Source organism: Lethenteron reissneri, chromosome 48, assembly GCF_015708825.2.
Source record: "Lethenteron reissneri isolate LAM-NWPU_2019-01 chromosome 48, ASM1570882v1, whole genome shotgun sequence".
Taxonomy (NCBI): Eukaryota; Metazoa; Chordata; class Hyperoartia; order Petromyzontiformes; family Petromyzontidae; genus Lethenteron; species Lethenteron reissneri.
The window spans coordinates 369965-442053 of NC_083826.1; the positions used below are offsets into that span (position 1 = coordinate 369965).

The 72089-nt window shown below is 45.2% G+C and overlaps 1 protein-coding gene across 3 annotated transcripts; it reads right to left on the minus strand.

Moving 5' to 3' along the window:
- Positions 1-12749: 12749 nt before the first annotated feature.
- BBLN (bublin coiled coil protein) lies at positions 12750-45171 on the minus strand. Of its 3 annotated transcripts, XM_061571535.1 has the most exons (5): positions 45038-45166; positions 39768-39833; positions 38443-38571; positions 37821-37895; positions 34269-36784 (listed from the first exon to the last, which is right to left on the minus strand). In XM_061571535.1, exons 1-5 carry the CDS (start codon positions 45104-45106, stop codon positions 36662-36664), a joined length of 462 nt encoding a protein of 153 aa, XP_061427519.1. In that variant the 5' UTR covers positions 45107-45166; the 3' UTR covers positions 34269-36661. The 3 variants fall into 3 exon arrangements, with proteins under 3 accessions (XP_061427520.1, XP_061427521.1, XP_061427519.1); XM_061571536.1 differs by lacking the exons at positions 34269-36784; positions 37821-37895; positions 38443-38571; positions 39768-39833 and adding an exon at positions 12750-13853 and having other exon boundaries at positions 45038-45171; XM_061571537.1 differs by lacking the exons at positions 34269-36784; positions 37821-37895; positions 38443-38571; positions 39768-39833; positions 45038-45166 and adding exons at positions 12750-13853; positions 33302-33448.
- Between the last annotated feature and the right edge of the window lie 26918 nt (positions 45172-72089).

The window sequence follows — 72089 nt, forward strand, 5'->3', positions numbered from 1 at the left end:
TCGTTTTTTAACCCACTTCCCGTGATCCAATTGAGCGGACATTTTCCACACAGACTCGTTGTGCGTGACAATTAATGTTTGTGAAAAAAAAATTCCAAAATTTTACACACTTTAGGCAAAAAAAAGTATTTTACATTTATTCAAATAGAACTCATTCATGGCTTTGGCTGAACGTCACAGGCCCTGGCGGAGTAGCGCAGTTGGTAGCTCCCTCGCTTCCCATGCCAAAGGTCGCGGGATCGATCCCCGCGTCCTCCACAGGCGAATATATTATTAAATCCTTTATATTATAAGTTCACTTGCTTGCTTACGGCCGTGCAAATATTTCGGTCGTTTTTTAACCCACTTCCCGTGATCCAATCGAGCTGACATTTTGCACACAGACTCGTTGTGCGTGACAATTAATGTTCGTGAAATTTATTTTTCAAAATTTTACACTTTTTAGGACAAAAATATGTTTTATTACCAATTGCTTAATGCTGCCATGCAATCATCTGACCCATAGGTGGCAGCCATCTCAAGCCAGAGGACGAGAGGACTAGCCGCCACGCAAATAAAGGATTTAGAGTGAAAAACTTAGTTTTTACGGGTTATACTTGTTTACATGACATGTTCATAGTGAAATATCCTACTTTTAATGCAATATATAGCATACTAATGCTAAACAAAAGGGAGGAATTAACTTTTGTTGAAAAATGAAAGCTGTAAAAATTTGGCCAATATTGGCCAAAAACGGCATAGGTTAGTATGCCGATTTCCTTCTTTTTAAATCCTTTATATTAACTTCACTTGCTTGCTTGCTTACGACCGTGAAAATCTTGCGGTCGTTTTTTAACCCACTTCCCGTGATCCAATCGAGCGGACATTTTCCACACAGACTCGTTGTGCGTGACAATTAATGTTCGTGAAATTTTTTTTCAAAATTTTACACTTTTTAGGACAAAAATATGTTTAATCACCAATTGCTTAATGCTGCCATGCAATCATCTGACCCATAGGTGGCAGCCATCTCAAGCCAGAGGACGAGAGGACTAGCCGCCACGCAAATAAAGGATTTAGAGTGAAAAACTTTGTTTTTACGGGTTATACTTGTTTACATGACATGTTCATAGTGAAATATCCTACTTTTAATGCAATATATAGCATACTAATGCTAAACAAAAGGGAGGAATTAACTTTTGTTAAAAAAGAAAGCTGTAAAAATTTGGCCAATATTGGCCAAAAACGGCATAGGTTAGTATGCCGATTTGCTTCTTTTTAAATCCTTTATATTAAGTTCACTTGCTTGCTTGCTTGGGACCATGAACATCTTGCGGTCGTTTTTTAACCCACTTCCCGTGATCCAATTGAGCGGACATTTTCCACACAGACTCGTTGTGCGTGACAATTAATGTTTGTGAAAAAAAAATTCCAAAATTTTACACACTTTAGGCAAAAAAAAAGTATTTTACATTTATTCAAATAGAACTCATTCATGGCTTTGGCTGAACGTCACAGGCCCTGGCGGAGTAGCGCAGTTGGTAGCTCCCTCGCTTCCCATGCCAAAGGTCGCTGGATCGATCCCCGCGTCCTCCACAGGCGAATATATTATTAAATCCTTTATATTATAAGTTCACTTGCTTGCTTACGGCCGTGCAAATATTTCGGTCGTTTTTTAACCCACTTCCCGTGATCCAATCGAGCTGACATTTTGCACACAGACTCGTTGTGCGTGACAATTAATGTTCGTGAAATTTCTTTTCAAAATTTTACACTTTTTAGGACAAAAATATGTTTAATTACCAATTGCTTAATGCTGCCATGCAATCATCTGACCCATAGGTGGCAGCCATCTCAAGCCAGAGGACGAGAGGACTAGCCGCCACGCAAATAAAGGATTTAGAGTGAAAAACTTTGTTTTTACGGGTTATACTTGTTTACATGACATGTTCATAGTGAAATATCCTACTTTTAATGCAATATATAGCATACTAATGCTAAACAAAAGGGAGGAATTAACTTTTGTTAAAAAAGAAAGCTGTAAAAATTTGGCCAATATTGGCCAAAAACGGCATAGGTTAGTATGCCGATTTGCTTCTTTTTAAATCCTTTATATTAAGTTCACTTGCTTGCTTGCTTTGGACCATGAACATCTTGCGGTCGTTTTTTAACCCACTTCCCGTGATCCAATTGAGCGGACATTTTCCACACAGACTCGTTGTGCGTGACAATTAATGTTTGTGAAAAAAAAATTCCAAAATTTTACACACTTTAGGCAAAAAAAAAGTATTTTACATTTATTCAAATAGAACTCATTCATGGCTTTGGCTGAACGTCACAGGCCCTGGCGGAGTAGCGCAGTTGGTAGCTCCCTCGCTTCCCATGCCAAAGGTCGCGGGATCGATCCCCGCGTCCTCCACAGGCGAATATATTATTAAATCCTTTATATTATAAGTTCACTTGCTTGCTTACGGCCGTGCAAATATTTCGGTCGTTTTTTAACCCACTTCCCGTGATCCAATCGAGCTGACATTTTGCACACAGACTCGTTGTGCGTGACAATTAATGTTCGTGAAATTTTTTTTCAAAATTTTACACTTTTTAGGACAAAAATATGTTTAATTACCAATTGCTTAATGCTGCCATGCAATCATCTGACCCATAGGTGGCAGCCATCTCAAGCCAGAGGACGAGAGGACTAGCCGCCACGCAAATAAAGGATTTAGAGTGAAAAACTTAGTTTTTACGGGTTATACTTGTTTACATGACATGTTCATAGTGAAATATCCTACTTTTAATGCAATATATAGCATACTAATGCTAAACAAAAGGGAGGAATTAACTTTTGTTGAAAAAGAAAGCTGTAAAAATTTGGCCAATATTGGCCAAAAACGGCATAGGTTAGTATGCCGATTTGCTTCTTTTTAAATCCTTTATATTAAGTTCACTTGCTTGCTTGCTTTGGACCATGAACATCTTGCGGTCGTTTTTTAACCCACTTCCCGTGATCCAATTGAGCGGACATTTTCCACACAGACTCGTTGTGCGTGACAATTAATGTTTGTGAAAAAAAAATTCCAAAATTTTACACACTTTAGGCAAAAAAAAAGTATTTTACATTTATTCAAATAGAACTCATTCATGGCTTTGGCTGAACGTCACAGGCCCTGGCGGAGTAGCGCAGTTGGTAGCTCCCTCGCTTCCCATGCCAAAGGTCGCGGGATCGATCCCCGCGTCCTCCACAGGCGAATATATTATTAAATCCTTTATATTATAAGTTCACTTGCTTGCTTACGGCCGTGCAAATATTTCGGTCGTTTTTTAACCCACTTCCCGTGATCCAATCGAGCTGACATTTTGCACACAGACTCGTTGTGCGTGACAATTAATGTTCGTGAAATTTCTTTTCAAAATTTTACACTTTTTAGGACAAAAATATGTTTAATTACCAATTGCTTAATGCTGCCATGCAATCATCTGACCCATAGGTGGCAGCCATCTCAAGCCAGAGGACGAGAGGACTAGCCGCCACGCAAATAAAGGATTTAGAGTGAAAAACTTAGTTTTTACGGGTTATACTTGTTTACATGACATGTTCATAGTGAAATATCCTACTTTTAATGCAATATATAGCATACTAATGCTAAACAAAAGGGAGGAATTAACTTTTGTTGAAAAAGAAAGCTGTAAAAATTTGGCCAATATTGGCCAAAAACGGCATAGGTTAGTATGCCGATTTGCTTCTTTTTAAATCCTTTATATTAACTTCACTTGCTTGCTTGCTTACGACCGTGAAAATCTTGCGGTCGTTTTTTAACCCACTTCCCGTGATCCAATCGAGCGGACATTTTCCACACAGACTCGTTGTGCGTGACAATTAATGTTCGTGAAATTTTTTTTCAAAATTTTACACTTTTTAGGACAAAAATATGTTTAATCACCAATTGCTTAATGCTGCCATGCAATCATCTGACCCATAGGTGGCAGCCATCTCAAGCCAGAGGACGAGAGGACTAGCCGCCACGCAAATAAAGGATTTAGAGTGAAAAACTTTGTTTTTACGGGTTATACTTGTTTACATGACATGTTCATAGTGAAATATCCTACTTTTAATGCAATATATAGCATACTAATGCTAAACAAAAGGGAGGAATTAACTTTTGTTAAAAAAGAAAGCTGTAAAAATTTGGCCAATATTGGCCAAAAACGGCATAGGTTAGTATGCCGATTTGCTTCTTTTTAAATCCTTTATATTAAGTTCACTTGCTTGCTTGCTTTGGACCATGAACATCTTGCGGTCGTTTTTTAACCCACTTCCCGTGATCCAATTGAGCGGACATTTTCCACACAGACTCGTTGTGCGTGACAATTAATGTTTGTGAAAAAAAAATTCCAAAATTTTACACACTTTAGGCAAAAAAAAAGTATTTTACATTTATTCAAATAGAACTCATTCATGGCTTTGGCTGAACGTCACAGGCCCTGGCGGAGTAGCGCAGTTGGTAGCTCCCTCGCTTCCCATGCCAAAGGTCGCGGGATCGATCCCCGCGTCCTCCACTAGGCGAATATATTATTAAATCCTTTATATTATAAGTTCACTTGCTTGCTTACGGCCGTGCAAATATTTCGGTCGTTTTTTAACCCACTTCCCGTGATCCAATCGAGCTGACATTTTGCACACAGACTCGTTGTGCGTGACAATTAATGTTCGTGAAATTTATTTTTCAAAATTTTACACTTTTTAGGACAAAAATATGTTTAATTACCAATTGCTTAATGCTGCCATGCAATCATCTGACCCATAGGTGGCAGCCATCTCAAGCCAGAGGACGAGAGGACTAGCCGCCACGCAAATAAAGGATTTAGAGTGAAAAACTTAGTTTTTACGGGTTATACTTGTTTACATGACATGTTCATAGTGAAATATCCTACTTTTAATGCAATATATAGCATACTAATGCTAAACAAAAGGGAGGAATTAACTTTTGTTGAAAAAGAAAGCTGTAAAAATTTGGCCAATATTGGCCAAAAACGGCATAGGTTAGTATGCCGATTTCCTTCTTTTTAAATCCTTTATATTAACTTCACTTGCTTGCTTGCTTACGACCGTGAAAATCTTGCGGTCGTTTTTTAACCCACTTCCCGTGATCCAATCGAGCGGACATTTTCCACACAGACTCGTTGTGCGTGACAATTAATGTTCGTGAAATTTTTTTTCAAAATTTTACACTTTTTAGGACAAAAATATGTTTAATCACCAATTGCTTAATGCTGCCATGCAATCATCTGACCCATAGGTGGCAGCCATCTCAAGCCAGAGGACGAGAGGACTAGCCGCCACGCAAATAAAGGATTTAGAGTGAAAAACTTTGTTTTTACGGGTTATACTTGTTTACATGACATGTTCATAGTGAAATATCCTACTTTTAATGCAATATATAGCATACTAATGCTAAACAAAAGGGAGGAATTAACTTTTGTTAAAAAAGAAAGCTGTAAAAATTTGGCCAATATTGGCCAAAAACGGCATAGGTTAGTATGCCGATTTGCTTCTTTTTAAATCCTTTATATTAAGTTCACTTGCTTGCTTGCTTGGGACCATGAACATCTTGCGGTCGTTTTTTAACCCACTTCCCGTGATCCAATTGAGCGGACATTTTCCACACAGACTCGTTGTGCGTGACAATTAATGTTTGTGAAAAAAAAATTCCAAAATTTTACACACTTTAGGCAAAAAAAAAGTATTTTACATTTATTCAAATAGAACTCATTCATGGCTTTGGCTGAACGTCACAGGCCCTGGCGGAGTAGCGCAGTTGGTAGCTCCCTCGCTTCCCATGCCAAAGGTCGCGGGATCGATCCCCGCGTCCTCCACAGGCGAATATATTATTAAATCCTTTATATTATAAGTTCACTTGCTTGCTTACGGCCGTGCAAATATTTCGGTCGTTTTTTAACCCACTTCCCGTGATCCAATCGAGCTGACATTTTGCACACAGACTCGTTGTGCGTGACAATTAATGTTCGTGAAATTTCTTTTCAAAATTTTACACTTTTTAGGACAAAAATATGTTTAATTACCAATTGCTTAATGCTGCCATGCAATCATCTGACCCATAGGTGGCAGCCATCTCAAGCCAGAGGACGAGAGGACTAGCCGCCACGCAAATAAAGGATTTAGAGTGAAAAACTTAGTTTTTACGGGTTATACTTGTTTACATGACATGTTCATAGTGAAATATCCTACTTTTAATGCAATATATAGCATACTAATGCTAAACAAAAGGGAGGAATTAACTTTTGTTGAAAAAGAAAGCTGTAAAAATTTGGCCAATATTGGCCAAAAACGGCATAGGTTAGTATGCCGATTTGCTTCTTTTTAAATCCTTTATATTAAGTTCACTTGCTTGCTTGCTTTGGACCATGAACATCTTGCGGTCGTTTTTTAACCCACTTCCCGTGATCCAATTGAGCGGACATTTTCCACACAGACTCGTTGTGCGTGACAATTAATGTTTGTGAAAAAAAAATTCCAAAATTTTACACACTTTAGGCAAAAAAAAAGTATTTTACATTTATTCAAATAGAACTCATTCATGGCTTTGGCTGAACGTCACAGGCCCTGGCGGAGTAGAGCAGTTGGTAGCTCCCTCGCTTCCCATGCCAAAGGTCGCGGGATCGATCCCTGCGTCCTCCACAGGCGAATATATTATTAAATCCTTTATATTATAAGTTCACTTGCTTGCTTACGGCCGTGCAAATATTTCGGTCGTTTTTTAACCCACTTCCCGTGATCCAATCGAGCTGACATTTTGCACACAGACTCGTTGTGCGTGACAATTAATGTTCGTGAAATTTCTTTTCAAAATTTTACACTTTTTAGGACAAAAATATGTTTAATTACCAATTGCTTAATGCTGCCATGCAATCATCTGACCCATAGGTGGCAGCCATCTCAAGCCAGAGGACGAGAGGACTAGCCGCCACGCAAATAAAGGATTTAGAGTGAAAAACTTAGTTTTTACGGGTTATACTTGTTTACATGACATGTTCATAGTGAAATATCCTACTTTTAATGCAATATATAGCATACTAATGCTAAACAAAAGGGAGGAATTAACTTTTGTTGAAAAAGAAAGCTGTAAAAATTTGGCCAATATTGGCCAAAAACGGCATAGGTTAGTATGCCGATTTGCTTCTTTTTAAATCCTTTATATTAACTTCACTTGCTTGCTTGCTTACGACCGTGAAAATCTTGCGGTCGTTTTTTAACCCACTTCCCGTGATCCAATCGAGCGGACATTTTCCACACAGACTCGTTGTGCGTGACAATTAATGTTCGTGAAATTTTTTTTCAAAATTTTACACTTTTTAGGACAAAAATATGTTTAATCACCAATTGCTTAATGCTGCCATGCAATCATCTGACCCATAGGTGGCAGCCATCTCAAGCCAGAGGACGAGAGGACTAGCCGCCACGCAAATAAAGGATTTAGAGTGAAAAACTTTGTTTTTACGGGTTATACTTGTTTACATGACATGTTCATAGTGAAATATCCTACTTTTAATGCAATATATAGCATACTAATGCTAAACAAAAGGGAGGAATTAACTTTTGTTAAAAAAGAAAGCTGTAAAAATTTGGCCAATATTGGCCAAAAACGGCATAGGTTAGTATGCCGATTTGCTTCTTTTTAAATCCTTTATATTAAGTTCACTTGCTTGCTTGCTTTGGACCATGAACATCTTGCGGTCGTTTTTTAACCCACTTCCCGTGATCCAATTGAGCGGACATTTTCCACACAGACTCGTTGTGCGTGACAATTAATGTTTGTGAAAAAAAAATTCCAAAATTTTACACACTTTAGGCAAAAAAAAAGTATTTTACATTTATTCAAATAGAACTCATTCATGGCTTTGGCTGAACGTCACAGGCCCTGGCGGAGTAGCGCAGTTGGTAGCTCCCTCGCTTCCCATGCCAAAGGTCGCGGGATCGATCCCCGCGTCCTCCACAGGCGAATATATTATTAAATCCTTTATATTATAAGTTCACTTGCTTGCTTACGGCCGTGCAAATATTTCGGTCGTTTTTTAACCCACTTCCCGTGATCCAATCGAGCTGACATTTTGCACACAGACTCGTTGTGCGTGACAATTAATGTTCGTGAAATTTCTTTTCAAAATTTTACACTTTTTAAAACAAAAATATGTTTAATTACCAATTGCTTAATGCTGCCATGCAATCATCTGACCCATAGGTGGCAGCCATCTCAAGCCAGAGGACGAGAGGACTAGCCGCCACGCAAATAAAGGATTTAGAGTGAAAAACTTAGTTTTTACGGGTTATACTTGTTTACATGACATGTTCATAGTGAAATATCCTACTTTTAATGCAATATATAGCATACTAATGCTAAACAAAAGGGAGGAATTAACTTTTGTTGAAAAAGAAAGCTGTAAAAATTTGGCCAATATTGGCCAAAAACGGCATAGGTTAGTATGCCGATTTGCTTCTTTTTAAATCCTTTATATTAACTTCACTTGCTTGCTTGCTTACGACCGTGAAAATCTTGCGGTCGTTTTTTAACCCACTTCCCGTGATCCAATCGAGCGGACATTTTCCACACAGACTCGTTGTGCGTGACAATTAATGTTCGTGAAATTTATTTTTCAAAATTTTACACTTTTTAGGACAAAAATATGTTTAATTACCAATTGCTTAATGCTGCCATGCAATCATCTGACCCATAGGTGGCAGCCATCTCAAGCCAGAGGACGAGAGGACTAGCCGCCACGCAAATAAAGGATTTAGAGTGAAAAACTTAGTTTTTACGGGTTATACTTGTTTACATGACATGTTCATAGTGAAATATCCTACTTTTAATGCAATATATAGCATACTAATGCTAAACAAAAGGGAGGAATTAACTTTTGTTAAAAAAGAAAGCTGTAAAAATTTGGCCAATATTGGCCAAAAACGGCATAGGTTAGTATGCCGATTTTCTTTTTGTGGGACGTAAACATTTCATCGTGAAATTTTCCCCTTTTAATCTAATACATAGCATAATAAGGCTAAATACAATAGAGGAATGAACTATTGTCCAAAAATAAAGCTGTGAAAGTTTGGCCACTATTGGCCAGAAACGGCATAGATTAGTATGCCGATTTTCTTTTTTTACTTGAAAATTTTATGGTGAAATTTCCAACTTTTTTACGTAATATATCGGATATATAAGGCAAAACAACCCCGAGGATTGCACTTTTGTTGAAAAAGCTGTAAAAATTTGACCAATTTTGGCCAAAAACGGCATAGGTTAGTATACATAGCCAACCAAGCGCATCGGACAACAAACTCAGCACAAAAAGCAGTCCTAGAGACAATGTATTTTCAATGTAAATAAATAAATAATGCGCTGCTCCAGTGACTTCCTAATATCGGAAGAACATTCCAGACTGCTGCACAAGTGCATCTAAACGCGTGCAATGCAGAGACCGTCTTCATTCGATGACTTGCCAGAAGCTGCTGCGAGGATGACCAGAGTTTGCGTGATGGTTGATGCTCTTTGATGATACCAGCAAGGTATTTGGGTTCATTTGTGGCAAGCGCTTTGTATGCAATGCGTGCAACCTTTTCATGTATGAGTTCGGTAACAGGAAGCCAAAGCATTTCGGTGAGCACTGGACAGACATTGTCGTATTTTGCAGTACCCGTCATGACGCCTGCCCAAGGATGTTGTACTCGCTGCAGCTTGGTCATGTTTTTGCCAGATGTGTCGGAGAGTAGTGAGTCAGAATAATTGAGCCCTGACGCTATCCCCAACACTAACCCCTAACCCGAAACCCGAACCCTATCCCCTAACACCTAAACACTAACACTAACCCTAACCCCTAATACTAACCCTAACATTGACCCTAATCCTCCCCTAACCCTAACCCCTAACCCATAACCATAACCCCTAACCATAACCCCTAATCCCTTAACACTAACCCTAACATTGACCCTAATCCTCCCATAATCCTACCCTAACCATAACCCCTAACCCCTTAACACTAACCCTAACATTGACCCTAATCCTCCCCTAATCCTACCCTAACCATAACCCCTAACCTTAACCCCTAACCCTAACTGCTAACCCTAAATTCTGAACCCTATCCCCTAGCCCTAACGCTAAACCCTAACCCCTAACTCCTAACCCCTAACCCTAAACTCTAACGCTAACCCTAAGCCCTAACCCTAAACCCTAACCCCTACCTCCAACCCCTAACATTCACCCTAACCCCAAACCCCTTGCCCTAACCCTTTTCTCTAACCTCTTACCCTACCCCCTAACCTTCACCCAAACCCAAACACAATTTTGTACAAAAACGGCATAGATTAGTATGCCAATTTGCTTTTTGGTCAAACAAGGTGTGCCGATTTTCTGAGTTGAAAAATGTATCGTGACATTTTTAATTTTGTACATAATATGTAGAATACTACAGCAAACACAATGGAGGAATGCACTTGTTGTTGAAAAATAAAGCTATGAGAATTTGGCTCATTTTGACCATAAACAGCAGAGGTTAGTGTTTCGGGTTTTTTTTTTGGGACGTGAACATTTAATCGTAAAATTTTCCACTTTTAATCTAATACATAACATACTAATGGTAAATACAATGGATGAATTAACTTTTGTCCAAAAATAAAGCTATGGAAATTTGGCCAATATTAGCCAAAAACGGCATAGGTTAGTATGCCGATTTTATTTTTTTAGTTTAAAATTTCATGGTGAAATTTCCAACTTTTTAACGTAATATATAGGATATATAAGGCTAAACAACTCCGAGGATTGCACTTTTGTTGAAAAAGAAAGCTGTAAAAATTTGGCCAATATTGGCCAAAAACGGAATAGGTTAGTATGCCGATTTAACTTTTTTTGTTGAAAATTTCATGGTGAAATTTCCAACTTTTTAACGTAATATATAGGATATATAAGGCTAAACAACTCCGAGGATTGCACTTTTGTTGAAAAAGAAAGCTGTAAAAATGTGGCCAATATTGGCCAAAAACGGCATATGCCGATTTTCTTCTTTTTTACATGAAATGTTCATGGTGAAATATCCTACTTTTAATGCAATATATAGTGTACTAATGCTAAACAAAAGGGAGGAATTCACTTTTTCTTGGAAAATGTAGCTATGAAAATTTTGATGATTTTAGCAAAAAACTGCATAGGTGCCCTAATCCTTACTACCCCAACCCTAACCCTCAGCCATAACCCTAACCCCTAATCCTAACCCTAATTCCTAACCCCAATCCCAAATCCCAATTGATATGCCTTTAAACGTGTCTCAGCGAGATGAGTTGAATTGTATATGGCGCGACTCTGTCGAGTAGAGTCGAAGGGCATACACCACTTGCTTGTTGTGTGACTTGTGGAACCGGGGCAGCATTTTGCATTGAAGTCGATGAAGGGTGTGATTGTTGCCGATTTGAAGCGCACTGTTTGAGAATGCAGTGCGTTTCACTATTTCAGCACCGATGTTCACCAAATATTCAACAGTGTAAACATATAGGACAGCTTGGGATGTCAATGCAATAGTTTGTTACTTGAAAATCCGTGAAGAAATAAAGAATTGCAATGCAAATCGACCGCAGAGTTTAGTTTTTATTTCCCGGCGCTTGACGTGTTACGTGTCCCCTCTGGTGGACAAGTACAGCACCACAAGTCAAGATTCAGTCGCTGGTGCTGCGGCGTCCTGGCGTTAGTCCCAAGCGGGTTGGCTGCAATGAAGCCGTGAAGACGCCGCACAGTGCCACTGCTGCTGTCACCGCGCCAGACACTGCAGTTGTACCACGTGACCACACGGTGGCGCTACAGCACCATGCTGGTTCAGTTATTGAAGCGAGTTTCCATGTTGGTTAGGTTATTTAGCGAGTGTCCATGTTGGTCAAGTTATTTAGTGAGTGTCCATGATGGTTAGGTTATTTAGCTAGTGTCCATGTTGGTTAGGTAACCCTGGTGGTACGCGAGGCCACTACATGGGGTCCAGAGAAATATAAAAATGATCACATCCTCACTATTAATGGCATTGACAATGGGCAGGCACCATATGGAGTAAACCGTTTATTTGTTTTTTTCCACATTATGATCCTCCTGAACTAATGCACTTTCAAAATAATAAAAACACCTAATGCGATACAGAAACCACAATAAAACGAAGTCCATTACGCCCACGTGTGACAGGATGACGCAGTGGCAACACTTGGACCCTCTAAACAAGGGCCAGGGTTCAACTACCGACTCCAATCGGCCACCTTACAATTTCGAGTTTATATTTTCTTCCCCCGTTCCTCGTGGGTTTCTTCCAGTTTCAAACCAAATCTAAAAACCGTACAATGTAACTGCCATTGGCCAAAATGTATGCCCATTGGGATTATTTTATACCTACGTGACTTTACCGAAAGAACCAAAGAGTATAAAATGTGAACTGTTTACCTATATAGGTTGGAAGTGAAGACATACATGTATGTAATTGTGTCATAAAATAATCAATTAGTTGCAAACACGTTTGCAAGAAAGTGGGCAATGATTCACCGACCATGAGTCATAAGCAGCAAATAATTCAAACCTGCAATACGTGAACAAGTGAGGTTAATCAGCATTCTGGATAATCTGCCCACGGGTAAAAGAAAGTAGCTGTACCTAGAATTATGCGAATTTAATATTTTATGGAATTCTAGCAACAGCTGCACTTGAGAAATAATAACACATTACAGAGTCAAGTGCTCAATGTTCATGACATACGACATTCCCCAGGAGCATTTATTCCACAAACAGCAGCAGGAATGTTCATACCTACATTCACATTTCTGATGGGTAGTCGAGACAAACATATAACCAACATTACCAGTGAGTGAATTTAATTTCATCATGCATACGAGTGCTTAAAACAAACATGACAGGATTTTTTTTTACATTCAAATAAATTCAAATTATACACAGTAGTGAACTGGAATCTATTCTAGACTATAAAGGAATCTTCTGTTTCTGTGACTTAACCATTCACACACGAGAGGTTATTGTATCAGTGTTAAACGCGGAATCCAAATTTATTCAGCTTTACCCTTATTACCACTCTCAACCCACTCCTGCAAGAGATAATGGATCTCAATTGTTCTAAAACTACGAGTAAAACTACTATACAAACTCATCTTGCGCAAAATCAATAAAAAACACTTTTGTTTGTATAAAGAAACTAAAGTTTACTCGAGATTGTGACACCACTCTATTTCAGGTTGTGCATATGAGCAAATATACTTTGAAAGTTACTTCAATACTTTGTGGTTCTAATTTTGTCAGCTGAAGTCACGGCAATATCTGACATCGACTCATCAACACGTAAACAGAAATACACATGCAGTTGAAGGAATAAATTAACCACATTTTATTTAGATTAAAATTTTATTTTTACATTTTATTTGCCTTGGATGCCATAAAATGCAATAAACCAAAACCTCCGTCAACAAAACACAAGATCCATGAATTTGATAAAGCCTCTTACTTCCAATTCAACTCTCCTCCAGTCTCGGTTTCGGTATGGTTGAAGAAAGAAAAAGATCCAACTTCCAGCCCAACTGGGCAAATGTGTCGAGAGCAAAACAAACAAGGGTTAAAAAAACTTAGGAGGTGAGCGATGATGAGGGGGGTAGATGTGGCATCAGCGCTCGTTTTGCTGCTGAGTGCCCTGGGCCTCGCTGGACGCGCCCCGTCGCTCCTGCTGGTTCGACGCCAGCAGCTCCCGGAGACGAGTATTCAAGGAGTCGTTCCGCTCCTCCAGCTGGTCCAGGAAGGAGCTGATTTGGTCAAGCGCGGAGTTCAGATCTTGGTACTCTGCACATAAAAAGACAATTCTAATCGAGCACATTTGACATTTGCGCCATTGACACATAAGAGAAAGGCGCTATTTTTCACAGGCTATTATAGTCTGCAGTGGTTTCACAGTAGCGGGAATATTGTGACGTGCCTTTACTCAATCAGGCAATTTGCTGTGTAATTTGCAACTTTGGCAAGATTCGGGTTGTTACACCAACACACATGGCCTACTCTTTTTTCATGTAACATCATAAGATATTTAACCTCCACCGTCAAGCAGACTGCACGTAATTCTGGTCAACACATCTGCAGTATTAACCAGAGAAGCCACTATGATGGAACCGCAAATCTCTGCAACAAGCGGCAAATGCCTACTGTTCAGCCATGTCTTAAATATAAAGATACCCCCGTTTATAACCTTTACCAGACTGTTCGTGTCAGGTGCTGTGTTAAGCACCTATTAAGGCTGGCACGATAAAGTGGAGGCAGGAGAGAAGACTGGGGGAAGGGGATAATATCGCTCACAGCACACCTCTAACTCCCTCATGTTGATTTTTACACACAGCACTTAGTAATTATGGAAGGTAGAGTCAAAATGTAAATGGCACAAAACCTGTTCAGATACCGATTTTCCACAAATTTTGGCTCTGGCCGAAAATGTTACTGGATACTGCATACGCACACGTATACAACACACACAACCCGTGTACAACACACACAGTGTACATCTGCCTTCACAATGCGCTGACACAAAACACTGTCAGCACACCTGTAGGGGTGTCAGGGGTAGGATTCCCACCAATAGATGGGTTAGTGGGAGGGGTGATCGAGGAGATATAAGGAGAGAACGGGCGGGAAGAAGGGGCCTTTGGCGGGAACGATATTGGGACGGCTGGGGACAGGTGTGGATGGAAGGAAAGGAATAAAGGACGAGACCCCTGCAATCTGGTGTCGGCTCCTACTTTACATCTGGTGGTAGCGGTGGGATCTCATGGCTACAAAGAAAAATCCCCGCGGGAAAGAGCCAAGGGAGGAGGAAGCAGGGGCCGGGGATCCTTCCCATCCCGGGCAACAAGGGGGCCTGCTATCAGAAGCAGCAGCAGGGGGCCCGGATCGCCTGGAGGACCCCATAGAGGACCGCATGGCCCGCGTGGAGAGGGCACTCCAGGAGCTCCTACAGAGGCTCCCTATGGGGGGCCCGCCAGCACCGGGACCCCCACCCCCACGCATACTACGGGAGGAGAGGCCACGGGACCCGGAGGCCGACCAGCCGGCCGGGCAAGAGCCGCAACCAACCTCGTCACGCCAGCCGCCGCCGGTCCCGCCAAAACCCCCAGGGCTAACCACCCAACACGGAGAGCAGGTGGCCGGACGGCCGCGTCGGCTGGGGCCCGTCGACAAGTTCGTGGCTGAGGAAGAAGACTGGGAGGAGTTTGTCCGCCGATTCGAGGCTGCCTTCCACGCTCTCGAGTGGACAGACGAAGAGGCACTACGAGCGCTGCCATCCGTTCTGGGCAAGGAAGCACTCGCCTCTTACACCTCCCTTCCCTCGCACAGCAAGACCACGCTACAGGCGGCCTACGAGGCTTTGGGGGAGATCTATTGCCCGGCGGAAGGAGCCTTTAAACGATTCCAGGATCGCCAGCGAGGGGCTAAAGAATCCCCTTTAGCCTACAGGGGTGCACTGCTCGTGTTGGCGAGGAGAGCTTTCCCTCGCCTGGCTGAAGAAGCGCTCGAGGACCTCGTGGTCGAGCACCTCATCGCCTACGCTTGCCGCGCCGGCGTTATAATGCCCGTGGTGACGCCGGGGGAACGCACCTCGCTGTGGGCTGCCCGGACCATCCAAGCCCACGAGCAGGTCATGGGCCGGGCGCCACCCGTGGGCCCGGTGGCTGGCGCGGCGGGGGGGAACAGCCGAGCCGTTGCCGCGGCGCTACTGGGTCCAGCGACACCAACCGCCGAACCTGCACCGTCGCCACAGGCTGCCTGTGGGGCAGCTGGGGACGGACCCCCGACGTCTGAGACGGAGCCATCGCTGCGGGAGGTGTACGCGGCGATCCGGGGACTGGCGGAGCAGAGGGACCAGGGGCGCGACCAACCGCCGCGTCGCTGGCAGCCGCCTCTACAACATCGCGCCGAGCCCCCCCGACGGAACGCCCCGTGGGTCTGCCACCGTTGTGGTCGAGAGGGGCATGTGGCGAGGGGGTGCCGCACAGAGCCGGAGGCCGCCAACGTCACCTGGAACCCGCCGGGGCCGAACGCCGACAGGATCCAGGCGAGTGACGCCGTCCCGCCCGGCCTCTCGGTCGGGCCGAGCAATTATAATTCTGACGCCGCGAACTTACCGGGAGTCTCCTCGGGGTGGGCGCCGTCGGTGTCGTTCCCCGGTCCCCATTGTCCGGGTCGGGGGAAGGGGATCGCGCCGGGGATAGCGCTGGGGCCTGGGATTGCGTCGCGACCAGAAGTGGCGTCGCGACCCGGAGTGGCGTCGCGAACGGACGTGACGTTGCATCCGGGAGTGACGTCGCGGCCAAAAGTGGTGTCGCGGATCGCGCCGGGAATTGCGCCGGGGCCGTGGACCACGTCGGGGATCGCGCCGAGGCCGGAGACCGCGTCGGGAGTCGCGCCGGGGCCGGAGACCGCGTCGGGAGTCGCGCCGAGGCCGGGAGGGATGTCGCGGGCGGACGTGACGTCGCGGGCGGAGGTGACGTCGCGGGCGGAGGTGACGTCGCGGGCGGACGTGACGTCGCGGGCGGAGGTGACGTCGCGGGCGGGCATGGTTTCGCGGCCGGGCGTGACGTCGCGGGCGGGCGTGACGTCGCGGGCGGGCGTGACGTCGCGGGCGGGCGTGACGTCGCCGGCGGGCGTGACGTCACCAGTTGCCTGCGACGCCGGCGAGTTGCCAGGGGCAACGGCCCGGGGGCGGAGGCAGCCCACAAGATTGACATTGCGCCCTGGAGCAGTTCCACGGGCCGCCTCGCCACCGCTTTGCGGCAGAGCGCGACGGAACCAGGGGGACCACGCCCCCGTGACAAAGGAAAGGGAGGGGAGAAGGGAGGGGCTCACGGGAAGGCCCACCCCCCAGTCCCCACTGCCCCCTACAATGGGGGGGGCCCCCCACACCACAAGGGGGGCAATTTGCACCACATAGAGAGCCCAGCCCGCAACCCAGGGGTAAGCCCACACTATGTAACAAGGGCGCGTTCACCCTGCTGCGACGCACTTCAGTCCATTCACATCCATCCCCCATCATTTCACCATGCACCACAGGATAACGAGACGCCGCCTGGTCAGTGGCCCGACTCAGCCACACAATGGAGGAAGCTGGCAAGGCGGGTGGTAGCGGCCATGTCAGGAACCTTGGTCCTGGTCGGTGAAATCGCGGGAGTGTCGGCACGTATCTTGGTGGATACGGGGGCATCAGCCACGATCATCTCGAGCACCATGCACGAGATGCTGCCGGATAAAATCCGACCTTTAGTCCCCGTCAAGACAACGTTCATTGCAGCAAATGGAGGCAGCATGGGCTTCCTGGGCCAGGTTGAAGCCCCGATACAGATTGGGCAGCTTTCGGTAGCAGGACCCATCCTTGTCTCCGCAACGTTGCCCGTACCCTGCCTGTTGGGGACGGACTTTCTGAGGCGGATGCCAATGAAAATCGATCTGGCCAATGGGCGGGTGGAAGTCCAGGGAACGCATCTCCATTTCCTAAAGGCGGAGGGGGCCAGCCGGGGTGTACCCTACGTGCAGGCTCTGGTCAGTAAGTCTGTCTCCATTCCCCCGGCAGCCCAGATGCTGGTTCCGCTGCAATATCGGTCCCCCCTCGTGACAGCCCGACCAGACTCACCCATCCTGGTGTCTCCGGCGTCAGCTGCCATGGATCGCCATGCGCTGGTGGGAGCCGAAACTATTGTACAGAGGAACCAGCATCTGTTCATTCAGGTGCTGAACACCTCCGATAGAACAGCGACGGTGCAGGAGGGAACAGTTTTGGCCCACGTTAGTCCTTTGTCACTAGGAGCCCCAGGGACAAAGCCCGAGCTTGTAGGCAGCATCAGCCAGTCCGAGGACAGAGGGGCCGAATCGTGGATGGACCAGCTGGCGGGGCCTGAGCCGGGATTGCCGCCCGACCAGAAACAGCAGCTGCACTCGTTATTGCAGGAGTTCTTGGACGTGTTCAGCCGGGGACCGTTCGACCTAGGGCGCACAAATCTGTCGCAGCACCACATCAACACGGGAGATGCCGCACCCCTGCGCCAAAACACATATAGAATGAGCCCAATGGAAAAAGGGCACATTCAACAAGCGGTGCAGGAGATGCTGTGGGCCGACATAATTTCTCCATCCTCGAGTCCCTGGGGGGCACCGGTGGTCCTAGTCAAGAAGTCAGATGGGTCACTGAGATTCTGTGTGGACTTCCGACGCCTAAATGCCGTCACGCTGGCCGACGCATATCCCCTACCACGTATCGACGACTCATTGGATGCACTGGCGGGAGCAAAATTTTTCAGTACGCTGGATTTGTTGTCCGGGTTCTGGCAGGTCCCACTAGACGCGGACTCCCGGCCTAAAACAGCGTTCTGGACACCACAGGGCCTGTTCGAGTTCAACTGCCTGCCTATGGGCCTCCAGACTGCGCCGGCAACGTTCCAACGCATAATGGAGTTGGCCTTAGCAGGCCTCCAATGGGAAACGTGCCTCATTTACCTGGATGACGTCATTGTTTTCAGCCGATCATTCGAGGAACACATTGACCGATTACGTCAGGTATTCCTGCGGTTCCGGAACGCGAACTTGAAGCTCAAGCCATCGAAGTGCCACCTCATGCAGTCGTCGGTACGCTACTTGGGCCACGTCGTCAGTGAGTCTGGAGTGGCTACAGACCCGGAAAAGACGGCCTGTGTGAGGGCCTGGGCTGTTCCCACAACGGTTCCGGAGGTACGCCGGTTTGTGGGTTTCGTTTCTTACTACCGCCGGTTTGTGCCCAACTTCGCAACCATTGCCAAGCCCTTGCACGTGTTGACGGCGAAGAACCAGAGGTTTTATTGGGGCCCTCTGGAGGAAGAGGCATTCCAGCAGCTGCGCTCGCGTCTGACAGATGCACCACCATTGGCCTTTCCGGATTTTGGCCTCCCCTTTATCCTGGACACGGACGCCAGCGATGTGGGCATCGGCAGTGTTTTGTCGCAAGTCCAGCAGGGTCGGGAGGTGGTTATCGCCTATGGTAGTCGCGTGCTTTCATCAGCGGAGCAGCGCTACTGCGTCACACGTAGGGAACTCCTGGCAGTCGTTCACTTCGTGCAGCAATTCCGACCCTACCTGTATGGTCGCAAATTTACGGTCCGCACTGACCACGCGGCCTTGCAGTATTCGCTCCGCATCGACCAGCCTTCGGGCCAGCTGGCCAGATGGATAGAGCGCCTGCAGGAGTACAGGTACTAAGTAGTGCATCGCAAAGGGACCAGACATGCCAACGCAGACGCATTGTCCCGACTGGCGCCCCAGGGCCCTTGTGCATGCACCACAGGCAGGGCACGCTGCTAGGAGGCGAGGCCGGAGGGGACGGTCATCGCTCCCGTACGCACGGCGGAGGGCGCACAGGGTGAGGTCCAGCTGGCCGACCACGACCTGGGGCTGACCTTGGACGATTGGAGACGGCTACAGCTGGAGGAAGCCCCACTGCGAACACTACGCGCCTCAGCAGAGGCAGGGGGGAAGGAGTACATCGTATGGGAGGATCTCCTCATGCGATGGGACCCGACAGGGCGCCGACGATGCCTGGTAGTTCCGGAGTCGCTGCGTCAACAATTGGTTATGGACGTACACGGCCGCCAGCTGCTGCACCTGGCGGGGCGGAAGACACTGTACACATTACAGAGTCGGTACTTTTGGCCAGGTATGACCGCTGACGTGCATCGATGGGTCGCTACCTGCGTCGAATGTGCGCGGCGAAAGCCGCCACCCCGGGTAAGCCGGGCGCCCCTACAGCCCATCACGGTGACCAGGGTCAACGAATTGGTTGCGTTGGACATCCTGGGACCACTGCCGGTCACGCCACGGGGAAATAAATACCTGTTGGTCGGAGTCGAGTACTGCACGAGGTGGCCGATGGCGTGGGCCCTCCCGGACCAAACGGCACAGACCATCGCCGATGCCTTCGTGGGAGGCTATGTCCTTGATAAGGGGGCACCGGAGCGGTTGCTCACGGATCAGGGCAGGAATTTCTCCTCACAGCTATTGAAGGACGTCTGCTCTATCCTGGGCACTAAAAAGGTCCGAACATCTCCGTATCATCCCCAGACCGATGGGATGGTAGAGCGGCTTAACCGCACCATAGCGGCCATGCTGTCCCAAGTGGTGGACGAAAACCATTCCGACTGGGACCTCCACATTCCATCTGTCTTAGCGGCGTACAGGGTGGCCCCACACGCGGCGACGGGGTTCTCGCCGTTTTTCCTGATGTACGGACGGGATCCCGTTCCGCCTATTGAGGTGCAGCTGACGGACATTCCCGCAAGAGCCGACGCATGGCCGAAGGCACTAAAGACCTCCCTCATTTATTTGAGAGAGGCCCGCCAAGCAGCCGAGGCCGCATCGGCCACGAGCCAAGAGAGTAATGTATGGATACGGGAGAGGACAGTGACAGCCAAGCCCTTTAAAGTCGGGGACCAGGCATGGCTACACTGTCCTCAGGTGCCGGTTGGCCTCTCACCAAAGCTGCACCGACCCTGGAAAGGGCCGGTCGAGGTCATTAAAGCACTCCGACCGCAGTGCGTCCAGGTCCAACTGGGTAAGCAACGATGGTTTGTACAACCCACCCGCCTTAAGCCATACATCTCTCCACCGTCATCTTCACCAACATCACCACCAACATCATCATCATCCCTACCCAGGCCAAGGTCGCCAACCACCACGCGCCAACCGGCAGGGGGTTCGGTGCCCTGTGTTCCGTTGTCACCTACAGCACCCCATGTGAGGCCTGACGGAGCGGCAGCACGAGCGGGGGCCGGAGAGACAGCGGCGCCAGGCAAGGCGACACCGGCACCACCGAACCAGGGACCGCGACGAGAGGGCCTTCGAAGGAGGGGGCCGCCACGGTCATCTGCTGCCTGTGGATGTCCAGGCTGTTACGGGATGCTGGCTGGAGACCTGGGCAGGCCGCGCATTTGATTTAATTGTGTTATGTTGCATTGTATGGTTGTGGGGGGGGGTAAGGGCTGTCGTCACTGTCAGTGGTGGGAGGCATGGGGAGATTTAAATGGTCCATGGGGGAGGCAGAACCGAGGACGGTTATTTTTTCTCCGGGGGGGGGGGGGGGGGGGGGGGTGATGTAGGGGTGTCAGGGGTAGGATTCCCACCAATAGATGGGTTAGTGGGAGGGGTGATCGAGGAGATATAAGGAGAGAACGGGCGGGAAGAAGGGGCCTTTGGCGGGAACGATATTGGGACGGCTGGGGACAGGTGTGGATGGAAGGAAAAGAATAAAGGACGAGACCCCTGCAATCTGGTGTCGGCTCCTACTTTACACACCCATAAACCAGTAACTTGGAGGCGAAGCTGGTCGATCTTTTAAGTTATTTTGTATGTGAGAAGTTACCAATGGGTTTGACAAAGGTTTGGTTTGTTTGGTGTTAACAATACGCTAAATCATGTGAAGTGTTGGTATATGATTTTGTGTGTTAACCGAGCTGCCGTGATCTGGCAAATTGTAGAAAGGGATTGCAAGGTGTGGTGAAATCAACGACTTTGGCCACGTCTCGATCTTGATTTTCAAGCATAGAACAGGTGTTGTAAGCTGCTACTGAGCAATTGTATCAGCAGGGGGCAATGCAAGAACATCCATGGCTGTGTGGTACTTTTATGCCACAACTTGTCCTCCCTACCTGACTAGCGCGGTAAAGTGTGGTGAAACAACAGTCCCAACCTGTAGGGCGTGGGGAGGCCGACATAGAGCAGTAGACTGACAAAACAGCCAAACATGTATATGATTTTGTGAGTACGGAAGGTCCGAGTGATTGTACTATATAAACTGGTCTCTGAAGAAAAATACTGCCCAAACTTTAATTTACACATGGGGAAGCCCACCCTGGCGACACTGTGTGTACGAGTACATTACCAGTGTTCTTCACTGCAAGGCCTGTGGGCCACTGACAGCCCCTGGTGGCCTTGAGTGCGGCCCTGACGTGCGGCCCCCACAATATACAAATGTGAAAACACCCAATGATGCTGTCAAAACTGATGGTTTCAAATGTGTGGTGGCCCTCATACTAATGTTTTATTGGCAAAAGTGGCTTCCCTCTAAATATTTGTGAAGAACACTGCATTACCAGAATACTGCATCCCACCTTCCATTTTATTCTAAAATTTAACACGGCATGAATTCTAACAAATGTGTGGAATAACTAAACTTTTAACAGCACAGGCGTCCCTTTTTCTTACATGACAGCTCAGCAGCTCTAGTCAAAATTTCAAAATCAATATGGGAGTGGGAAGGGGGGACTGGAGTAGTGCTACAGTGGATAGCAACACTTCACAATCCCCACAACTGATTCGGTATGGGGAGGCCTTCATTCAGCGGGATATTTCAAAGGGCTGTGCACTACTTATAGTTTTAGAAAATATGGCTTATTAATTCATAAGTCAATGGTTTGTTACACAAAACCTGGTGTGCCATTGCAATCACAGCATGGACAAAAAAAGACAGTTTGTCTAAGCCCATGGCATTTTAACGATAATATACAGCCCCTTTTAGAATCTACTGCGGGATGAAGGTATTAACTTGGGTTTCCAAATGAATACATAATGAGGTCGCACTCATTACACACAACGTGCTGGCCACAAATGAACCACAAATCCTTGCTGTAGTCAAGGAGCATAAACCATTACAAGTGAACTCCAGTCATCCTCGCAGCAGCTAACCATCGAACAAATATGGTTGCCACATCGCGTTCTTTCAGATGCACTTCTGCGGCCGTCTGGAATGCTCTTCCTTCCGATATTCGGAAGCCACTGGAGCTACGCACTTCTAAATATATATTGAAAACTTATTTCTTTAGAACTTATTTTTGTGTTTCGTTTGTTGTCCTTCCCCCGCACCTCTGAGAAACATGGTTGGCTATGTACGGTGCGAAAGAAGTTAAACATACATAAAAACCCCATACCACGTCGGTCATGGTGGTTGTTTGATCATATTTCACACTGGTCAGTGCAGGTCAGTGAAGGGAAAAGGCAGACCCAGGACCAGTTCAGAAATCACTTGCCAATGATGTCCTCCATGTCCAATTGTCCAAATGCTAAGCAAACACAGTCATACAACTTTATTTCTAGCAGGCAATTTAAAATAGGTACAGAATATGGTAGAATTTTCCTTGCACACATACATAGCTTCATTTTTTGAGTAATTCTAGGGACACTTGGTAATTACACCGATTGACAATTCTATACGAAGAAAACAGGAAAAAATCCCTCAAATCCCACACACAATGACACGAACCAGGCATAGCTTTGATTTAATTATGTTCCTATAGCCTCACTTTCTTATTGTCCCAGGATTAGTCATCAACTTTCCAGTTTCAATTCAAGAATTGTAAACTTTCAATTACACTGTCATTTATTAAGGTTAATACCACATAGAACTACAAACGTGGCATCCACACAACACAGCGCTCTGCTAAAAAAATATGGTAATGACCACATAAAATGTAGGCATCAATATTTCAAGCCCTTAAGATTGTTAATTCCTGCTGACATCCAATTAACATTATCGTATCACTCAATTATCCTTATTCGGCACCCCTGATGTAGGAATGCTGCCAACACCAAAATAATCTGCTCCCTGTCACCTGTAGTTCCATGATGCCAGTGTTGGAATCATAATAACCAACTCCTTAAGTCCAGTTTGATATCCAAATAACCTCAACATGCACTTAGTAAATCAACTCCACCACTAACTCTGGAGTTAAAACTTATAAAGTACGCATCCCTTGGTCAATCCATTGCTGGATGAAGGCGGCTCCAAACCATGTCGGTCATGGAAAATTTTTGACCATACTTCATACTGGGTTGACGAATGGCACGGGGAGGAGAGAATTGTTTCTGATATTACTCACCACTGATGTTGACCGTGGCAGGGAATCAAACTCAGGTTGCTTGGTTTAAAGCACAGTGCGCTTACCACAGCACTGCATGCTCCACCCCTTACAATAATGTAACCCTCGTAAAACAAGATATATTAACATTTTGACTTAAAACTTTCGTGACTGGAATTCATATTCTTTGTTTCTTTCGGTAAAGTCATGTAGATAGAAAAAAAAGTAAAAAATTTTTTTTCTATCTACATGACTTTACCGAAAGAACCAAATTATATATATTAACATGTTGTGAATTTCCAGTCACAATGCATTGAATGAAAATAAAAGGATGTTCATTTTTTATTTGAATTAGTGGATACATTTTTACTGTTTATAATTGTAAACCCCGTGACTGAAAGTGATGAAAATGAGAAAAAAATGTAGCACTGTAAACAACTCTTTCTGCTTGAATGTAATCAAACTCATATCTCGAGCAGCAGTTCCCAACCTATGATAATAAACAAAATAATACAAATCCTAATAAAAATCCTCATATAGGAAATGTACGATTTGAAATAACTAGTAGCATGTGTGGTCCGGGAAATGTTTGGAGGTTGAAAAGGGGTCTGCACACTCTAAAAGGTTAGGAACCGCTGATCTAGAGGAATGTAAGATGGGAGAGTTAAATAAATACCCTTCAAACACAATGGAAAACTATTTTTTACAAATGTAACATTTCACAGAATGAGTGCAAACTTGTGGTTTCTGGGAGGAAGTTCTACATGAGCAAAGGGCACACAGTAAGTGGAGGGAGTATTATGGAAAGGGGGAAAGGAGGGGCCGACACATGGAAACAGAGGCAGCGATACTGAGACACACAGACAAGGAAATATGGAGAGATATACACAGACGTAGAGAAACAAAGGGACAGATATACACACAAAGAAGACAGATTGGCATACACAGTGACGAACACAGATTGAGAAAAAGTGATAAACACATTGACACAGGCACATACATATACTAACAAAGGCGCAGACACACTGAAATACAGCCAAAAAGATATACATACTGACATGGAAACACACAAACCAACAGAAACAGATATAGAAATACAGACATGGGAATAGAGACACATACACGAAGCAATAACTAGAACAGTCGCCATTCGTCACTAAGTGACAATGGCATCACCACAACGCTTCTGCCAGGCTAGGTGTACTTTGAAGCCACTTTAATTGTCGAATGATCCCTGGCTGGAGATCCCGGGACAGATCCAAGGGTTTTGAGTTGACTGAGATAACTGACAGATGCACCATCTCCCTACTGTGCCAAGTTGTTGCGTTCTAACTCTCAGGCAATCTGCTCGTTGTTGTGAGCCATAACTCCTCCCCTGCTGTTGGAGGACGGCTGCCTACAACTGCCTAGTAGCCTCCTCACGTGCCTCCTCCACAGAGACCGATCTTGACACCACTGGTGTCATCAGCAAGGTCAAACAGCTCCACATCCTTCTGCATCAATCCATGTCTTTTCTAGCCCGTTCCAGACCTACTTAGCCCCCTCGATATAGCCAAACAAAAGCTGTTTGGGCATGCGGTGGCTGGGTGTGTGGGCTACATGACCCAGCCAATGCAGTCTTTCCTGCTGGAGAAGCTCACTGATGGGACTGTCCACATATTTCAAGGATCTGTGAGCTCCTCACACAATCCAGTCTGATTAAACCCAGGATGGCTTGTCGGCACGCCAGCCTGAATGTTTCAAAACGGCACAGTTGTTATTTCAAAGGGGGGTACATCTCTCGCAAGCATATACAAGGGAGGGCATAACTGTAGCCGAGAAGACTTGGGGATTCATATGAAGCGATATGTCAGGTAGTTTCCACACAGCATTGTGTAACTGATGAAAATACAATGCCACACTACTGACTCGGAGTGAGAACTCTGCTGCCAAACCGGAGCTGGTCAAAGGACACTGGCGAGGTTAGAAAACATCTCTATTTTCTCCACCTTCACTCATGGGGAGTGGAGGGGGTGGAGTGTTTGATAACATAAAATACTCAGGCAGGTGCGTCATTTTTGTGGGACTGATGGTAAGGCCCCATCTCTTTGTAACATGCACCAGGTTCTTGAGCAGAGTATTCAACTCCGCAGAGAGAGCAGAAATTACCAGCATACATAACATGGTTGACCAATAGGGAGCCATCCCTTGACTGCCCCGGCTCATCGATCATCCTCCATTGTATCAGTACCTGAAGGAAATTCCTCTGGTGCAGCCATGTAAAAAGTATTGAACTACACGGTCAAAAAATATGCTAAATAGTGTAAGGGCCAGAGGACATCCCTGTCGCACCCCAAGGTGGACAGGAAATGGCTCCGACTCCAAGTCATAGAGGTCTTTAATGATTGTGAGTCGAGAGGTAGATACCCCAAAAGCGCTAAGAATAATCGGAGCTCTAGTTTGTTAATGGTATCATAGGCCTTGACCAGGACAATAAAGCAGAGATGTAAGACCTGTTGAAAATCCCTACCTTTTCCAGGGGGATATCCAGCACAAGCTTAATTGGGTGTTTCTGTAGTGGCGGTACGCGCTGACAAGGGGGGGGCATGTGTGTGAGCGCGCCGGGTGTGGCTACATCGCGTGTGGTGGTGTTGACGCGCGCCGACAGTGATGGATCACGGGGCGGCGCGGGGTGCGTGGTTGTGCGCGCTGACACAATGTGGGAAATAGGATCGTGGGCAGCGCGCAGTGATTGGTCAACTGGGGTGGGTGCTCTCAGCGACGTCCGCATGGAGGACTATAAAGGGGGACGCGCGGGAGCACTCGGGGAGTAGATAACCAGTTGAAGATCGAAGACGGAGTTGAAGAGGTAGGGCCCTGAGACCCCTAGTCCCGCTGTCCTTGTAAGGGCCGGGACCCTGTGCGGCTCAGAGGTGAGGCTGTGGGACCCGTGGTCTGACGTCCATGTGGGACGAGGCTGTGGAACCCAGAGTCGAGACTGATAACCCAGCCGGGTGGGTTCCGAGAAGCTACGGGGCGTAAGAGCCCGTGTGGGTGTAGCCAGGGGAACCCCGTGGGTTAGGCTGCAGTTAGCCACCCGTGTAATATAAGTTGGTGTTAATAAAGAGTGTGCTACCCGTCAAAGTCGTCTCCCGCCAAGTTACTACTTTACATTTCCACTATGGTATTTGGTAAAAAAAAGTCCAAAGGTAGAGGGATACTAGTGCGTCACATACACGGATCTAACTACATACACACAGGCAAACATACATACCCTCTGCTCACACTCCCTTAATCCTTACCTCAGCGACAGGCATACACAGCCATATAAATACACAGATGCACACTTGCAGAAACACACACGTCGATATACGCTTCATGTCTTGTGTCACATTCGTAAATGAGAGTTTATGTCTGTGATAGATATTTTGCATATGTCGTGATTTTCACAAATGTGTGTAGTTCCAGATACATGGACAGGGTCATACACACAGCTCATTAGCATATGATCAACTTGCACCTAATCCTTCCCTCCATACCACCTTCCTCCCCAGCTGGGTTCTCACACGGGCCCCTGGTCTTCACAGCCCACAATCACCTCAATCACAACGGATTGTATGTACAAGGTTAAGCAAGCCTGACTGCTGATGAGACACTGAAAGTCTAAACCAGTTCTGAAGTTTTTATTTTTCACACAATTTCTGAGCACTTGCCCAATGGCTTAAAATCTTAAACGACCAGCATACAGATGTTAAGGTCGGGATTGAACCCCCGACCTCCTGCATACTAGGCGAGGAGGAAAACATCACGCCACTATCAAAGATGTAATATTGAGCAAGGTTATAAGAGCTTGGGAAAAGGAACGATGGGAGGGAATTCCAAAGTGCGAGGGAGGGAGCAGAACGAGAATTATGAGTCCATTCAGAAAATTAGTAGTGAGGGAAAATTTTATCCCCTGTTGATTTTGTACGTTTGCCCACTGACAAAGAAATGATCAGTGTAAAATGTTAATGGTAGGTTTATTTGAACAGTGAGAGACAGAATAAGAACAATAAAATCCAGAAAAACGCATGTCAAAAATGTTATAAATTGAATTTCGATTTAAAGCTTTCGTGACTGGAGGGATTCATCTTCTTGGTTCTTTCGGTAAAGTCACGTAGAAGGGAAGTAATAAAATAATAAAAATAAAACATCAAAATAATTCTCACGACGTTTCGGCCACAACGCAAGTAGCCGTCTTCAGGTGAAGAATGAAACACTGCCAAGCTTGGAGCGTATACATAAGCTGGGTTGGAGGTGGAAGAAGAGCGCCTTGACAAAAGAATTTTCATATCAAGAGGAATTTAGCATATTTATGGGAAATGCGTAGGAGGTGGGCGGAGGGGTTTTCAAAGTCATATTATGCCCATGCATTATGCAGGATTAGCAGCATCAGAGGGAGGGGGTAGCATTAACAAAGGGAGGGAATGTTAATTGTATGTAGGAGCCACGAAACATGTCAATGGGAGAGCGGTGGAAGGGAATGCATTATTTGCTCCGCTGCGGGCCTCCTCCCACCGCTCTCCCATTGACATGTTTCGTGGCTCCTACATACTATTAACATTCCCTCCCTTTGTTAATGCTACCCCCTCCCTCTGATGCTGCTAATCCTGCATAATGCATGGGCATAATATGACTTTGAAAACCCCCCCGCCCACCTCCTACGCATTTCCCATAAATATGCTAAATTCCTCTTGATATGCAAATTATTTTGTCAAGGCGCTCTTCTTCCACCTCCAACCCAGCTTATATATACGCTCCAAGCTTGGCAGTGTTTCATTCTTCACCTGAAGACGGCTACTTGCGTTGTGGCCGAAACGCCGTGAGAATTATTTTATTATGTTTTATTATTTTATTACTTCCCTTCTACGTGACTTTACCGAAAGAACCAAGATGATGTTATAAATTGATTTGCATTTTAATGAGGGAAATAAGTATTTGACCCCTCTGCAAAACTTGACTTAGTACTTGGTGGCAAAACCCTTGTTGGCAATCACAGAGGTCAGACGTTTCTTGTAGTTGGCCACCAGGTTTGCACACATCTCAGGAGAGATTTTGTCCCACTCCTCTTTGCAGATCTTCTCCAAGTCATTAGGGTTTCGAGGCTGATGTTTGGAAACTCGAACCTTCAGCTCCCTCCACAGATTTTCTATGGGATTAAGGTCTGGAGACTGGCTAGCCCACTCCAGGACCTTAATGTGCTTCTTCTTGAGCCACTCCTTTGTTGCCTTGGCCGTGTGTTTTGGGTCATTGTCATGCTGGAATACCCATCCACGACCCATTTTCAATGCCCTGGCTTGAGGGAAGGAGGTTCTCACCCAAAATTTTACAGTACATGGCCCCGTCCATCGTCCCTTTGATGCGGTGAAGTTGTCCTGTCCCCTAAGCAGAAAAACACCCCCAAAGCATAATGTTTCCACCTCCATGTTTGACGGTGGGGATGGTGTTCTTGGGGTCATAGGCAGCATTCCTCCTCCTCTAAACACGGCGAGTTGAGTTGATTCCAAAGAGCTCCATTTTGGTCTCATCTGACCACAAGACATTCACCCAGTTGTCCTCTGAATCATTCAGATGTTCATTGGCAAACTTCAGACGGGCATGTATATGTGCTTTCTTGAGCAGGGGGACCTTGCGGGCGCTGCAGGATTTCAGTCCTTCACGGCGTAGTGTGTTACCAACTGTTTTCTTGGTGACTATGGTCCCAGCTGCCTTGAGATCATTGACAAGATCCTCCCGTGTAGTTCTGGGCTGATTCCTCACCGTTCTCATGATCATTGCAACTCCACGAGGTGAGATCTTGCATGGAGCCCCAGGCCAAGGGAGATTGACAGTTCTTTTGTGTTTCTTCCATTTGTGAATAATCGCACCAACTGTTGTCACCTTCTCACCAAGCTGCTTGGCGATGGTCTTGTAGCCCATTCCCGCCTTGTGTAGGTCTACAATCTTGTCCCTGACATCCTTGGAGAGCTCTTTGGTCTTGGCCATGGTGGAGAGTTTGGAATCTGATTGATTGATTGCGTCTGTGAACAGGTGTCTTTTATACAGGTAACAACCTGAGATTAGGAGCACTCCCTTTAAAAGTGTGCTCCTAATCTCAGCCAGAAATCTTTCTGATTGAGAGGGGGTCAAATACTTATTTCCCTCATTAAAATGCAAATCAATTTATAACATTTTTGACATGCGTTTTTCTGGATTTTGTTGTTGTAATTCTGTCTCTCACTGTTCAAATAAACCTACCATTAAAATTATAGACTGATCATTTCTTTGTCAGTGGGCAAACGTACAAAATCAGCAGGGGATCAAATACTGTTTCCCTCACTGTATATTAATCAGCTACGTTGGAAAAAGTGTCAGTAAAGGGGTCCATACAATTCCTAGAACGAGTGAAAAAACTCAGAGAGAGCCCAGAGGGGGCCATAGAGTGAGAGGTAACCTTTATGTTCCTATTGGCCGGGTAGCGTGCATTCCCGTGCTCATGAGACTTATTTCAGTAGTAGTAGGTTTTTACCCTTTTAAACTGGTACAAAACTGACACCTTTATTCAAGGCATCATGTTTGTAATAACCACAACACAAGTAGTCAAAAAAGCAAACAAAAAGAAGCAACTCTGATAATGATAATAATATGCACTGTCCTTGAAGTTGATTGGTCCACACCCGAGACGGCTTTCTTTAGAGCCTAGTCCCCATTGGTGTTGTACAAGATGACATCAGAAGGCATACAACTCAAACACAGTGCAATATCAGAGTCTTGAGAGCTCGGGGTAAGCATTTACACTATGAGATCTCTTATACCAGTGGCAAAATATAGTAGTAGGTTTTTACCCTTTTAAACTGGTACAAAACTGACACCTTTATTCAAGGCATCATGTTTGCAATAACCACAACACAAGTAGTCAAAAAAGCAAACAAAAAGAAGCAACTCTGATAATGATAATAATATGCACTGTCCTTGAAGTTGATTGGTCCACACCCGAGACGGCTTTCTTTAGAGCCTAGTCCCCATTGGTGTTGGACCAGATGACACCAGAAGGCGTACAACTCAAACACAGTGTAATATCAGTCTTGAGAGCTCGGGGTAAGCATTTATCATTATCAGAGTTGCTTCTTTTTGTTTGCTTTTTTGACTACTTGTGTTGTGGTTATTGCAAACATGATGCCTTGAATAAAGGTGTCAGTTTTGTACCAGTTTAAAAGGGTAAAAACCTACTACTATATTTTGCCACTGGTAAAAGAGATCTCATAGTGAGACTTATTTCGTTTGAAGTAGTGCATTGCACGATAATGGCTGAATCGGCTGAATCGCCGAATAACCACTCGGAGCTAAAGTGGTAAAGCAGTGCAGATTCTGAAAGAAAATGTTAAGTTTTGCGGTTGTTGAATAATATCGAGCCGAGACATACGGAAAGTGCTATTAAAGAGACTCAAACGGAGTACTATAATCTATAATAAAAGTGTTTTTGCTTGCTTGGATTGCGTAAATGTGTCCTTAAACCCGCCACCGTCCGACAGCCAATTAGTGAGATGTGTCACGTAAACAAACCGTGCCAATTATTGACGACTCCAACACACCGGTGTATTGGTGGCGAAAGGCTACGTGTTAAACCGAGAGACGTTCACATTGTACTGAACTGTGTGCTACAATGTCGCGTGCCGTGGATGACAAGAGCGAAACAAAAAGTAACTGTAAAACAGCAAGCTCGTGAATAATGATCACAGTGAAGATACGGCTGTACAGTCGGATGTTGAAGAAAGGTCATCATCTAAACGTCGTCAAGGTTTTACCACACCTGGCAAGTCACCAGTTGCATCCTCTGCTCGAGGCAGTGCGACGACTGCACATTAACCAGCACAGAGGAGGTGGATGCCGTGTCACCTTCTCAACGCGAGCGTGAGACCATCTGCAACAGACTAAGGCCGACTGACGGCCTTTGTTGCATTGTTTGCCTTATTATAAGCATCACATTGCACACGCCTTAACTTAGGCAATTTTATTATAGCCTTTTGTGATAATTTGTATTCTATGGACCGAGTGTCAGTTGTATATTCAATATCTGGTACTCCGGTCTTTAATGAGATGTGTTCGTACTGTATTTGAAAAATAGAAAACTGGCTGTGTGGTTAAGTGTGTCAAATCCATCCGTTACATGCGAGATATCTAAGAATGTTAATAAGGTTGGCTTCTGTCATTGTGTATAACGAATCAATCATATCCTAGGGCCTAGACAAATCAAATATTAATATAAATAACAGATACCTTCCAGAACGAATAGAGTCCCCCCTCAATATGAGTGGAGGCATCAACAGTGAACAGTAACGAATGGTTCTCAGCGATATAAGTTTCATTTCAGTTTAATTTATGAGGTATAACCCTGTGAGCCATGCGACTCTTGACTTGGGTGCAACCGCAACAAACAAAAACATTAACAAGAAACATCTAAGTGATTACGCGCAACAGAAAAATCCAGGAAAAAACAGCAAAGTCTTCCAGAAAAAACAACGTATATCAACGCTTTGTGCAAAAATCCCAGTAGGATGCAAGTCAAACAATAACAACCATAAGACAATTTATATTAAAGCTATCAGGCTAACTCTTAAATACAACAAACATGGCTAAACCAACACGTTTTAAAAATCACCAAAATAAAGCTATAAAAACAAAGTAACAGTGATCATCGGAACTGTGATTCAAATGTAACAATAAACGATATATACATAACATGTACCACCTAACTTTGCAGCCATAGCTGGCTGCATGAGTCACTCCATAACAGCAGGAGTATCAGTAGCAGTATCAACAATGTTCAATGCACCCTTAAAGATCAGCACACGATAATCAAAACTCTTAATAATATTTTGCAGCGGTCATCCGGAACGATACATTTGACTTCAGGCCACTCTGAATAGCAGTGGCAGCTCGGGGTGTACAGCTCCTCTGACACGGAGGCGGCGACTGACCGGCGGTGAGTGACTGGGCTGAACAACAACAACACTGCCACAAGGCCGTGTGGGCTGATGGGTTGCGTCAACATGTATTGTATCCTCATCTGATGCAAACAGATAAGGGAAGGGCGACGGGGAGTGCGTCGTCCGCTTAGCACAAGGGTGGCAAGTCCTTTAATGACTTCCCGCTACATTCTCCAGCGCACCGCTGACGGGCAACTGCGGTCGCGTGAAGAGGAAACGCCGTGGAACTGGCCGCTTATGCGCTCTACGAAATGCAACGGATGGTGGGAACCGAGCCAGGGCGGTCGCGACGAACGCGCGGCCGCGTTTCCTAGAGGAGGGGGGCGGGTGGAGGAGGAATTGTCCCGCTCGACGTTGTGGCCGCGTATCACGACCGCAGAGCCGCGCCGCTCACCCTCGTCTCCCTCGAGCAGCGCGTCCTCGCTCGCGTCCTCCTCGCTCGCGATGGAACTCGGCTCCCCGTTGGGCCCGGCCATTGCGGCTCGTGACAGTGACGGGAACCGGAACCGGCAAGAGGAGCAAACGGGAACCGGAACCGGCAACGAGGTTCAATGGGATCCAGCAATAGGAGGCGATTGCAGTCTTTCCATTCAAACTCGCTATTTGCAATGAAATTGGTTTATTTTTCGATTTAAAGCTTTCGTGACTGCAGGGATTCATCTTCTTGGTTCTTTCGGTAAAGTCACGCAGAAGGGAAGTAATAAAATAATAAAAATAAAACATAATAAAAATAAAACATAATAAAAATAAATTGTATTATGTTTTATTTTAACACATAATAAAAATAAATTTTACGTTTTATTTTTATTATTTTATTACCGAAAGAACCAAGAAAATTGGTTTATGTGCGCGTGTTGGGCTTTTTGTCAGTCCAATGCTAGATGAGGGCCTCGCCACAATTTTCCTGAAATGGGGATTATTTGCCCATGCTTCACCTGCGCTGGTCAGTGGATGAGACGATAGATCAGAGTCTTGTTAGTCTGAGCGAGTCCTCACCATGAGTGACCAATCAAAGAGTGAAGTTCACGGGAACGGTAACCACGGCAGTAGCGGTAGACGAGTGGCAGGGAGGCGACTGACTGGAGTGAATCAGCGAGTGTTGTTTCATCACTCACACTGACTGAGAGATATACAACACAACTAAAACCTGTGTGCCAGATGTGTCCTACAGCAAACAAGGGGCGACTCGCAGGCGATGATGCGTCTCGCTGGTCATTTTGTAAAGATGTGACGGACTCAGTGCGTTTGAAATTTCAAGCACAATAATATTTTAAAGAAAATAAAGGCAAATGTCGGGTCCAGTATATTTATTTAAGCACACAAAGCACGAAACAAATCACAACATCAGGCAGTACAATATAAAAACATACTGTATTACCAAAAAGTAAAAAAACCCGAGTAATAATTTAATTAAATAAAGTTTGTAATCCCCAGTCTATAAAGTTATTATTAAATATAACATTACATATATTTAACATCTGTGCACCCACATTCCAGTGATAAAGATATATCAAGCGACGCATGGTCATCTTAATGTTTATCAAATGCATATATGTATGCCAGTGCAATACAGTGCATAGTGTAGTTAAATAACTTATATATAAATAAAGGTAATAAATATCACAATTATCTGTAAATATATATTGGTCTCGCAAAATAAGAAATCCTGCATTAATCCCTGATGATAGAGGTTCCTTTAATACCAAGGTATTAAAATTAAATAAAAAATTCCAAAATGTGTAATATGTGCATGAGACCATGAGTCATCCTAAAGTTCCAAGGTTGCTGCAAACACGTGGATCAACTGGTCGTGCACAGTTATCATGAAATAGTTTTCAACTTCACATAAAAAAATAAGGCATCATGCATTGCCACGTTCTCAGAAGCCACCCTTAAATAGAATAAATTGTATCTAATCGCTGAATTTGTGAGAATTGCTCATCAACTTGCCAGTGGGCTAAATAATAATTGGTGCATCACTAATTGGTTGTATGACACTCATTTGTTGGGCTCTGCCAGGTGGTGGAGAGGGTCTAAACGACACAGATTTGGCCAGATCATTACATGACCTAACCCAAAAATTACCTTATGATCTGTAACATTCGCTGCAAAAATCTATTACTTGTTAAGAATACAATGTACTTGTCAAGGAAGTAGCCACGTAACTGAAAGAGCTGAGCTGGCACGATTGAGTTTCAGGCTACCACCTGTGATTAAAGATGGTTCTCAATTGTAGCGAGTTGATAGTCTCAGCCAAGCCACAAATGACTGCACACACCACTCACTCTTTGAGAGTACTCTTTGATCACACGAATACCAGTCATCCTTGCAGTGGCGGCTTTTGGCTCGCCATCGAACAAAGAAGGTCACTGCATTGCGCACTTTCAGATGCGCTTCTGCGGCAGTCGGGAATTCTCTTCTGATATTAGGAAGCCGCGTGAGCTATGCACTTGTAAATATAGGTTTAAAATCATTTATATTCTTTCGGTCTTTCGGTAAAGTCACGTAGAACAAAAAAAACTACGACGTTTCGATCGCAACACAAGCAATCGTCATCAGGAGTAAAAAAAAGGAGAACGAATTTCTTTACAATTGCCTTTTGTGTTTAGTTTGTTGACCCAGGGTGTACGGTTAAGTCAAATCGGTTCCACATAAAGAACCAAAGGGTAAAAATAATTTGTTTCCCTGAATGTAAAAAGGGCTACAGTGTGAATGGGTTTTTTTGTAATTGGTAATGTCCTGCATACATTAATGAGCGATCAGCTGCTAAAATCAAAGCGATTAGCTTATGTAAACTGGCTCATCTGTGAAAACACCATCAAACCACTTAGTACATGTAATCTCTACCAAGCCTGGCTCCAGCTGTGGGGCTGGAAGATGGCAATAGAGCTGTGTTGTGTGAGGGACCACTATAACCGTGATATACACTGCCAAGGAGGGTGAACTTGGGTGGAGGCCAAAGTGATATTGTGTGCTGCAGGGCAGTAATACTACAGCCCTCTTGATTGTTGTATGTTTGTTGAGCTTTTTTCGTAAAGTGCATAGCCGAACGCGCTAATCAGAGTTGTGGGAAATCTGTAATCTCTGTAATCTACCTGGGAACTTCCAAATTAGGGGTGCAACTCTGACTGGTGCCTCTAATATTAGCAAGCACAACAATAGTTGTCTTTCAAGTAGTTCTGAGAACAGAGCTAGTGTGCATGCATCGCATGATTGCGGTAAAGGTAAGCGATGGTTTTCTTTCATTGATTTGGGATAACGGTAAGGTGCGAGTTAATGCCTCGCCCGCCAAAGGTATTTCTAAGTTTGGTAGCAGGGTGGCACAGTGGTTAACACTTGTGCCTCACAGCAAGAAAGGCATGGGTGTGTATGTTCTCACTGTTCTGTATGGGTTTCCTCTGGGTTCTCCAGTTTTTTTCCCATGTATATAAACAACTGGTATTGTCAAAAAAATCAATATATTGCAAAATTACCTGCAAATTATTCATTTGGGATTACACACGGCAACATAGCCTCCTCACCGAGTATTGAGACTCGGAGTCTTGAGACTCGGTGAGGCTTTCCTGGGTAAACAAGCATCATCACAACAACAATAATACATTACTTGGCCCTCAGGAATTAAAAGATCCCCTATCAGGACACATACAAAAGTGTTTTTGTAGTTTTTTAAAAGCTCCTGGGACAAATAATCACTGGAAAATATATCAGAATAGATGCAGATCCATGATACCATTGTGCTTCAATGTTATTGGTGTCAGGGGCTATTCTCAAGATCGCAATTCAAGATTGGACTTTTACTCGCTGTTGCAAGGCACCCGAGGAAATAGTTTTTCACCTCGGAATGGGAGAACTTGTTTATAGAATTCCTTGTAGATGGCTGAAATGCACAAAGGGCAGTGTAGGAAATGGGGCGTGGGGGGCGGGGAAGACAAATTTATTATTAATGCTTACGATTGCCCAAGCTGTAAACAACAACAACAAAAACTTTCAACCAATTCAAATTATGAAAACATTGTATGGTTTGTTTAGTGACTGAAGGGCTTGTGTACCGTACAAATGCTCTACGTAGCATAGTGATTTAAGATCCCTTTGTCAATCCAATGCTGGATGAAGATCTCTCCATGCTGTGTAGGTCATGGGGGATATTTGACCATACTTCACCAAGTTGGTTCAGTGCAGGTACAACAATGAATGTTGCTGAACTGCCCTCTGCTTTATAGCACTCAGCCTCGCAGTCTGCAGCATCAAAGAACCTTCCGTGTATGTTTAGCATCCCAGCACTGTCCAGACTACACTCCTGCTCAGCTTCCGTGATCTGATGTAATCGGATGCATTCCTGGGTGATTTTATCATAGGCACCATGAAGTATAAATCCACAAAAATCGCCACAATATGCAATCCACTTGTATCATTTAACCAGCCAGGACACACGTACTATACAAAGCAGTGTTAATGTCGTCAGCAGTTTTTAATTTTGTTTTCGTCTTTTTCAGGGGTCGGCAACTAAATCAACAAGAGGAGCCATTTTTTTGAATTTGGTAAAAATAACTCAATATTTCAAGAGCAGCAATGCATGTGGATATGAGATGGTGGTTCCTTAATAAATAACGTCTGGAAGTGGTCCTTAAAGAGCCACATGCGGCTCCGGAGCTGCAGGTTGCTGACCCTTGGTCTAGTTTATGACAACTTGTAAGATTTAGTCTTTGCCTAGTCTGTCGATTTCATTTAGTAATTTTCTTAGTCCTCGCCTAGTGAACGAAAACAGCCCGTTCTACTCTGAAGCACAATATTCACCTCAACCCTCATCCCCTGAAAAATTACAGGTCAGCCAATCAGTTAACTCAAGTCAATACTTTAATATGTTGTGGTTCACACGAGAGAGGCAAAGACTTCTTTGGAGGCAACACATTTACCATTTGGCTGTCTTTTCTCCTTGTCTGGTTCCTCGTGCTTCTGAGTTGATTCCTCTCTTGGACAGCGAACAAAGACTGTGCGGCACATTACAAGTTGACATTATTATGATTTATAGCCAGTTAACATTGTTGGTTTTCCTACGGAAGTCTGGTCTGTAATAACGTTCCTGAAATATATGAATATCAGTCTTCATTCCTCTCATGGTAGTCGGTCACACTTTGGTCTCTGGTTGGCACCGGTCGCAGCCATCGGTGACACAGATAAATAAATAGCCACTATGCGCCAACGAATATTTTTGTCAATGAAGCTTGGCACAATATTCGTCACTGAACTAGGAAACAAGCAAAACAACTGCAAATGTGCCGATGAAAAATCAAAGTAGTACGTTCGGAGTGAGCCTAAGTGATAGGTGAAGCAATGTAGACACGAGGGAAAAAACAGATGTCACTGATGCTGTTGTTAAAGCAAACGGAATACAAATTGGCAGTATGCGTCATGACAACAACCGACAAGAGATTATTGCGGTTGACTACGTACAGTGCGAAAGAAGTTCAATATACATTCGTCATGCAAAATGTAATGGACTGTGCACAAGCAAAGCAGATAATTCAGGGGTCTCACCGTTCTCTTGATGCGTTCAGCAAATTGTAGAAATGTGGTGAATACATTCGCAAAGCAATAGGTCTTTTTTCTAAATAATCTGCTGGCATTGTAAGAGTTAAGGAAGTGCATGAACTCTCCTTCGTTCATCTAAATAACAAAGGCACACGAACAAAAAACATTGATGTTAAAATTATAGCGACGTGACAAATAGCCCATTGATTACTTTGTTTGCGCTCATTAAAAAGGCATCTACGATTCAATAACGGTAACTTGTAATATTAATCACGCTAACAATGTCATAAACTAATAGATATAATGTCATATATTAATGTAGGAAATCCTCTGATTAGCATGGTTGGCTACGTACTGTGCGAATGAAGTTCCACATACATACAGTGAATCTCTTGACACATTTTTCAGGAGGTTCCTCCATTGGGCTGTTTGGACAATGTATATGGAGCATTTTGTCGGTGGGAGTAAATTGTAACACCTGGAGATAGCCCATTCAAAAGTGGGGTAACACTGAAAGGACCCACTTTGCTATATAGCTCTCACTTGGCCACCTCACAGCCCTTCAGGTTTCAGAGTTTGACAGGTATTTTCGTGATCCACCTACCATGAATCACAGGCATGCACCATCACACCCAGAGTAGGGGCCATACAATTGATGTACATCCATTGTATATATAAAATATAGATGGGCAGTATATTGTGCAAGTTTGTCTGATAAAAAACCGTGATCAACTATATTTTGAAAAAGTTAGGTAAAAAATAACTACTTTATACGAATTAAATAAACACATTTACACACGTACTTATTCTATTATTTTCCTTTTGGGTCTCATCAGTGTAAAATATTGCTCAACTAAAGTGATGTAATTGATGGAATGGTCAGTGCTCAATATTACTCAACTAAAGTGACATTAGAGGGGAAAACAATCACTGTAATATAAAAATAAGGACAAAGACCATATCACCTAGGCTACGTCTTATCATATCAGACCTCGGAAGCTTAGCAGGGTTGACCCTAGATTCCTCTCCGATGGGTGACCACTATGTGCACAAAACAGGTGCAGTAGGTATTGTGAGCAGTAGAGGGCAGTGCAAAAAATCCATCGCTCTTCTGTAGTGCTCACACCTTCACCAACCCGCATTGACCATCGTGGTGAAGTATGGTCAATGACCCTCATTGCTTACAAGGCATTGGGGAGGATATCTGGCTGTACATGTACAAACATATATTGGGGCAATGCTAAAACGTGGACCAACTCCGAAAATGTAAAGATACCATTGTCTGGTAACGCAAATTAAACCATAACGAAAATACAGATGCAGGTTCTTACTGTAGTGCCGCATTCCAAATCGTTTTTTTCTCGGTATAGCTTGACGGATTCATTTGCCACTTTGCACTGAAAACAAAAATGCCCACGCACACACGTAATATTTTCAACATCATCAACATTCATGATCGATCCACTGCTGGATGAAGGCCTCCCCAAACCACCACCGTCCCTCAATTTCCTCCAGAACATGACCTGATTTTCATCCTTTCTCTGGCTGCCAATCTATCGTCAGTCTGGAATACTGGCGCACACCAAATACAGTCTGTTCTCATATAATACGTGTTTTCATAAAGCGATGAATGTATTAGGGAACACATTTTTATAATGCGGATGCGTATTGGATATAACGCGATTGAGGGAACAAAACTACGTCGCACGAGCAGGAAGCAGCGGTTGTGCGGCTGCCTCGGCGTAGGATCACACAAGGCGGATCGCACAAAGCGGATCGCACAAGGATCACACAAGGCGGATCGCACAAGGGGCGGAATGCTGCTGGATTCTTCGAGATGCTACCCACGCGCCTCAATCTTTGTTTAGCATGCGTACGCATCTAACGTGTTATCACGGACTGTGCTTTACCCTATATTATATATTATTTATAATAACGACATTTTTCCATAACGCGATGTTCTTCAGGAACGTAACTACCGCGTTGTAGGAGAACATACTGTATGCAAGTGTAAATTTAAGCCGTAATCGGTTGTGCTTTTTGTCTGAAGTTAAACACAAACTGACAAGCCAGCCAATTAACCGAGCCTCAATTCTGGTAGTAATGCATGCTTTCACGCGCACACACGAATTGTACTGGTATAGGATACAGGCGTGCAGCCGCTGTGTTGGTGTCTTGGGGTCCAGACACCCCCAAAATGCTTAGACATGGTTAAACATGTTGTTTGAGACGTTTAGACATGGCTCAGGGACACCTACGACATTTCGACAAAATCATGGCATTTTTACCCAGACCCAACAATTACCCAAGCTCTGCATTCCTCTTTATGTTTCGATGTCTTCATCAAATTAATGGGTGTTTATACACGTGGGAGCAAACCGGAACACCTGGAGAAAATCCAAGCATGTGAGGGGACACCAAGCTATCCCAAACAAAATGTTATAAATCTGCACTATTCTGTACTGTACCGCCTTCTCTCGGCAAGCCAGTATATTCGAATAAGAATCTTTATTTATACTGGAGGAATCCGATGAGCTATAAAGCTCGTTTTCACAGATATCCAGTATGTGGCACTGTGACATATGGCACCTCGGCACGCATGGGAAGGGGGTTTTCCAACATTTGTGTGATCCACCAACCCCCGCCGCCACCATCGTGCTGGATTACAAGCCATGTGCGTAGCCACCACTGCCTAACGATATAACATCAATGCCGATCGTGCTGAGGATGGAACCTTTATCTTGCACAGCAGTTGCATGAGCAGGAGTAGGCTCAGCACTGAATCAATGGCGGGCGTAGAATGTACGTAATCATGCCGTACAACTCGTCTTATCCTGATGAAGCTGGAGGGAGGTGGGGGCAAGCTTTGTGGATCCTGATTGGAATTGACCCAATAACCACCGTGACCATTTGCTCATGAGCCACTTGTGATGCCACCGCAACGGAGCAGCTCTGCTGGGGCTGCTGCCCTCTTGCAAACCCCGCACACGAGCGCACACTCCCCCCCCCACTGAACACCCACTTGCACCACGTAGGACCTCGTGGGGGAATCACCTGGCCCCTGGGTTTTCACCCGAGAGTCTCCTCGTGGTGGGGGGGGGGGGGGGGCTCCACGGTTTCCCGGGGCCAGGGAATTGGCAGATTTCCCCCAGGTTAAATTGCACTGCGGCACCGTGGACTGACCTAACATCGTATGGCCACGGCGAAACCCGTCGGGCAACCAGTCAGAATACAGCAAGAATAGAGTAAGAATACACACAAGGGAAGGGAGCCGAACTTCCAGCGAGGAGCGGATTTTGAACCCGGTTGTGGGGGCATGGTTAATAACATCTTTCCAATGATTATCATTGGAAAGTGATTATCATTGGAAAGATGTTATTAACCATGCAAAAAAGATTTAACTACACATATTTGGAGCATTCCTGGCAGCGATTTCAGCCGCACCACCTCTACATAAAAATAGGCTCAGTCAACCATTCTACACAACAAAGACTAATTTCCTGGCAGCGATTTAAGCCGCATCATCTCTACATAACAAAAAGGCTCAGTCCCTTTTACATGCACCTTTACATCATCCGCACCGAGTTTACACAACAAAGGCTCTTTCCTAACAGCGTGCTTCAGCCGCACCGAACCTCACAAAAATAATATTCAGGGCCTACCTTGGCTCCTCCCACCCTCAACCAGTATATATAAAAACACGGTTTTCTTGGAATTTCTCTCACTTGATACAGCTATCGTGCTGTGACTGTTCCGCCTGAAGACGGAAGCTTGTGTTGCCTCAGAAACGTCGTGATTTTTACTTTTATTTTACTTTATTAATAAAAAAATTTTACCTACGTGACTTTACCGAAAAAACCAAAGAATATAACGGTGAAGATTTACGAGTGAGTTGTGTGGATTAAGATTTGGTCTGTGCTCGGGTACCATGGTGGCGAGATGTTAACTGCCTCGCCTGGTATACAGGAGGTTGTCGGTTTTATTTAGAATTTGAATGTTCTCCCGTGGTGAAGTAGATTTTTCTCCGGGTCCTCCGGTTTTTCCCTCCACATTTAGAAACCTGCATTTAAAGTATTTAGCTGTTATACATTTTCAATGATAAGCCACTTAGTTGAGCTATCAATTGTGGCAGGTTGATTCTGAAAAAGAGCTATTTAGCGCAGTGGGTGTTACCTGGTAAAATAAAAAAAGTTTCATTTCGAATTAGAATCCAAAGATGTACAGGATCGACGGCCAGTGACTCGATTTCTTACCCCACATTTTTTAGGACAGTGGTGACTTCCTTATTTTCAATACGCTTCTAAGATAGTGCATACAGTACCGGATGCTGTAAAGCCACACGGCCATTGTAAACATGTCAAATGAAACCATGAACGAGCAACGTGAACTGGAATAGGGTCAAACCCGCGCCATTTGTATTTCTCAAACTCGCGAACGTTCTTACGGCAAGGGTTGGATCACCTGGACAGAAACAGGCCGGCGCGGTGGTAGTAACGTTCGTTCCTCGTAGCAAGCAGGTCCTGTGTTCAATACACAAATCGGGTGCCTGTTTTGTGTGGAGTTTATACGTTCTCCCCGTCTTTTGCATGGGTTTCCTCCAATTATCTGGTTTGCTCCAATAGCAAAACAAAAACCTGCAGTGTTACTGGTATTGGCCAACTATTAAACTATATATATAAAGCATTTTATGAGGCCCACTGAGCTATATAGCTATTTTTCAGAAACGACCTGGCCACACATTATAACAGTTTAACGCAGTGGCTTATCGTGTGCAAATGTATCGCAGCCAAATGCTTTAAATGCATGTTTCTAAATGCTGGAGGGAAAACCCGAAGGAGCTGGAGAAAAATCCACGCGATCACAGGGAGAGAGACATACGAACTCCAATGATAGAGCAGGCGTCAGGGTTGTGATCCAATCCACGACTTCCTGTATACTAGGCAAGGTAGGTAACATCTAAAAAACACTTGCAAATTACTCAATTGGGATAACAATAACATCCGCTCCTACTGAGAATACTGACTGAAAAAGTATTGAGACTCAGTGGGGCTTTACTGGCTAAATAAGCGAATTAATATAAAAAATAAGTCAAATTCTCTTACAGTCGTAAATCCAAAATTAAGCCTATTTCTTCGTGCCAGTGTTGTCGCATATGTATATCTGAGACAAAGTGTACGTTGCCTTAAGTCTGGAACAAGAAATATATTATGCATGGACTGAAGTGCCTAAAGAACACCAGTTATACAAGGGGACATGGTATACAAATTATACTCATAGGTCAGACAATGCGTTCAGGTATATACTCGCTTTAATTCCATCTATAAACACCTTGCACATTAACGTATTCATTATCAATCATAACACCCCCCACGAAGTGGTAGGTTAGAGATGCAAACTCGTCGGGGTTGTTGTCCACCACACTCGCCACTGGTGTGGCTGGGAATCGAACTCACGTGACAATTCGGCTCGGTGTGTTCCTTTCCAGTAAGCACATATAAACGCCAGCAGTATGCATGCCGGACCATCTTTGTCTCCCCAAGACTGATATTCATACACCCGGGGTATCAATGCCGTATATTGGACAGCGCTACCCACTGCGACACCGCTCCCACACGCATCCAACAAAGAGAAAGATGCCCCATATAACCAGAGCAGAACGTTAAGACAAGTGCTGTCAGCAAGCATCTATCTAGGCCGGCGCGGCGAACGAGGGTGAGGAGAGAAAGGAAGGGTTATGTGGCCAGCATCACGCTCGACCGCCTTTCTCTCCCCAGTACTGATATTTACACAAGGCACCAGGGTACTCATTTAATTTTAAGTCGAGTGGGGGGTTTAGTTATCACTGGCTACTGATGTTGGCCGTGAGCGTGAATGAAACTCAGGTCACCGTGTTCGTTAGCGCATTACGCTAACCACTGCGACACCGCTCCCCACACAACAACAATAAATGCAAAGGTCGCCCAATACCCTTAGTAGACTGATGGGGAAAGTGCTGTTAGTCAGCACCTATTAAGGCCGGCACGGCACACGAGGGCAGGGGCGAGAAGAGCAACACCACGCTCGGCCACCTTTGTCTCTCCAGTGGTCATGTTTAACACACACTTCAAGTATTTATTTAAGGGTGAGTCGACCGAGGGAAGCCTCAAACCCGGCTCAATTATTCGTCACCGATGTTGGGCGGGAGCGGGATTCGAACTCGGCTCGCCGGGTTCAGAGCTCAGTGCGCTAACCACTGTGCCACCGCTCGCCATTGTCACGGCAGCGACACATCTACTGCAGTACACACTACCGTATTTAGGTACGCTGCATTGGCAGTGGTGCGCAGGAATAATAACATAAACAAACTTAACACATTTGTCAATGACACCGTGTGGTCCGAATTGAAAATATATATGATAGGCGACCTTTGAGGCAATGACCCTTAACCATGACACATACATAGAGAGTGAGGCCATAGAGTAAGATAATATAGACTGCACATTTTGCACCACGGGGCCTGATTGACTAAGTGACGAGAATTTACAAAATGTGTTTTTTCTGATTACTACGTTCTGATGTGAGCGTACATACGCACAAATGTGAGCGTTAGAAATCGACTTACCTTCTTGGCGGACGCCTGCAGCTCCGATACTTCCCTGCAGTGGACATTCCTGTCGCCCGGCATGGACATCGCCCGCAGCGAGAGGAGGATGATGCATGCGAGCGACTGGTGACCCACACCTACGTTGAACGAGACGCGCGTTGTGAGTTTCCGCTCGCAGGAGCCATCCGCGCCACTATATAAAGCGGGTCAAAGCAGAAGCTAAAGGGCACCCAAATAGCTTAAGGGGAGAGGGGTGGGTTCTTGTAAAAAAAACAAGTTGGCGCCTTAAAACATGATGCCAAAAATACGAATAGGATTTTACCCTTTCTGGAAATGGCACAGGAGGTGATAAGATGTTTAAATACCAAATAGACACCTTTTGGAAGACATCAGATCTGCATTAACCACATACGTGTGGCAATACATGAAAACAAGCATGCTCTGATGAAACAACATGCATTGTCTTTGAAACTGATTGGCCTGCACTCGAGTCAGCCTTTTCTCACCAATGTTAAACCAAAAAGGGGAATTCATCTTCTTGTTTTTTCATCATTTTGTTACTGGCAAAATAGATATAGGCGCAATAAAAAAATATAATGTCACGTCACGACCGAATGGCAACACGGTTCTACCCGACATCACAAGAGAGAGCCGTAGTCAGTTCACTGCTGGATGAACGCCTCCTCTCCAATCCGTCGCCGCCGCCACCGATCACGATCCTGCGATGTCATAATTAATCCACCCAGCACCGGGACCACTCTACATAAATCGTCATTGAACCTCTCGAATATGTCTCTTATCTTCAACTTTCTCCTCGTCTCACCACACCTTCAATATTGTTTATACTGTATCATAGCCCGTGTCTCTTCTCTCATCTCAGGAATTATTTGACCGACTCCCCCCCACCCCTCCTTTGCTGTCAGTTCTGAGCAACATTGCCTCCACCCACACAATCAGACAGGTCGGTGGTGGTGGGGGTGGTGGGGGGTGGGGGGAGGCTGCTCTTGGCACGCGACGGGAGAAGATCCGTGCTCATTCAGGTCTGCCGCTGCCCGTCTGTCATCGCAGCACCCACCACCATGGGAGCAGGAAACGCGCCACGCCAGGACGTTGTCAGCCGAGTCGGCAAACTACGTGAATGGATGGCCCTGCTCAACAGTTCCAAACTGGCCGAAGCGTGTGAGGGAGCCGGGGAGGCCAAGGGGGCCGACGGGACCGGGGGGGCCGACGGGACCGGGGGGGGGGGGGGGGGGCGACGGCGCGAGCAGAGGGAGCCGACACTCACTCACTCACACACCATACACTGACTCACTCACACACCATACACTGACTCACTCACACACCATACACTGACTCGCTCACACACCATACACTGACTCACTCACACACCATACACTGACTCACTCACACACCATACACTGACTCACTCACACACCATACACTGACTCGCTCACACACCATACACTGACTCGCTCACACACCATACACTGACTCGCTCACACACCATACACTGACTCGCTCACACATCATACACTGACTCACTCACACACCATACACTGACTCGCTCACACATCATAAACTGACTCGCTCACACATCATACACTGACTCACTCACACATCTTACACTGACTCATTCACACACCATACACTGACTCACTCACACACCATACACTGACTCACTCACACACCATACACTGACTCGCTCACACACCATACACTGACTCGCTCACACACCATACACTGACTCGCTCACACACCATACACTGACTCGCTCACACATCATACACTGACTCACTCACACACCATACACTGACTCGCTCACACATCATAAACTGACTCGCTCACACATCATACACTGACTCACTCACACATCTTACACTGACTCATTCACACACCATACACTGACTCACTCATACACCATACACTGACTCACTCACACACCATACACTGACTCGCTCACACACCATACACTGACTCGCTCACACATCATACACTGACTCGCTCACACACCATACACTGACTCGCTCACACACCATACACTGACTCACTCACACACCATACACTGACTTGCTCACACACCATACACTGACTCGCTCACACATACACTGACTCACTCACACACCATACACTGACTCGCTCACACATCATACACTGACTCGCTCACACACCATACACTGACTCGCTCACACACCATACACTGACTCACTCACACACCATACATTGACTCGCTCACACATCATACACTGACTCACTCACACACCATACACTGACTCACTCACACATCATACACTAACTCGCTCACACATCATAAACTGACTCGCTCACACATCATACACTGACTCACTCACACATCTTACACTGACTCATTCACACACCATACACTGACTCACTCACACACCATACACTGACTCACTCACACACCATACACTGACTCACTCACACACCATACACTGACTCGCTCACACACCATACACTGAATCGCTCACACACCATACACTGACTCGCTCACACATCATACACTGACTCACTCACACACCATACACTGACTCGCTCACACACCATAGACTGACTCGCTCACACATCATACACTGACTCACTCACACACCATACACTGACTCGCTCACACACCATACACTGACTCGCTCACACACCATACACTGCCTCGCTCACACACCATACACTGACTCGCTCACACACCATACACTGACTCGCTCACACACCATACACTGACTCGCTCACACATCATACACTGACTCACTCACATATCTTACACTGACTCACTCACACACCATACACTGACTCGCTCACACACCATACACTGACTCGCTCACACATCTTACACTGACTCGCTCACACACCATACACTGACTCACTCACACACCATACACTGACTCACTCACACATCATACACTGACTCGCTCACACATCTTACACTGACTCACTCACACACCATACACTGACTCCTTCACACACCATACACTGACTCGCTCACACACCATACACTGACTCACTCACACACCATACACTGCCTCACTCACACACCATACACTGACTCACTCACACACCATACACTGACTCGCTCACACACCATACACTGACTCGCTCACACACCATACACTGACTCGCTCACACATCATACACTGACTCACTCACACACCATACACTGACTCGCTCACACACCATAGACTGACTCGCTCACACATCATACACTGACTCACTCACACACCATACACTGACTCACTCACACACCATACACTGACTCACTCACACATCTTACACTGACTCGCTCACACACCATACACAGACTCGCTCACACACTATACACTGACTCGCTCACACATCATACACTGACTCACTCACATATCTTACACTGACTCACTCACACACCATACACTGTCTCGCTCACACACCATACACTGACTCGCTCACACATCTTACACTGACTCGCTCACACACCATACACTGACTCACTCACACACCATACACTGACTCACTCACACATCATACACTGACTCGCTCACACACCATACACTGACTCGCTCACACACCATACACTGACTCGCTCACACATCATACACTGACTCACTCACATATCTTACACTGACTCACTCACACACCATACACTGACTCGCTCACACACCATACACTGACTCGCTCACACATCTTACACTGACTCGCTCACACACCATACACTGACTCACTCACACACCATACACTGACTCACTCACACATCATACACTGACTCGCTCAAACATCTTACACTGACTCACTCACACACCATACACTGACTCCTTCACACACCATACACTGACTCACTCACACACCATACACTGACTCGCTCACACACCATACACTGACTCACTCACACATCTTACACTGACTCGCTCACACATCATACACTGACTCGCTCACATCATACACTGACTCACTCACACACCATACACTGACTCGCTCACACATCATACACTCACTCACTCACACATCATACACTGACTCGCTCACACATCATACACTGACTCACTCACACATCTTACACCGACTCACTCACACACCATACACTGATTAGCTCACACACCATACACTGACTCGCTCACACACCATACACTGACTCACTCACACACCATACACTGACTCACTCACACATCTTACACTGACTCGCTCACACATCTTACACTGACTCACTCACACACCATACACTGACTCACTCACACACCATACACTGACTCGCTCACACACCATACACTGACTCACTCACACACCATACACTGACTCACTCACACATCTTACACTGACTCGCTCACACATATTACACTGACTCACTCACACACCATACACTGACTCGCTCACACATCATACACTAACTCACTCACACATCATACACTGGGAGTGTCGTGCTACCAGCTATAGCTGCAGGTTTTGTCGTACGTGTTATGTATATCGTTTATTGTTAAATTTCAAATCACAGTTCCTATGATTACTGTTGTTACATTGTTTTATAGCTTTATTTTGGTGATTCGAAAACATATGGTTAATCTAAATTGTCGTATGGTTGTTGTTGTTGTTGGCTTGCACCACATTGTGATTTTTGCACACAGCGTTTTAATACGTTTTTTGTGGAATATTTGCTGGTTTATTCCAGGATGTTTTTGTTGCGCGTCGTCGCTTTGGGACGTTCTGTGTTCATATTTTGTTTGTTGCGGTTGCACCCGACTTCAGAGCCGCATGGCTCACAGGGCTACATCTAATAAATGAAACTTGATACTTGAAGCGTCTCCTCGTGCAGCAGAACTCTACCTGGTAACCCCAGACTATAGCTGTGGTTTAACAAGGCAGACGATGATGATGACCGTGATGATGCACACAAGTGCATTCCCAAAGACTACGTCCGCTAACAAAGCCGTGCTCAGAAAAAAAATTAAGCTGGTGTCTGGCTTGGTGCAAACGGCAAGCAATAGGTACTGCATATATTTTGTTCAACTTTCTCTTATCTCACTAGATATGTATTGGCTAGCACCACTGGCTAAAATGCTAAACACTCGCGGCTGTACACACACACAGAATCTCACAATATGTGTGCGTAGGTGCACGCGGCTGTGCTCCGTGGTTGTGCTCCGATGCATTTGCCTGGTTTGTCTCTTCAGAAACTGAATTGTCAGGCCACTTCCTCTCTCGAGTATTTCGCGTTGCCGGCTGTCGCTTGTGTTGCAACCAGCTCCGGGAACCGGCAAGACCAGTAGCAGCCGGCAACGCCTGATAATCGAGGGGGCGAGTTGACAATTCAGTTGCTGACGATGCAATCAGGCAAACGCATCCGATAGCTCACACTAGCACCACACCAACAGCAACCACACTCGCTCTTGTGAATATATTACTGGGCTTACATTTTCATTGAATATTTTTTTCAGGGTCGGTGCTCCACTGAAGTAGAGATGCACGTAACCATAGTAGCCACAGCCATCGTGAAAGACACATACTGGACGTGGAGGGCCGTTCGCGGATTTAAGTTTATCGTGTGACCGGCCGATCCGCAAAGACCCGGCCGAGATGAAATCCGGGCCAGGAAGGTCATTCACGCGAGAGCAGAGCTGCTGCGCATACCTGTTGACGCTGGATACAATCTCCAGCGAGACATTGTATACAATTATCTTTTTTTGCTGCTCGGCATTTACATCAGCCACACGAAAACAAATCAAAATTTGTATCGCTTTGCAACACTGCGCTTTGCATGATGTGACAACTTAATTTAATTGGCTCTGTGGGGTGGCGGAGGGTATAGCTGAAAATCGGCATTATACCTACGACGATCTTACGTGTTAAACATAAAAATTACCAATTATCAGTTTAAACCCGTTGATATTACTAATCCTCGTGTTGGGGTTAAGGCCTTTCCCCAGAACCTACGCCGTGTCGATCATGGGGGGATGTTTGACCATATTTGACCACGCTGGTCAGCACGATCTGTACTGTATATTACATTACATTATACGTTGCTGGGTGGCCGCATTGATCAGAATTCTGGAGCGTGAACCAAATTGATTGAAATTATCTTCCTATTGGCACCGCCCATAGGCTTGAACAATAATACATTTACCGCAAATGCGCCACCTGCTGCGAAACGTGCGTGGAATACCTTTCCGAAATATTTGCAAGAGCTATGAGAGGTGAGTCACTGCAACATTTTGCTAGCTTTGCAACATTCCGATTAGCTTAAAAAAACTAGAGGGATGGGAAAAATTTATATTCACGTATTTGCGAGATACTTTTGGTTTAAACTGTGGCTGTAGAGACGTGTCTTTAGAGTACCGTATTGACGTTCCACGCAAAGTATATAATTATATAATTATCACTCAAGGACAACGATCCCCCCCCCCATTATTATAGCCTTAACTTACTTTTGGAGCAAGTGTTATGAGCGAGTAGCACCTATGAAAGCCGGCACGGCACATGAGAAGGTGGGTGACGAGCACCACGCCGGCCGCCTTTGTCTCCCCAGTGGCGATGTGTACACACCACAACCACGCTGGTGCTGCCACAGTGACGAAGTGCTTAGAGCGCTTCGCTTTGAACCCGTCGACTTGAGTTCGATTGCCGGCTGCGGTCCACATCAGTGACGCGTGATATCTGACTCGGTTATGCTTCACACAGCCCCTTCAGCGGAGCAGTGGCTTGATAACAAGTTAATACATCGTATTATTAAAATGTAATCACGTGTAAGAAACATTATATTACTCATTGATGAAAGTGTAAACGTATTAATGATCGTTACCACGTTGTCAATGAATGATGATCGCGTGCGCATGTTTGTGAAAGGCACGGGAACAAACGATGCACACGTGACCTCTGTGCGGAATTGACAACCGTCACATTTACTCGACCAGGACCAAATATTAATATCGCCCATGGTTAACAGCAGCTGTCGTACGAATTCATGTATGTTGAACTTCTTTCGCATCGTTCGTAGCCAACCGTGCTGATCGAAGGTGTCATGGTCAATCGATGCACTCCTCCCCACCGCCTTTCACGGTCTGGCGATGCAACAATAAAATATTGTAAACACTCTCGAACAAAACAACAACGGAAAAAAGTGAATATACTTACGCATGATTGCTGGATTGATGGTATACTTTAATCACAGGGTCCTCTTGGGGAAAATACGTCGAATTAACAAGTTATAAATGTCACTCAAGTTTAATCTACGGTTTGATCACCGTTCAGCACAGCTAATAATGTTTGCTTGCATTGGTACCGCGTGTTTGTCCGTCTGTGTGGAGCGCAGGAAAATGCCCTCTTATATATGGTGTATGCCCGTGATTGGGGTATCTTCATGGTATGCTTTGCATCGTCACATCAACTATTCACGCTCACACACAAAAATACCCGGGGTTTGGATTCGTGGCACAAAACACTGAGCAAACCAAAAGCGGTTAAGGCATGGAAAGTTGACTTGTCTGAGTGGGTTGAATACATACCGAAAACAGCGTTCATAATAGACGACTGGCCAGTTGAAATTTTTCTGCCACCCACCTCTCTCGTTGAAGTATCACGTTGGGGTTTATTGGTTGTTGATTCAATTTCTGTTTCCGCAAAACAGTTTTTTTCATATGCACATCTGAATCTAAACTGAAAGCGCGAAAGCGAGATAGGAACATGATTTATAATACAATTTGAAAATTACGCACAGGAGTAATTGAGAGCTTCCTTCTTGTGTCCGTTAACCTGTGTATGGCAGCGCAGCAAACTAGCGTAGTGAGGCAGCACAGTTGGTGCGTCTGCCAGTCATTTCAGTCATCACACCCATAACACGTCGTGCTTTAACTTGACCTTTGTTGTATATATTCGGTCTTGAAAAATTATACAAGTTTTGTAAAAAATTATGGAAGTGTATCTAATTATGCTAATTTATGCATTTTTAAAATATTATTTGGCTTGGCTTAGTTGTCTAGGGTTGTATTATCATTCGGGATAATACAATGAAGAAGGTGTAATTGTATGAAGTTATGCAACCCTAATTGCTAATTAGGCTCGTCTTCGTTGTCTTGGGTTGTATTATCAATCAGGATAATACAATGATTCTCGCTTTAACATTTACTGATTATGTTTTAGTTTGTTTATGTCAGGTCTCAAGATTCAGATCTTTCCGCAGGATACAGTTCTTATAATTAAGATTATTATGAATGAACTTAGGAAGGCACCACTCAGACCCTTCTGTGTTAAGCAACTTTAATTAAAAAAACACGTAACATTCTAACACTCTTATTCTAGGAATGTCACAGTACTCCTGGAGATGTACTCTTCATTAATCCGTACATTTAACCCGCAATAGTTACGTTTGTTAAACTGGGTAACAGAACAATCGGCTAATTCCTCAGAGTAAATCGACCGTACACGGCTACAGGAAAGAGTCCTTAAAATAAATGTGACAATATTCATACGGACAGTAATAAAGAAATATGTCCTGAAAGCAAAAGTAGATCTCAATGAATTCATTGGTAAGATTATGCAATTAACGAAATGTCTTGCAACAATGGTGTGCGGCAGTGTGCCTGCTTGTCTAGCAAATGCTTATCAATTGGCTAAGGCTGCAATACATTCACGGGCAAGATTATGTGATCAAAAGAAAGATTTTAACACAATAGTCTCTCTGTGGGTGTGTAGATTCGTAACATAGATGTTTATAAATGTTTAGTTTCATCAATGAATTCATTGGTACAGTTAGGCTATTAACAAAGAGAATGACTAAAATACTTCTAAGCGAACGTATCCACGTAACTCAATGGGCAGCAATGTCTTTCACGATCAGCTAATAGTTAACGCACCACCTTGTCTTTGAAGGTGCCCGATTGTGTTCGCAGCTCGTCCGCAGGTCGCCGGGGCCGGCACTCTTGCTCGGCTGCGCTGGTTGCGCGCTCTCTCTCCTGCTCCGTGCTCTCTGGCGATGCACGATTGCTCTCACAGTTCGCTGGTTACTGGTGCCGACACTCTTCCTAGGTTGCGCCGGTCATGCTCTCTCCCTTGCACCAGGCACGGTTGGCCCTTGTAGACTTGACCTTGTAGACTTGACCTTTGCAGGAGTGTGCTCAGTCAACCATTCTAGACAACAAAGACTCATTTCCTGACAGCGAGTTAAGCCGCACCACCTCTACATAATAATAGGCTCAGTCAACCATTCTACACAACAAAGACTAATTTCTTGACAGCGATTTAAGCCGCACCACCTCTACATAATAATAGGCTCAGTCAACCATTCTACACAACAAAGACTAATTTCCTGGCAGCGATTTCAGCCGCATCATCTCTACATAACAAAAAGGCTCAGTCCCTTTTACATGCACCTTTACATCATCCGCACCTAGTTTACACAACAAAGGCTCATTCCTAACGGCGTGCTTCAGCCGCACCGAACCTCACAAAAATAATATTCAGGGCCTACCTTGGCTCCTCCCACCCTCAACCAGTATATATACAAATACTGTGTTCTTGGAATTTCTCTCACTTGATACAGCTATCGTGCTGTGACAGTTCCCCCTGAAGACGGAAGCTTGTGTTGCCTCCGAAACGTCGTGATTTTTATTTTATTTTTTATTTTACTTTTATTAATTTTAATTTTTTACCTACGTGACTTTACCGAAAAAACCTAAGATTATTTGGTTTATGTTTAACCAAGATTGGTGGTGTACTATGGTTGTTACCTCAGGTATTCCGAGGGTTTTATTCAGCTTTGTTCTCCGTCCGTGTCGCCAGGGATCCGTGCTTCTTATTCTGATTGCTGGAATTCATATTCTTTGGCTCTTTTGGTAAAGTCGCGTAGATGGAAAGATACAAAATCTATATATATAAAATCGTGCATGTCTGTCTGTCTGTGTGTGTGTGTGTGGATTTCGGACCATACGCACTTTCATTGGACGGCGGTTGCCCCTGGCAACGGCTAGCGACGCCTTCGCCGCTTTCATTGGACCTGGCAACGGCTAGCGATGCCTTCGCCAAGGGCTGCAGTTTCATTGGACAGCGGTTGCCCCTGCCAACGGCTAGCCACGCCTTCGCCACTTCCATAGGCTCCGTAAATAATTAAATAATAGCCATTACACAGTATTGTTCGAGCGCTGAGGGGGGGGGGGAAGGCACGCCACCCGTACCCTGCCTCTGCCGGCTGGACAATTTTGGCGAGGCCGCAGGCTCTGCGACACCCACCACGCCACTCTGAGGTAAATTCATCAAAGTTTTTCCTACTCTTCACTCCACCCCCACCACAATGTGTGCAATTTATATTACTTTTAAACCCAACGCGCCAACAATCGATTACTTAAATGTTCACTGTACAAATAGTCATTAAGCTGGGTCAGCGTACTGCCAGTCTATCATGTAGACTGTAGCCTGCTTATTAAACTCGGTGAGCGTACTGCCACTCTATCATGTACACTCTAGCCTGCTTATGAAGCTGAGTGCGTGTACTGCCAGTATATAATGTGGACTGTAGCCTGGTTATTATAATCGATTCTTTATATGTTCTTTGTACAAATAGTCATTAAGCTGGTTGAGCGACCCCAGTTCCATTCCAACTCACGCCCACCACCGCTGACGATTATTTGAAACGGACCTGGGCCTCCCCTAGGTCGACTCAGCCTCAAACGCGTAACTGCTGTCGTGTGTGAACATCGTCACTGGGGAGACAAAGGCGGCCGGCCATCGTGGATTTGTTTCTGTGTATGTATGTGTGTATGTATGTGTGTGTATGTGTTTGTGTGTATGTCTATGTGTGTATGTATGTGGGTTTTTTTGTATGTGTTTATGTCTATGTCTGTGTGTCTGTATGTATGTGTGTATGTACGTGTGTGTATGTGTTTGTGTGTATGTATGTGTGTGTATGTATGTGTGTGTATGTGTTTCTGTGTATGTATGTGTGTGTATGTATGTGTGTTATGTGTGTCTCTGTGTGTCTGCATGTATGTCTGTGTGTATTGTGTATGTGTTTGTGTGTATGTATGTGTGTGTTTGTGTGTATGTGTATGTCTGTGTGTATGTATGTGTGTGTATGTGTGTGTATGTGTTTGTGTGTATGTGTGTGTATGTATGTGTGTGTATGTGTTTGTATGTGTTTGTGTGTTTACGCTCGCATTACACAAATGTGTTGCAGGTCTAAGGCGTTCCTCGCGCAGCATTGCCGCTTTATTATTTCAGTCGTTTACTGCCGTACGCACCCTGAAAGTCGTGTGTGTCTGCAGCAAGCGCGTGTATGTGTACCTATGGACGCGCGCGCGTGTGTTGTGTAGGGGGAACGGTAGTGTAGTGCTTAACGTGCTGTCTGTGTCTGTGTGTGTGTGTCTGTGTGTGTGTCTGTGTGTGTGTCTGTGTGTGGTGTGTGGGGAGCGGTAGTGTAGTGGTTAGCGTGCTGTCTGTGTGTCTGTGTGTGTGTGTCTGTCTGTGTGTGTCTGCGTGTGTCTGTGTGTGTGTCTGTGTGTGTGTCTGTGCGTGTGTGGTGTGTGAGGAGCGGTGGGTGTAGTGGTTAACGCTACGCTGCGCTACAAACCCGGCGAACCGAGTTCCATTCCCGCTCACGGCCACCACCGGTGACGATTATTTGAACCTCCCCTAGGTCGACTCAGCCTCAAACGAGTAACTGGTGTGGCGTATTAACATCGCCACTGGGGAGACAAAGGCGGCTGTGCGTGAGTGGTGAGGGAGGGACAGTGGTGAGGGAGGGAGAGTGGTGAGGGAGGGAGATAGGTGAGGGAGGGACTCAGCCGCAAAACGAGTAACTGGTGTGGCGTATTAACATCGCCACTGGGGAGACAAAGGCGGCCGGCCGTCGTGGATACAAGTCCCGGGCGAAGCCGGGTAGTACAGCTAGTATATATATACAAGTACGATGGAGATGCGTTACGACGACCCCATCGTAAGTCGAAAATATCGTAAGTCGAAGATGGCATAGCCTGCCCAGGAGTCTTAAAGAATGGTGATAATTTAGCAAAACAGAGCAATTTACAGTACGGTACTGTATAAACTATATGCGTACAGTACATCCCGGCAGCGTCCCAACAGTATCGTACCTCGTACGCTGCTGCGTTTGCCTGCCGCGCGAATTGTAAAATATTTAACAATTTTGTCATATCGCTATCGCCATCGTAAGATCGAAATATCGTAATTCGGACCATCGTAAGTCGGGGACTACCTGTATAAGGTGAACAAGAGTAATATAAGTAATAATAAAAGTCACTAATGTAGACTGCAGTCTGGTTCTTAATCTGAGAGTGTACTGGGTCTACAATGTCGATTTATTCTTGTTGCTAAGTTTCGACTTTTACCGTTGGAGGAGCGAAAAAAACGCCAGCTGTAATGTCCGATTGCCCTGTGGCTCTCGCCTTTGTGGAACGCCGATTGGGGTGGTGTAAAGGCTATGTCAGCAAGTTTTGATTTGAAACCAGGCTGTCTCTGCTGGAGATTTGTTTGTGAACTGTCCAAAACGTCCGAGGAGGTGGTGACTCATGGTCCCCTGCCCGTGGAGATTTCCTTTGCCCTGGGGTTTTATTATTTAATGGCCTCCAGATGCTTGGTGTGGCTTGTGAGAGGTAGCGGGGTGAGAGGGTGTTTTGTTTCACCTTTTTTTCTATACCCCGATTGATTATTAAAATATATATTGGCAGAATTATTCTTAATATTAATTTTTGGAAAAAAAGGCCTATATATACAACACCTTCCTGGCCTCAAAGTGCACCTAGCCTGGCACAAGGGATGTAGTGGCGTCCGCGTCTCTTAGCGGACAACTAGTGGCTGCTGTTGTTTGTGTGTCAATCACATTCTTATCTTTGTCAATACGATTGTGGGGAAGTCAAGCGTGGTTATATTATGGTTAGACTGGCACCCCGCCATAGGAATATGAAATTTCAACCGCAGGCTCATGGCTGTCAACAGGAGATGAGCACCGCCTCGTTGTTTGATAATCACTTTGACGTTTATGTAAATCCACTGATGGATTGAAGGCTCCCTAATGTTGTGTCGGTTATGGGGGGTATTTGCCCATACTTCACCATGCTGGCCAATGAGGACTAACGAATGTCGGTGATTTTAGCTGCGGGCTGTAAATCGAACTCCGGTAGGATAGGTCCATAGCGCAGCGCGCTAACGACTGAACCACCACTCCCCCGGCCAATGAAACACACCGTGCCAATGCACCGCACGTTATCTGGCTGTGGGTCGGTAATAGCTCAGACCGCTTAGTCGCGCAATAGACCGCGACCAAACAAACAGAGCGCCAGAGCCATCTAGAGACGAAACGCGCACTTGGCCATTGGGGAAAGCGAAAGCCAGATGATCAGCGAAACCTGGACGGCTTAACGTGTCGATTTAAAGCTTTCGTGACTGCAGGGATTCATCTTCTTGGTTCTTTCGGTAAAGTCACGTAGAAGGGAAGTAATAAAATAATAAAAATAATAAAATAATATAATATAATATTTATTATGTTTTATTTTTATTATTTTATTACTTCCCTTCTGCGTGACTTTTACCGAAAGAACCAAGAAGAAGGCTTTACGTGTGTGTGATTCCAATTTCACTGCCGTATTATCCGGATTATAAGACGCACACTTTGCCCCTATAGTTTTACATAAACGTTGTGGTTGCGTCTTATACTCCAGTAGCTGTCTGTGTGTATTATTGTATTGTACAACGCACTGTTCCACTATATTTAAAAGGAGAGTTGTGGGTGCATCTTTGAATCCAGCAGCTATCCGTGTGACGAGGTTTGTATAACGTTACTGACACCGGGCACAAGTTTGGGGTGGATCTTATCTTCTCGAGTGTCCTATACTCCGGAGACTACGGGGTTTAAAATATGGACATATTCTTCCCTTTTTTGTCAATCCATTGCTGGATGAAGGCCTCCCTAATATATATCGGTACTCTATTCCGACATTAAAGTAAACATATACACATATGGGATTAAAGTAGGTTTACTCATCTGTCGTGTATAACACCGTAATCTGCGTATTAGAAGAAAGTAAGACGCACCTCGGTGTTCACAAAGTGACGCAAATTTGGCCTCCTAAGTGAGTTGACTGTTTAACCAGGAGAGCAATGACAAGGCTAGCAAGAGTCTCATTCGCAGGAGCGGCGGGTCACCAAAGCAACTGCATCTCATGAGGGATCGAACATATTGCCAATGTTAAATCAAAGCTAAATACTCTTTGGTTCTTTCGGTAAAGTCACGTAGGTATAAAATAAAATAAATCACGACGTTTCGGGCGCAACACAAGCGTCCGTCACCTGATGATTTATTTTACTTTCTACCCACGTGACTTTACCGAAAGAACCAAAGAGTATGGATTCCTGCAGTCACGAAAGCTTCAAATCAAGATTCAAAGCTAAATATTAAATTATCCGCAGCGCAAATGGGACCATGGGACCAAATGGGACCATTTGTGCGTACGTTTCTAATTGATTACAACACAAATGGCAAAGCCTCGCAGTTACGCAAACACGAAACAGAGATACGAGAGAACGAATCTGATCTGCGGTGAAATGGGGACCAATATCACTGATCTCATTATCCAATAGGGTAAAAAATCGCGGATAACCCCGCAGTTTAAAGGACAAATGTGTCGCTCGACTCCTCTTATCCGCGAATAAAATTGCGGGTATTAAGCTTTCTTTTTAAACGCAGCGCTGTCGGTGAAGTACTGGTGTCCAAACACGTGGTGCTCCACTTGTCTGTCTCGCGTTGTAAGGAACAGAGGCGGAAATACAGTGACACGTACACACAGATACAGACTCACGGAAGACACAACACACACACAGACAAACAATGACAGAGACATACACGTGTCTCTCTCCGCATAACAGAGGCGGAGATACACATGCAACAAAGACACACGCAGACACGGGGGACACACGCAGAGACACAAAGATAGAGAAACGGAAAGGTGTCCAGGAGGTGTTAGTCTACGATTCTCTCGAGTAGTGACTCACGACGTGTCCTGCCCAAGCCCACTTATAGGAACATTTTTACTCTCTGTCTCTCTGTCTTCATGTCGCTCTCTGTGTTTGTGTGACTCAAGTGTCTTTGTCACCACGAGGAGTAATCATTCCTCCAGTTAGGACAGGAATCTTCCAAACAACGGGAAGTGGCTCTAATGAACAAAACAATGACGGGGCTGTGGGAGCGTGGAGGTGGGGTGTGGGAGGCTGTGAGTCACAGGCAGTGGTGCGCTCGCCTTCCCATCAAGAGGAGGCGAGGGATGATGGTGGTGGCTTATGCCTCCACCGAAGATGAATATCTGTAGATGAATACAGGCAGATCCCTTCTATGTTCTGTCCAAGGTTTTGGATAAAGTGTCATCTGAATGGGTCATTCATACCGACAATAGCCTCGTCTCGGCTCGCTGAAGGTTGAAAGCTTTAATGTAATCAAAGTTTGCAGTTTGAGGAGAACGTATGTATTGTATGTTGTTGAACTTCTTTCGCATCGTACGTCGCTAACCGTGCTAATCGGAGGTAAGGAAAATGGGTGAGGTTCAGGTGTGTGACTCATGCAGCTGCGATGGTAGCAGCTGAAATGGGTATGCGTTCCAGACTTCCCCGATACCTTGGCTGTTGGAGGAGGTGTTTTGGCTAACTGTGAGAAAGCAGCAGGCATGCTCCCACCGTCTACAATATCCCATGTCCGAGAATAAGGAGACTTACCGTTTTTGAAGACATAGAATTCCATAGTGAGAGCCACGTAAGGGTTTTTTTTTCTCCTCGATGCAATGCACTCTAGTGCTATGGAATATCTAAGATTGAGAATTGTTTTGGATAGGTAAGAGACTGAGTTATTTCTGTATGCAATAACATTAACTTGGTCAAATTATTTCCTTTGAAGTTTAAATTTGTTAATAACCTGTCTTGGCATAAATATGATAAATAATATTTTGATAATAATAGAAATACATATGAAGAGGAGACAAGATGGTTAAGCAGGATCTTTATTTCCAAGGCAACTCACACCGTACTTCCACTCATCATCGAAAACCAACCTCGAACCCTCCAAATCCTCTCCCTTTACATAGCCCGTCTGCCCCCCTTTTTTGAACACTCATTCTCTTCTCGGGTTTCCACCCTTTGTAAACCCTCCCGGGGTTTTCTCCCCTTTGACAATCCTTCTCGGGTTTTCTCCACTGTGAATCCTGCTGGGGCCAGTCCGATCACCTCCACTCAATAATCAGATTGCGTATCGTACGCGGCAGCGCTCCCGTGACCCTTAACCCGTGGTTGTGTGGCGTTTGTGTGTGAGGATGTCCTGAACATCCTCTACACATATATAATACAACGTAATATAGGGGCTTTGAGGTGGTCAGATGTCATCTCCCTTGTATGCGGGAGCTCGTGGGTTCGATCCCAAACCTGGCGCCTGTATACTTGGAGTTTGCATGTTGTCCCGGGGGTCGCACGGATCTTTTTTTTCTCCGGGTCCTCCTATTTTTCCATCGACATTTTAAAACATGCTTTTAGAGTGTTTGGCTGCTTTACATTTCTACATGATAAGTTATTTCGTTGAGCTGTCATTTGTGACCAGGTCGCTTCTGAAAAAGAGCTCATAGCTCAGTGGGCCTTAGCTGGTGAATAAATATATAATGTAGTTTTATTAATTACTAATAAAGATTAAAATACGGGACCAAGCACAGGACCCAGTGGAATGTCTTTGCCGAGTGTAGTGAAGTCATAAGAAAGATATCCCAGCTTTAAGCTTCATTTTCTACCGCCTAAATAATTTAGAAAACAATCTTTAGATTTTCAGAATGCCTTGGTTAGTCTATGAAGACTGTTGAGTAGGTGTCCACCCATATTAAGGCAAAGATCCCCTGTATAGCCTTGACAGATTGTAAGAGCGTGTACTGTTTAGGCCGGCACGACACACGAGGGAGTGCCTTTGTCTTCCCAGTGGTGATGTTTACACACCATACTAGGTACTCATTTGAGGCTGAGCCGGCATAGGGAAGGCCCATGACCGGTTCAGATAATCGTCACGGGTGTTGGCCGTGAGCGGGAATCAAACTTTGGTCACTGAAAACGTAGCGCAGCACGCTAACCGCTACACTACCGCTCCCCATACACACACACATATACACACACTTCCTGGATTATAAGAAACACCTCAAATCTTTGCATTCCACAAGACACTGGTAGAAGGAAATTGGATTGAGTGCGGGTACAATCTTTAATATTTGTGTAGAGACAGTGCGGGGGTTGAGACAGTGCGTGTGTGGAGACAGTGCGGGTGCAGGAACAGTCCGTGGCCCAGTGGACACGATGGGAAATCACGGAAGGGGAACCATCTGGGAAGTTTGGGAATGGGCTAGAGGGTTTGAATAAGGGCCACGCCGGGAATAAAACGGAGGCGAAAAGCCAGGTTTGAGGCGGCCGTGGGATCGGGGTCGACTGTCTTCACGCCATCACTGTCTTCACGATATCGCTTTCTTCGGGCTGTTGCTGTCATCGCGTCGCTATCTTCGCATCGTCGCTACTTGCATGCCATCCCTGGCCCAAGTTACCTGTGCGTTATCCCTGGCCCAAGTTACCTGTGCGTTATCCTTGTCCGAGTTCAAGTTACCTGCGTGAAGCGCCCTTAATAATAAATAAAGAAACCTCTACAGTTCAAGTTGTCCGAGAGTCACTACATTTGTAACGCAATGTGTGCGTGTAAGAGCCCTTTGTCAATCAACTTTTGGATTTGAGCCTCTCCATGCTATGCCGATCGTGGGTGGGAGAGTGAAGGTTATTTGACCATACCTCACCATGCTGTCAGCACGGGTTTGATGAAGGCGGGGAGCGAAGTAGTGCAATACAACTGATTTGGCTGCACTGCCCTCTGCTGCCCACACAACGTAACGCTGAATCCTATGACACCTGGTTATGCATTGTGGTCGCCTATCCAAACACGAGCCAAGATCATTTTTCCTTCTTAGCTTACAAGATTTGAAGGAATGGGGTGCATTCTGGGCGTTTTGACAGAAAATAAGGAAACAAAAATTGGCTCAACTGAGATCCAAAATGTGACACAAACACGTGGTGAATCACCCACGTTAATTGAGAAGCACTACCCACTGAATTACTGCAAAATGACAGCCCCCTTGGAGAATATTTGCAGGCTGCTAGTGGCAAGGCAAACCAGAAGGATAGCAATGATTGGGAAACCTTAAAAACATCGGGTATCAATTCAGATAACGTGGCAGAGAACGCAAGCATCACTCCAATAATTGACACCAATCGAAAATAAAAATATAACTGCATTGATGTGTGAACCAACAGTGGATGATGACACACAGCTGAAATGGAGGAATGGAAGATTCATGACGGATCGGGAATTGTGTTGAAGCCCAGCACACTCAAAAGCACAAAAGAGGACCCAACGGGACACAAAATCAAATCAACTCGCCGAGTTGACAAATGCGCATATTGCCCTGAGGATGGCAACTGACAGTCGAGTACAGAAAACTGTGGTGTGCGCTGATTCTGGTTATGTGCAACACAATTTTACGCCACGTGGAAAGAGAGTGACGTAAGAAAATACTAAAACGAACCAGTAAACCGTAGGCAATTGATCAAAGCCATAAAAACGATGATCCAGGAGAATGATGTTGTCCGAAAAGATAATGGGTTTTTCTAAAATGCCTTTCAATGAGTAGATTGGTAATGATCAGGAAAATGCCATAAAAAAAGGAAGTATGAAAGAGATTACATGGAAATTAGCATGTCAAATTGAATCCACAGAGAAGGGAAAGAAGGATCCCAAGATCGACACTCAGTAACCATGAACGTTCCGATACCAGACCCCATTACACTGGTCACAGTACCAATAGGAACGTTTGTACACATAGGGGATAAGGTATTATATAATTGGGCAAAGGCCTACATCAAGCGGATGTAGAAACAGTAAACGTGTAGTGCTTGAGATACGCGTCACGCGCTGGGTCGGTATGCGTGCACGCGGCGGACAGTGAGGGCAAATGAGGACACGTCGCCGATTGGCTGGTCGTAGTTGTTCTCCAAATTAAGGTGGCGTGATGATTAAGGGTGGTAGCAGGTGGCAGGGGGTAATTAAGGATGCAGGGCGTTGATTGGACGAGAGGGGTTGTTGTCGGAGATTGGCACCGGCGTGTCTGGAAAAACAACGCCACGTGGCAGGGGGGGGGCTGGGGAATAAAGTCAGGGGTTGTGGAGTGAGACGGGAGTTCGTGCCTGGGAGGAGAGACGGATGGAGAGACGGTGCAGCAGAGTGAGTATAGCGTAGGGTAGCAGTGGAGAAGTGTAGGGTAGCAGTGGAGAAGTGTAGGGTAGCAGTGGAGTAGCGTAAAGCAACAGAGAGACGACGGAGAGTAGGAAGCGGCTGGAGCGTGGAAGGAGAACTGGTGTAGTTACGACGGAGTGGGTCAGCGGAGCTGATAAAGAGCAGCCGAGCTGGAGAGAGAGAGAGCGGAGAGGAGATTCGAAGGAGGAAGTAGAGGGGAGCGAGCGAGGCCAGCGAAGCACGGCAAGTGAGCGAGGAACATTGAGCGGTGTTGACGAAGAGTTGTGGGCCGGTGTGAGCGGAGGAACATTGAGCGGTGTTGACAGGAGAGATGTGGAACAATATACGCGGAATAAAGTAACGAGGAAAGACAAGAAGCTGTCGTGTCGGTTCGAGCACTACAAACGTATTCAGAGGTCACAAGTAAGATTACCCATCAGTAATTCGGAATTGAACATAACAGACCTCACCTGGGCACCCGAAGATTCCGGACACCAACAAAACAAAGACATGGGACTTGGAATCTCTGAAGCAACATGAATTATCATGATAATTGTTTCTTTTTACCCTTCTATCTGGCAACAAAAATGACACCTTTTTTAGAATGAGTCATGTTTGCATAGACCACAATACCTGCAGTCATAATGCAACAAAAAAACACAACTCTGATAATGTATGCACTGTCCTTGAAGTTGATTTGTCCACACCCGAGACCGCTTTCCTTAGAGCCTAGTCTCACATGGGTTGGACCAGATGACGCCAAAAGGCGCACAACTCAAAGACAATGCACCATCAGAGTATGAGAGCTCGGGGTAAGCATTTACACAATTGGAACCGCATTTGCCAGTAAAAAATATAATTGTTTTTTTTTACCCTTCTATCTGGCAACAACTTCAAGGACAGTGCATACATTTTCTTGTTTCTTTCGGTAAAGTCACAGAGTTATGTTTTTTGCTTGCATTATGACTGCAGGTATTGTGGTCTATGCAAACATGACTCCTTGTAAAAAAAGGTGTCAGTTTTGTTGCCAGATAGAAGGGTAAAAAACCAATTATGATGTTAAAGCAGTCAGAAGACGAATATTATGAACGGCTGAACACGAAGCTTCACAGTATGTTGCCGTATAGCAGCACCCAGCCTGATGACGATTGGCTGCTCCGTGTTCCAAAGGCAGATTTGACTCGTGCCTCCATTCATTTCCGGAATAATTTCTTGGCAGACGGTGGCATCGAAAGATCACGACTCGGTGTCACGTGGTCGAATGAGAAAGCAGCTTCAGAATCTAAGGCAACTTCTGATGAAGTCTGCAGCTCACTCAAGGACACTAGCGACATCGTTAGTTCTGGCCTCATCTTTACCTTGTGGGTCTACAGCAGCAGCTCAGTCAGCGGCACCAGCAACAGCGACGGCTCAGGCATTTTCTTATGGTGGAGCATCAGCAACGGCTCCAGCGTGTGTTGGAGCTTCATCGTCAGTAGTTCTATCAACGGGCAACTGCGTCGTCAGCAGGGACGCAGTTTCTTCTTCAGGACTGGTGCGTTATGCTGCACCGGTGTACTGCCAATACGTCCAAATACGAAGGCGACATCACAGAGATACACTCCGCTGCTGCTGACGCGGTTATCTGGCTTGATCACCTTGTTGTGACATTGTAGTTGTTGCTCTTGATTTGCGTCAGCAGCCATGTGAAACAATAAGTAGGGTTCCGCATGAGTAAATAAACCACATTTTAACAACCAAAAACGGATGAGAACAGCACAGTGATGAACACTAACAATATGAAGGGTATGGTGTCAAACATAACGTGAACTAGGCGCGCCAGTCAACACTTGTGCTCCTGAAATCAGAGTGAGTTCAGAGGACGAGCGCACAGCTTTCCAAAGCGCAAAGCGCTGGAGCATTCCCCAGCTCCTCGCTTGCGCCTCCAATCTGCACGATTGGCTACGTACGGTGCGACAGAAGTTCAACACACATACGTACTCCAGCCAGGAATTGCCTCCCAGGAGGCAACAATACAGACATGAATTCTACCAGCTCCACAGTCTTGCCAGATCAGCAACAGACTGATCTCCCCCCGCACCTAGCACCTGCTGAGAGTAATCATTACCAGTGAACAGCTATAGTCAAAATATGAATAGAACACGTGGCTGTCTCAGACCCAGAGACCATTACACCAGAAGAACTTCCCAGCTCTGCACGCCAACCATAACCCTCAGGAGGACAGCTGCAAGTAGGGGGGGGGGGCGCAGTAGCACTCTGCCCCGAACCATCAGACCAAATACAACCCATACAGCACCAGCATCTTTAAGCCAAAGGCTGAGGTAAACAATGAGGAACTCAGCCCGGATTTGAATGATAGGGAATTGATCTGCCGAATTTTGAATGGAATGTAATTCCAAACCAAGGGAGCTGCAACTGAGAATGCACGCCCACCAAATCGTGCGCTTGTTTTGAGGTTTAGTCGGCAACTGCAGCCTGGATGACAAAAACTCAGGACGAGGTGTATGAAAATGTGAGGGGAAAGATAAGCAGGGGGCAAGTCCATGCACAACTTTGAAATCAGAAAGTCCGATCTTCAACTTGATTCAGGGGTCGATGGGAAACCAGTGAAGGGAATATAAATGGAACGGTCAGGATTATGGGTGCGAGAATGCATAGTTGCAGCAGGATACGGATTTCAAGTTCAGTGCGCTAACCATTATACCACGTTAAGATCCCCACATTATAGATGTGGCTGACCCATGAGAATGCCTTTCTTGGCACTGCATAGACCTGGCTGATCCTTGAGAGCCCCATGAAGGTTTGTGCAGCCTCCCCAATTTGTGCTCATTTAATGCTCCCGGACAGATGATGCGCCGTGTTGATCGTGGCTGCAATTTGAAGTCGGGGTCTGAACAGTTACAGCCCTGCCCGGGGGTTAATACCCTGTCATAGCATGGAGCTGGTACCGCTAAGAATATTCTTGGCAAAATACACAAAGCTCAAGGAAGTGGTTTCTCATGTACAAATGTGTATCAGCCAAATACTCTAAATGCGTGTTTTTAAATGTGTAGGTAAAAACCAGAGAATCCGGAGAAAAATCCACGAGCTCCTGCATACCAGGCAAGAGAGTTAACATCTCGCCACCACACTTCTCCTGAAGACATTGACATAGTTCCAGCAGAAAGGTCTTTATTGTATCACCAGAAGCCCTAATTACAACTGCAAAACGGCGTGTCGCAGTCCTCGAACTGCATTGGGTCGCTCCAACTACATAGCCCAAGTTACGTGCAATAAACACAGCAACATTTCCCAATAAGCTACTTGCTATTCTTCCCATAATGGCCACAGCAACCCAACTGTACATTGCTAATGAAGACAACCAGCCTCATCACTACCCTTCACGCAGTTATCGCTATCATAGCACCTATTGCAGTGGTGCTCATCTGAACGATATCCATTAGCATTTTACCCATGGCACGTACTATTCAATTGTGATTATCCTATTTTTATAGTACCATATCATACAAGAAAATGTAATATTAACCCATGGTTAATTATTTTCACCATTATAAAACATTTACCTAAAAAAAACACCTACTCAATAATTTATCACCAAAAACTCACTCAAATAAAAACTGATCGGAATGTGCACATTCTTCATACCCGACCACCTATTAATGTTATTAAAAGCAGACGACCTTGCCACAGATATTAATCATCCAGTATACATGTATAATGTACGACTCCGGAGATAATAACTGTAGAGGCACCTTATTTATTTCTCATAACTCGCACTTTTACACTTGCTAGCACGTAACACAACACTGACTGCCTAGCAACGACGGTGCTGACCGACGAGATAGCTGGCTAACTATATAGCAGTGGCGACGTCGAGTGATGACAAAAGACGGAAGTGACGACGGTGACGATGACAGCAGCAACGACGAGACGACCCCGACTCCCACGGACAGCCCCGAGCTCCTTCTCTTGCCCCCTTTTATCCTTTCAGCGAGGCCTGGCCCCGCCCACACCCCCCTTCTGGAACCATCCAGCTTATTCTTTGGTTCTTTTGGCAAAGTCACGTTGATAGAAAAAGAATAATAACAAATAAAGTTAATAATACAAATAAAAACACGAATGTTGACTGTAGCCTGGTTCTTAAATCGGAGTGTACTGGCAATCAAAACATTGTCGGAGCCAGTGGGGCGAAGTGGGGTGGCATGTGCCCCCCCAATGATCCATCAAAACTAGGGATTTCGATCAGATCATTGGGATTTTAGTAATTTTGCGACCCCCACTGCCACTGTAGCATATTATTACGTGCCTGGGACTCTATGAGATGATAGGACAATATTGTGCGAGTCCATAATTGGCAATAAGTAACGGCAACGCAGTTATAAGTAACTCACAGAATTGTGCGCAGTTGCATATATAGTACACAACTTCCCTGAAGGAATACCTTCAGCGAGCACGATGCCGGTCACACGGTTCAAATTCGACTAAAAAGCAAGGGACAAGTACTTACAACTATAATTTTTCATTGCTGGAGAGATTGCCCTCCCCTACCTGAAAATACTGGCTCCACCATTGAATCTATAATGTAGACTGTAGCCTGGTTAAGTTCGGTGAGTGTACTAGCAGTCTATAATGTAGACTGTAACCTGGTCCTTAACCTCGGCGAGCATACTGGCAGTCTATAATGCAAACTGTAGCGTGGTTCTGATGAGGCGATACTGTTTCTTATTATTTGAGGCGTAAAACCTTTTTACAAGAATGCTCCATGATCATATGAACGCAACCAGTTATCTGACAGTCAATTTGTTTATGGGAAGGAGGTATAAAAGGATGGCATGCTACCTTTCTTGGATGTCCTAATCAAAAAGAGACCAGATGGCTGAGCCACTGTCTACAGGAAAGTAGCCCATACTGACGCCTACCTAAAACCTGATTCCCACCACCACCCATCCCAGAAGAATTCCCTCATCAAAACGCTGCACCATAGAGCTCAATGTATCTCGACCATGAACACCTAACCAGTACACAGAGCTCTCAATGCGAATGGATATTCTGACTACACACTCCACAAAGCCATCACCCCAACCGTGAGGAAGGAGCCATCTGAGGATCCAATCAAAACCATCACCCTGCCATACATAGTAGGGCTAACCAAAAAGATTGTTAAAATCATAAACACAAGATCCAGGTATGATTTAACACAGTACATAAAATTCGTGATCTGTGAAGGACAAGATTCCTGACATACAATATCCCGGGCGTCTACAAACTAAGCTGTATCTGCGGCAGCAGTTAAATGGGGAATCTAAGTGACTCAGACCGTGTTCATGCGCATAAGGCAGATTTCAAACACGATAGGACCAATACTTCTGCCATGGCTGATCATTATTTTAATGCGGCTGGCTCACACGAAATTGAAGATGGTACTTTGGCAAGCCTACTGGCAATCAAAGATTCGTTCATGAAGCCATCCATATATATAGACAGACAATTTCAACCTAGAGGATGGTCATCAATTCAGCAATCTTTGGAAAGGTGTCATCAACCACTTTGGATCATGACTTCGTGTTTTCTCATCAACCTCCACCATCAGCAGTGTGGGTGTGTGGAGCGAGGTACAATGATTGTCTTGCGGCCCTTTGATTGGTATAGTTTGTTTTCTCCGCCATTAACATTGGCTGCCCTGACCATGCTGCTGACACACTTGGGCTATGCCCATCTCTAAACCTTGAAAAACAGTTTGCCTTTAGAGGCTAACCCCCCTTTTCCTGATAACCGCTTGTCTTGCGATCAAAACGTCGTGGTTTTTGTTTTTTTATTACTGAAAGAACCAATAATAAGTCTACATTATAGACTACCAGTACACTCACCGAGGTTAAGAGCCAGGCTACAGTCTACATTGGTGTTGTTTTTTTTCCATTCTTTTTTAGTCACTTTTTTTCTACGTGACTTTACCGAAAGAACCGAAGAATATGAATTCCTGCAGTCACGAAAGTTAAGTCAAATTTTAACCATCTAGCTGGTTCTGGGAGCTACAAGATGGATCTTTTCCAAGACCCTTGGCCCAGTTATTTTCCCTTCCATGACTCTTGCCCCAGATCTTCCCTTCGGGTGGGTATACCCATAATTACTACCCCTGGTCGCCAGTCTGCGCTGCTACACTACACATGTAGATCCTGATTCTTATTAATTCTTGTACCACGTCATGCCATGACCATCAATCTGCAAGGAGGAGAAATACACCCTCGCCACACACACCTGAGATTCGTCCCGAGATAATTTCCCCCATATTTGACCTGTCCCAGAGGCAGCCTAGCACGCAAACTCAGCCAAGACATGAGTTTGGGCCCCCAGACCCTGTGATGAAATGAGATTGGGTTTCCAGGAGAGTCCAGATGACATTCAATGGAAATATAATTAAAATATATATTTTATGCTGTGAAATGAACAGGTAAAGCCGTTTTTATTTTTATCATTCAAAGTCTTGATATTGGGGAAAGGGCCCCATAGCTTTAACTGCTTAACGTGGAGCTATGAAAGCTTTGGTGTTTGCCTTGTCCTTATACTGCTCACTTTTTGGCGGCCTTTGGCCTAGCACTGGTGAGACAACGCCATAGCGTAGGCTCTCTGGTGTTCTACAAAATAAAACAAACGCCTTGCTAGCACTGTACTGACAATTTCACTGCGGACTGTGGTCTTTGTAAACTGCGGGAGTGTTTGGGAACCATTGGCTTAAATAATAACGCTTTCAAAAATGCTTACTACAGGTAGATGACTAAATTAAATTTCCAGCCACCCAGAAATTCAAGTCTGACACTTCCCACACCGATTATCTGACAACCCCCACCCACTAAGAATATTTATTTCTGGGGAAGCGTTTCCATTTGGCCAAAACGGATGCTTCGCTTCTCTTGGTGACAGTTAATACAACACCAGTTATTATTATTTTAATTAACCTGTTACTTTAGGTATGGAGAGTGGCGATAGGCAAGGCGGGGTCAAACAATCCCAACGACTGACATAGCATTGAGGCATTCTTAATAAAGGCTGCAAATCAAAATTTTGGTTTATAATCCATGAAATAGAATCTTTGGATGATTACATCTCAGGCTCGAGGTGGCAGCGACTTGGGGAGGTGTTTATCCAGTGGATTAATCCTAGCTAACAATAATGATATATGCAATGCAGTTAGGTACCCAACTCCACCTCAAGTCCATCCATTGTAAACCCTCACTATAGTCCCACTCCGTTGCCTTCTCCTGTAGGATCTGTAACAGCTGCACACACCTATCCACAGCGAGCATCTGAAGCTGTCATCAAGCACTGAAATCCCAGAAAATATTCCATGAGAAATTAAACCCAGGGATGGATGGATGGAACAGATGTTAGCGCTGCGTAACAGTACAGCTAGCTTGGCATTATTATCACCACCCATTTCAACAAGAAGCAGCTGCTACCTTTGGCATTATTTTTTTATCAGACAGTTTTGTTAAGATTTGTATATTTTATAGTCCAAGCCACGAGAGCTTCCCCAAAAACAACGACAGATCGTGCGACTCTCAAAAAGCATTAAAAGTTTCCGATTTTCCACGTTCAGGTAAAAGAGCGTGCGAACGTCGTCTCAAATCCAGCGAGCAGGAACAAAGCACGGATACGAGGGAGGACATTTGTTAAAAACACATTTTTTGCGAAAAACTAAAAATGCCATTTTCTTCTGTAAGACGAGACATGTCCCAGCAATGCAGTTTTTGAAAAGGCTGCAAGTGGAATGCAAGTTAAGTTTCCCCAAACAATCCAATATTTGACATCCGCCTCACA

Bases quoted from the DNA above. Each gene is read 5' to 3' on its own strand.
- BBLN (XM_061571535.1), bottom strand. From the start codon at position 45,106: ATGTCCATGCCGGGCGACAGGAATGTCCACTGCAGGGAAGTATCGGAG. The intron at 39,834-45,037 runs GTAAGTCGATTT...TTTTGTTTTCAG, and splicing joins TGCAGGCGTCCGCCAAGAAG to TGCAAAGTGGCAAATGAATC. The intron at 37,896-38,442 runs GTGAGACCCCTG...TGTGCCGCACAG, and splicing joins CTGAACGCATCAAGAGAACG to TCTTTGTTCGCTGTCCAAGA.